We start from the raw sequence: 72,089 nt of genomic DNA on the forward strand, positions 1-72,089 counted from the left end.
AGCACCTTACAGTCTTATCTTGAAGTTTCACACAGCACAGAAGCACCTCCATTTTTAAAGAGCAAGTGCTGACCTCTCCATGTCTCGCTCTATAAAACACTTGGTAAAGGCAGGACAACCACCTCCTAAGTGTGATGCTGAGGGTGGGCTGCCTGGGGGGTTACTTTTCACTTACTTTTGTTTGGTCGTCAGCTTTGAAGACGTAGCAGACACTCTGCTGATTCGCCGCTCCATCCTTTATGAGGCAAGCGAAGTAGCTCGGGTCGTGGCTGTTGTGAATGAGCTTGTGGACGTGCTGGGGCTTGTACTCGAACAGGCTCGAGCAAATCAGGGGATCCCACGGCTGGTTTTTCCCCGTGTCCGGTTCGCATCGCAGGTTGGCCGGGGAAACGTAGAGCCGGATTTGGCGGGCGCTGGGTTCTTCCTTGGCAGGCTCTGTATGGAGCCGCCGGATCTCCGCCACCAGCCAGGGCAGCATCGACATGGTGGTCAGCGAGTGCACGGGCAGGGAACCAACCAGCTGGAGGCTGAAATTCACTGCGAGGTCACTGGCTGCGTGGGGTTTCTTCACTTTGAATGTTATTGGCTCCATTTTACAGTCCTCAAGGGCGGTTAGACTAATTCAGTGATATTTCAGGTCCATGGAATGGTATCAGGCTAGTTCCTTTAACTAAACGACAGAGGAATTCTGAAAGGAAGAAAAAATGTATGAGAGTTACACAAGGGTTGCAACAACTGCTTAGATTTCCTATTAAAAATGAATGGTCAGTAATAAAAATATTTAATAGATTAAATTCAGAAGATCGGAAGAGACATTCTACCTAATGATCTACCTAAATACGTGTTTTTCCCTACATGGTATCTTACTATTCCAGGTCCAACAATCATAATAGTACTAAGGTATGTTCCTTACACTCCAGGTGTAAAAGCTGCTCTTGCAACCTTTGTGTAATTACCTAATGATTAACTACATTCAGAAACGCACCCTCTTTCTAGTCTGCTCCTGTTTGCACACATGGAGCTACTTTGATCTTACTGTCACAGAAGAAACCCTTAGGGTGGCTGTTATAACCCCCAGGACACTTGGGGTCAATACTTGCTGAAACAGTTTCACATTCAGAAAAAAAAAAAGGCTAATCTTTCTTGTTTGTAGCGTGGATGACTTTGGCCACTAAATGGTTTGGAGATGTGTATGGTTTGCCAAGGAATCATCTGCTGTTACCAATCAGATTTTTTCAATTAAATAACACCCTGGTTATCTTTATGTCATCTGAAAAAGCTAATAACAGTGAATGAACTAATCACTGATTACCCTGACAGATAGCACAGACAAGCAGCAATCCTTACAGGATAACCACTAAAAATAATAATAATAATTAAAAAAAAATCACACAGATGATGATTTGTATGATTGTATTTTAAGGCCTGATGGCTAGCCAGGAATATTTAATGTTTGCCATATGGATATTGTATCATTTTCTTTTCTTAAGATAGCATATGGAAGCAAGTTAAATATTTTATAACACCCTGTTATATCCAGCATGTACTATTACTGTTATTACGCATTGACAATTTTAGTGACAAGACCAAGCAGCTGCATTTATCTATCAATTTAGTTCTGCAAAACCTAGAGTCTATAAAAACACACAGACTGACATTTGTTATATTATCATGTTTTATCTCTTCATTAACTGAGTCTGGTTTCAGCTGTTGCATTATTTTGTGTGAGACTGAAGAGAAGCTGACAGGCCTGTAATTACCTACTTTTAGTATCATGACACTAGCTTGTCCTCAACCTCATGAAACTTTCCCGTAAAAGACCTATTAAAAACAACACGTGCATTCTCAACAACTCTTTTTAATTGTATATATTTTAATTATATGAATTTTAACTATATTTGAATAAATACTTCAGTAAATGGCACTGTTTACTGTGACAACAGTGTTTCTTGCTTTTTTAATCTGCAAAACTGATCAAAAATCAGCAGTATTTTTCTTAGGAGTTCTCATTAAGCTTTGCCATTCATTTGTCCTGCTTGATATTTTTCAACTTGAGGTTCTAACAGCACTGTAGAAATGTCAAGATGGAAATGTATTTTAAGCTAAACGTTTCAAATGCAACTAATTTGCAAATAACCAAACGGGTAAAAAATGATTCTGCTGTAATTTTGCAAACTGTAAGAACTTGAGAGTTCTAAGAATCAGGTGGTTGGGTAGATTTTTTTTTTTTAATTTTTTGCATCTTATGAGAGATGAGCTCTGGGTCCACATTATTGGTTCCATGGATGCCAAATTTAGTTGTGGAATCCAATAGTGCAGATTTTTAAGAAAATATCAAAAAAATGTGGGGATGTGTAGGACAGCTGTTCAGAGAGCCTTCACAGAGTTCTGGCCTTTTTAAAATCCATGCGCATGTGTCTGTGGGAGGGTGGCAGGGAGTCACGTAAACACAGAATTTTTATGCCTCTTCTATTTAAATGTTTCTAAAATCTGTCTTCATGTTTCACAAACAAGCACCTCCTTTCATACGACGATTCCAAATACATTGCATGGTATGGGACAGCAGCTTCACAGAGCATTTTTACACGTCAGCAAACAATGCTATAACATGACTAGAGTTTTGCTTCCCTCAGGAACCAAAATTGCCTCTTCTTTTTTGACGAACTGTTATTATTTTTATTTCCTCAGTCATAACAAAGAAATAGAGTTCTGCAACTTGCAGGGAAGACTGGACTTGCTCATAACTCTAGTGGTGTGTGGCCCAAAAAACACGAAAATTGAGGTAGTATTGAGGTAGTAGGTAGTCACTATTTTGTGGTAAGCATCTCGGTCAGCATAATAACCATAAGAAAACTCCGGTCCCAGTTGAAATCATGACCTACGAGCCACATACTGCTTGTTCAAACCACACTTTTCAGCTTTGTTTTCCCAGAATTAAATATGACTAAAATAAAACACATGCAGACAAGCAACAGAGTGGTCCTCATTTAAGTTAACTCGTCAAGGAAGATAAAGGTTTCATTTGGAGTATCAACATTCATGCACCACACTTTTATCCCGACCTACATAGAACTGCAGCCTCAAGTAGAAATAAATATCACAACAGAATCTAACACATTGTTCTCAACGCTAACTCTAAGAACTAAACAGTATTTGAAAATAAGAGGAAAAAAAGTTTTTTCATACTTCAACACAGTATTGCTGGAATGTATTTAATATAAATTCAAAGCTTTTTGGCATTTATCTCTGAAAAAAACAAACACCTTGCAAAGTCAGCAACACAAATACTCCAGTGTCTGCAGCTGTTATTTCTAAAGAACAGCTTGCATTACTAAATTAAAGCACTTATCTAGGAGTTAAAATGCTGTTTTTTTCCTAAGAGACTGAAGCGCAGATTACCAGAGCACAAGTTTAACAGTACCAAAAAGATTCCTCACCTAATCCACTCATTACTTTCCTGTCTTTTCCACAGCTATTCTTACTTCCTCCAAACGTTGTCCTTATTTATAATTATCATGCAACCCCCCCCCCCAAATTACACTAGTTTTGTACTACTGAAGTTGACGTGCTTTAAGGTCACACAAAAACCTGGGTTTTACTTATAGACCATAAAGTATTTATGTGCACAGTTACTTTATATCTAAGAATAGTTCTGGTAGATGAACAGGCCTATTCCTAGACATAAATGAAGTGTACATTATGATTAAGGAGCAGCTGCGCCCTGGGCCCCTCTGTGTGCCCAGCTGCCACACGGAGCTGCGGCACCTCTGCCCACCCCTGGGTGCTGCCCCCCAGCTCGACCCCGAGACCTGGAGCCGCAGGTGCCGGGCTCCTGCTCAGCAGCCTCAGATAAATCTCAGATTATCTAGGGTGCAACAGCCTCAGATAAGTCTTCCTTTCTCTCAAGTCTGTGATTAACTCACAAATGGCTTCTTCGAGTGAATGGTTATTTGACCTCTAATCCAAGGAAAACAGCACAGGTATAAAACAAAGCTGGCTGCTCATTCCCTCCGCCTGCCCGTGACAGCTCCAAGAAATGCTGCTCTGCACCACGACAAAAGTGCCAGGCTTCGCTCAGCACATGCCGAATGTCTCAGTCTATTCTCTCCCTTGCATCTCTCTCAATGACATTACTGGGACAGTCTCCTTCTTTTCCCTCCTCCACTGGCATCTTCTGAAGTTCAGTATCTCCTTTGCCCTCGCACAGAGGGCTGTGAGGAACATGAGGTGTTTGCCCATACAGACCACCCCAGCTGGCAGCTTGGCTCTTTCTTGGCCCACCGAGAAATCTCAGTGCTCTCCCAGCTGCATTTGTTTTGCCATTGCTTAGCTTGCTTTGATTTAGCTGTATTTGCTTCAGCAGCACAACAACCAGGCACACTCTGGCACACACGATACTTACACAAGACAACGCATACAGCTTCCCTAGGCTCCACACTTGTCTCTGCTCACGGGCTTTAGACCTTAATTGTAAACATCTCTAAACAAGGGCAAGGACGTGACTCTTATTTCACTGACAGGGCAGCAGCCTGGCACGGGTGAGAACCATGCAGGAAGGGACCAGACTTGCCTGCTGCGTGCGCATCCCCACGCGGCCTGCCCAGCTCTCGCAGCACTGGGCTGGCTAAACCCAGCTCGGCCCTCCTCCTGGCCTAGGAGGAAGCCGCAGCAAGGAGCCCAGGCCCTCCTCCTGCCCTAGGAGACAACGGACCTGCTTGCTCACGCACAAGGAAGCGCCTGTGCTGCTGCTCCTGCGCCATCAACAAGCCAGTGGCTTCTTGCAAGACTCTGCAGGGTTAGTCAGCATGCAAGGTAGTCCTGGCCTAGCAAAGGCCAATACTGTGTTTAAACAAAAATATCAGGCTCTTATTCACCCAAATTAGGTTGTAATCTCCTCTTTTTATTAGGCTGGAAAATAAAAGGGACGTTTTCAGAAGTTGGTGTGATGGCAGGAAGGACATAGGTGCTTGCCTGAGTAGCTGTGGATAATACAGGACATTTGTCACCTCCTCTCACGAGAGCAAAGGCTTCATTACAAGGAGAACACATAGGGTCTGGGCTGGAGCTCAGACAGGACCAGGTCAACTTTGCATTTGGGCAAGAGACTCTTTTGGGGTATGGAGAATAAACTGTGTGTGAGGCTGGAGCACCAGAAATTAATTTTGGCAGATGGGAGAAGGCCAGAAAGATCTGGGATGGACTCAAGCTTTTATAGAAAGAGAGAAGAGAAACTGTTCTAAACCCGCAGAACCCATATGACTCAAAAAAGCAGCAGCTACAATGATGGGGTAGAGTCTTTATCCATTGTTTTTTCTGGACTGAACTAAATTCAATCCAAGGATGCATCCAGAAGTCCCAGGCACTTGTTCAAAACATGATTTTTGCAATTCTAACCACTGCTAACTGATCAAAACAACCTTTCACTCTCCTTCAGCTCTTCCCCTGCTGGGGGAAAACTGCAGTTGGAGTGCTGGGAAAAAAGTGATGACCTTTGGAGATTCATCAAGCAAGGGAGCAATGAGCTTCAGCACTTCAAAGATTAAAAAGTAGTTTGGCCTGCGAGTTGTTGAACAGAAAGACTCCAACTTCTCCAAGCTCAGCAGTTCATCTGCAAGACAATTACACAGTAACTCCCTGCCATGCTGCTGCCACTTCTTATTTGCAAGTCTGTTTTCGTCTTTGCCTCAAAGGAGGCAAGCAAAACTTCTAACCGTGTGGCAAGGTCCTGGGAGGAACAGCAGCTCCTAAAGAGCGCAAATTTGTTTCGCCCTCGTGCGCAGGGCATTAGCGCTGAGCCTTCCTGGCGAAGGGAGCGCAGGCGCTGGGGCCCGCTGCACTGCGCTGCCGATTACCACAGCAGAAATCCCGCCGCTCTGGAGGATACGAGGGGAGCGCCGGCCTGCAGCCAGGCCTCCAGCGCAGTCCAGAACTGACAGCCACGGCTCCTCTCCCTCCCGCCTCATCCCGACCGAGGTGTAAGCTGTCTCGACCCACGCGGGCAGGTTTCTTCAAGCACCCTGCAGGACACAGAGCACAAACGTGAGCGCATATGAGGTACGACACGCGATGGCTGCTGCTGGGCAGGGCTCCCGTCACGCTTCTCAGCGCCTGTAACGCCATCCTCTTGCACGGGCTCCGTTAGAAGCCTGCAGAGCTAGGTGCAAGCCTCAGCTTTCTGCTTGCAGGCCTCCAACAGAGCTTTTGCCCCGTTTTGTGTAATTAAGTAAGACTATTTAGATAGCACGCCACAGGATGCTTTAAATTTTCAAACAGTTCCAACTCAATCCAGCCTGGCATTTAGAAACATGAGTGCTCTTGGGCCATGAGGTTGTTCTTTCTAATCTCATAGCAAGTTATCATCTGTTGCTTCCTTTCAAAACTATGGTCGTTGCAGTAGCATCATGTGAAAGGAGAGAAGTCCAAGCTCCTCAGAAATTACAATCACTTGCTTTTTTTATTCCCCCTACACTTACATTAAACCTTATTTTACTCTTCAGTTAGGTTAAAAATAATGAAATGGAGTATTAAAAAAAAAAAAACACCAGCAACATGGCAATATATTCTTAGCTGTATTACATACAAGAATTTCATAAACAACTATCAAATGAAAAAAACAATTCATTATTCCTGCCCTGGACATCTGTTGCTATTTTCTTACTACAGTCCATAGAAATTAATATTCTGATGATGGAGGTTAAAGCATTAATACTTCTGAGTCAGCCTTACACTGATGCAAACAAAGCATCAGTCTGCTCTATCACTGCAGCACAACAAAAATAAATTAAAAAGTTCATAAAAAACAAGCTTGCTGGATAAATTACATCCTAAATGTAACTCCACTTTATTCAATTACATATTCATGGCCAAAGTACTTGCATCCAACTTTTCAGTTAACCAAATTATAAAGTGAAAAAGTGCCAAGTCACCAACAGATCACTGGAAGTGTCGCATATTCCTTCTGCCTTGTCGCTCTCCTCACTCATGGCATTTCTCACCACGGGATCCCTGTGCGTTACTTACGACTTGCGCGTTTCTATAAACCAGGCAGCCGAGGCTTCCTATTGCAGCACTCGCACACGTTAATGGCATAATCACGTCCACTGGATGAGAGGCATTTGTGAGTCAGGAGATGCATACTTTATTATTTTCGACCCTAAACGTTTCATTCAATCTCCAGGCTTAGCGGCAGGCACAAATCCCACCATCTGCAGCGGCTCCGAGGGCATCGGGAGCACGACGCGGCCTGCGCGAGCGCCCAACCTTTTTTAAAACCGCACTATAAATAACCACAGTTGTGCCATATCGCTCCCGAACGCATTTTCAAGCGCTCGCTCCCTTTTTTAGGTTTAACGCGGGCACCAAGGGGGCCCCGAAAGCTCCGGGCAGAGCCTGGGCAGGGGTTACACGGACCCGGCGCGCGCCGCGACTTTCACCTTCCCGGGGAAAGTTGCTGCTCCGGCGGCGCCGCCGGGCGGGCTCGCGACACGGCGGCCGAGGGAGGGAGATGCGGCCAGGAGGAGAAAACTTGGGGAATAAACAGCAAAGCGAGGAGCCCGCTTCGCTTCGGCGCGCACCGCGGGGGCTGCGGCCGCCTCTCCCGCCGCAGGTGCGCGGCCCCGTGCCCGGCGGCTCCTACCTGCGCCCGCGCTCCGCGCTCCGCAGCCCCGGCCGCGCTTCCTCGCAGCGAGCGGCCGCGCTTCCTCCTTCCGCCCCCTCCGAAAAAGCGTCGCCGCCGCCGCGGCCCGGCCCCTCCGGCCCCCCCGCGCCGCTCACCCAGCGCCGGGAGGCGGGAGCCCGCGGCGGGGCCGCCCCCACCTGCCGCCGCTGCCGCCGCTGCAGCGCGGGAGAGCCGGGCCGGGCCGGGCCGCGCGGAGGGCGCCCGCCCCGCGCCCCGCACCCGCCGCCGCCCGCACAGCAACAGGCGGCCGCGGCGCCTCGGGCCGGGCCGGCGGAGAGAGGGACGGAGCGGGCGGCGGGTCTGGCCGTCCCCGCGGCCACTTTGCCCGAGGACCCGCGGATGGCGTTTTCCCGCTGTCGTGTTGCCGCCGTAAGGGCACGTCGCGGTGACAGGCAGAAGCTGCGAGCGGGGGGAGTGGGGAAAGAAGTGTTTTTCGGTGAAGTTGGGTCGCGGAGCCGGAGCGAGCGTACGCGGGCAGCCTGAGAGTGTTGCCAAGGCTGGCTGCCTCCTGCAAAAATCCTGAACTTTTCTTTGCCGCAAAGCTCTGCAGCCTGCATGAGGAGCCACATCATTGCTTCCTACCTGCACCCACCTAAAATAACCCGGGGTTTGGCACTGGCTGGTCACCCCGTTGTCAGAGAGCCCCCAAAAGACGTGCTTGGATGTGAAGATCTGACAGAAGTAACGTTGTCCTCAGCAAGGGCCCTTTCCAGGCGACCAGGCGCCCTTCGTGCCAGTCCTGCAAACTGCTTCTGTGCACAGTTAATTTCAGGTTGTCTTGGCAGTGAGACCACGGAGTTGCTCACTCCTGACCTGTGCATATTTGCAGAATTGACGCTTTCCCCAGGAAATTTGTTCTGCTGCTGCACGTGCACTGTGAGGAAAGCAATCTAGTAGGCCATCATATACAAGCATAACATTTCCTCAAATGGAGGAAACAACCCCCAAATTCTGGTGTCTAACCATATAGTCACCCTCACAAAGTGTATGGCGGTTTTATCTACGTGACCCTTTGCTTGCTAAGTTTATTTTTATAGGATTGTTGACACGTAAAATGGTAAGTATGAAAGATCAGTAGTTCCCTCAGAGTAATTGCTCCCAGTCCTGTACATAACCTCAGTACTACTTTGCTGCTGCTTCTTTCAACATGAGAGCAGGCATGAGGGCCTTTCCTTTTCAATAGCATCCTCTGCTGCAGTGAAAGGAATCACACCTCTCTGAAAGCCTTGCTTTTCCTGAGAAAACCTCCCAAAACTCTCACCCCAGATATCTCCCACCTAACTGTACAAGACCCACCCCCAATATCTCCCAGCTAACTCTGTACAAGACCAGCAAGTCCTTTGGCTTGGTTCAAGCTGCAGCCTGAGCATTTTATGTGCAGCCTCTAGTAATCACGTTAGGAATATCTGTGAACTGTGATTCCCAGTCGGGCAGCTGCAGCACATTCCCAAATTACCAAACGCTGATTTCAGGAAGACTTTCTCACAGCTCCTCTGTTATTTTTCAAAACATGACAGTGAGACTGATAAGGATCCTACAGGACTATTTCTGTTGCTTGGAAAATCCCTGGGCAACACTAGGGGTCAATGCTAGAGCATCACACATACAAATCCTCTTTTCCCTCTCCTCTTGGGTGGCTGGGAAAGAGAACTGACCATCCTTAAACTCAGCAGCAGGGCCCTGTGTTATTTTTCCTATTATCTCTGTGTATATGCTTTAGTTCTTTGACTAGCAGAGCTTTTATCAAATTATTTGCATTCTGATACAGTATTTTATAAATAAAAAGTGAAATGCCTTGGTTAAAACCTACTTTTACATCCTTTTAATAGTTTCATTTGTTTTGAACAACTTCCTCCTCTTTAATTCAGGCAGACCTAAAATACTTTCTTAAATTTAATAGGAGACAAAACAAACCTGAAGTAACTATATTTAGCAAACAGCCTGAAAACCTATTCAGGGTCAGGGAGTCATTATCAGTTTAATCCAGCCAATTTTCTATAATGTTTATTAGTAAATAGTAGTAAAAATATAGCATCTGAGTGTCTCAGAAAATTTTAATATAATGTTTGCAACTTTATATGACAATTTTATTTTAGAATATTTTGTGTTTTTATTAAAACTAATTAAAAAGTCCAGAAATACCTGGACTTTTTAATTAGTTTTAATAAAAATACAAAATCTGCCATTTTGGCAGATTCAGTGGATCTGCCAATGAATTTAGAAGGTATTAGTGTGATGCCTTTCCCCAGCAGATGAAAATGTCATAATTAAAACACTGTGTTGCTAATGGGATGCAGCGGAGAAGTGCACAGGTCACAGGAAGCATCTGGACCAAATTCCACCATGTTCAGCAGCAAGCATCTCCCTCACCACTGATTTTAGTGGTGTTAAGCGCTGCAGCTTACGCAAAGCAAATTGCTGGCAAAGGGGGTTTAGAACCTACACACAAGATTAAAGCTGTATCACATGAGCCTGTGTTTAGATGTGAGAAGAGCTCATTTATTTATGTAGCTGTATGTGTAGTCTGGAGTTATCAGTTGTAATGTGAAAAAAAAGTTAATATGGGATATTCAAAGCAGTGCTTCTGAATACCCATGTGGTGGATAGCTTCATGGTCTATCCTTGCCGTGAAAAGATATTTTAGCATTTATATTTTGTCATTTCCTTCTTCTCAGTTTGCAGTATGATTTATCTGTATGGTAAAGATGTTAAGAGGGGGCCTTTGAGGGGGTTAAAAGAGACAAAAGCTGGTGACAGCTTCTGACGTCTCTTTGGGTGAGCAGCACTGATTCTGGGGCTGCAGGATGTGCTCCCCTATCCTCACAAGTCATTGTGCCACATTTCTTTCCTGAAGTGAGGTACTTGCACCCTATATTTAAAGAAAAAAGCTCACTCTTGTATGCATGGGATACATTTATTTATCCAGGATGCAGAAAGACCCGTTTGCTTTCTACTCGACTTCAGCATGTCCAACATGCCTCCCAGTTCCACAGTCATCAGCCTTGAGAGTACATCGGACTGCGTTCCTTCTCCATATTTCTTTCTAATATGTTCCTTATGTAGGAAAAAATAATAATCCAAGTTTCATGTGTGAAAACAGGAAGAAAACGACGAGGGAGTAGTATGGTCCAGTCCTTAAAAAGTGTTTGTGTAACATACAGAGCCAAAAGGCCCATATCTGCATTTAGGTAAAAGTCCTGAACACGAGACTTACTAATTCTGTTCAGTTTTCTGGAACAGCAAATCCCTCTATTTCGCTCTTGCCAGAAACATGGGTTTAAAATGGAGAGATAAAGGGATAGCTAGGACTAGTACATGTCACAACGCAACAGTGTAGGTTCTTTTCACATACACTACACCTACATCTATACTTTCCCCCCTAGGCTGCTCATGACGATTGATTTTTACTGCTATTAAATAAAATAGTCTGAATGTTCATTTGCGATTTGTTTTGTGTAAATCTCTACAGAAATGATGCACAATGTTTTAAGTCCTTTGACTTATATGAGCTCTGGGTAAAGTGCTGCATTCTTAGCCAATGACACTGCCTCACATGCTATTTATATATAGTTCCAGGCACTCCATAAACAAAACTTGAATGATGCTGTTATAATGGCCTGTGTTGGCCTAGCTCATATTCAGGAAGAATTCATGGCAGCAGCATTAGTTAGTTGTGATCTTCATAGGCAAGAAGCGCTCGGTTATCACCGAGCAGAGGTAAAGTGTCAGGAAAGAGCTGAGCTCCTGTTTCCGAACCGGCCTGGTGCCTCTGCAGCTTTGCGCATCTCAGATCTCACAATCACTCTTCTCTTCCCTTCACTCCCGTAAATACATTCGAAAATGACGTACTAGAGATTGTGTATTTTAAGCTTTTCCTCTTGTTTGGAAGCTGCTGTTGCTAGGCCATCATTTATATTACATTTTATTTAGATGGATGTTAGGATGTGATTGGATAGTCTAATAGGCTCATCCCATTAGGCGCAGTTTGGATCGTGCATGACCTAATTTCAGTTATCTGGCAATCGCTGCACAAAGTGAAAATGTTTGCTTTCATTTGGAAGTTCAGCAGAAATGTGAACCTGTGTGCGTTTATAATGCAAATAAACTCCGAAGGAAAGCACAAAAAGCAATGCAGTTTATCTTATTGAGGGCTACCTTCCACTTACTTTTATACTTACGGGCACATTAAGGGGCAGGGAAAAGCTTTGTTAGTGAACACATACTTGTAGACCATTTAAAATAATAGCAATCACCTTTATATTATTTTATAGTGAATTTCAGTAGCTCCTGTGTAACTTTTTATACAGCAAAAGTCTCAAATCTTTCCACAACTCAAGGTATTTTAATTTTCATACATGCTGTCTACTAACCACACAGATTGTAAGGAAGGTGAAATATATTTACTCTCTTCCAGCCAAACTGTTCTATAACATTCCATGAAACAACTATTATCTAGAAGTAGATTTTATTCATGATTAATAAACAAAATAATAATCTTAAAATGCTGTCCATTAGTCTAGTCTTAACACATTTCTATGCTTTCATTTTTATGGGAGAGTTTTAATACTATATTATTTCCTACTACACTACTACTCTTTCCTCAATCTAAAAGCATTTTCCCTGTGCCCCTGCAGGTATGATTTCCTGGGGGAATTTAATGTTTTCAGCTTCCATTGACTTCCACTGGAATCACAAGTGCTCATCTGTTGTAAAAACTAGGTTCATTTTACATGGGTTTTGGCAACTTAGAGATGCAGCTTTCTCAAAGAGTGGCCAGGAATATCCTCAGAATTGAGTCCAGTCCAGACTGCAAACGTTCTTTATTTTAGCCTTGGCAGTTTCCATTTCTGGAGAAGACCTAAGTGCCTCTGCTCTGAGTACAAAGTTGGTTATCATAAATTGCATTTGTCCATTTTTATGTTTGTCCTGAAACTAATAATCTTGGTATTATCTAAATTTGGCTTTGTTCTCTTACTTAATATTTCAACAAAGTAAGCTGCAGAAGAGCTCTGGCTTAGTAAGATCAGTTGGCCTGTGTGCAACCTCCTCTATTTGGTAAACTTTTAGTGCTTGTGTTTCAGTTCTTCTTTTTAATTCTAGATCCCCTTTCTCTGATGCAAGACAAAGTTACCAAAGATCCAGGAAATGGTATCAGATTGTCATGCTGTAGCTAGTCCTACAACTCAGTAAAACACTTTTTGATTTATTGCCTCCCCGCCGCCATAACATAGCATCATAGAATCGCAGAATCACAGAATGCTTAAGGTTGGAAGGGACCTCTAGAGATCATCTAGTCCAACCCCCCTGCATACACAGGGTCCCCTAGAGCTCATGGCACAGGACTGTGTCCAAGCGGGTTTTGAAGATCTCCAGAGAAGGAGACTCCACAACCTCTCTGGGCAGCCTGTTCCAGTGCTCTGTCACCCTCACTGTCAAGAAATTTTCCTTAAGTTCCTGTGGAAGTTCTGGTGCTTCAGTTTGTGGCCATTTCCTCTAGTTCTATCATCCACCAGTGAAAAGAGGTGGCCCCATTCTCCTCACTGCCTCCCTTGAGGTATTTGTATACACTGATCAGGTCCCCTCTCAGCCTTCTCTTCTCCAGGCTGAACAGGCCCAGCTCCCTCAGCCTCTCCTCATAGGGCAGATGTTCCAGGCCCCTGATCATCCTTGTAGCCCTGCGCTGGACTCTCTCCAGCAGCTCCACATCCCTCTTGTACTGTGGAGCCCAGAACTGGACACAATACTCCAGATGTGGCCTCACCAGGGCTGAGTAGAGGGGGAGGATCACCTCCCTCAATCTGCTGGAGACGCTCTTCTTAACGCACTCCAGGATCCCATTGGCCTTCTTGGCCACGAGGGCACACTGCTGCCTCGTGGTCAACTTGTCGTCCACCACAATGTCCAGGTCTTTCTCTGCAGAGTTTCTCTGCAGAAGCCTGTACTCCTCCCAGCCTGTACTGGTGCATGGGCTTATTCCTCCTAGGTGCAGGACATTGGGAATCTGTGTTTAGAAGACAGCAGGGAATGCAGCAAGCAGATTCCTTGTCCTTGGGAAGTCAGAACAACAGTTCTCTCATATTTAATTCCTTGACTGTATTGCAGTGTTTCTGATGGCATCTAAGTCATGTCAAGGTTGGCGCAGTAAGCTCACTGCTCACCCTAGTGCCAATTTTTAAACACACCTATCTAATTCTCCAGGTGCATCCCCTCTGCCTGCACCATGCAGTCCCTCACGGCCCTTTTTGACATGTGTGTAAAGGGCCTTCTTCACTTGCCCTTGACTGTATCACCTATTCCATAAAAGCTTTCATATCCCCTACAACTGACGTTCTATCTTGCGATGAAAACCACAGTCTCATAGTGCTGGTACATAACAGGTAACCAGCCTGGGGGATCAGTCAGAGGGGGAATGAGAGGAGGAGGAGGGTGTTCATTGTCCTCAGAAGCTGTGGTGCCTTGTGTGGGGTGGTGGCAAATCAGGTGGACCAGAGCAACCTCTACTCGCACACAGTAGGTGTGCAATAACACAGCATATTTGTACTGCTGGTTTGTTTTCTTCTGTACCTACTGCTGCACATAAGCAAGCACATGCATCTCACCTGTCTTGCAGTGTATTTCACTTACCCAGTTGCCTGCAGGAGACTGCAGGTTTGTTGCATCTGTCACTCCACTTGATATATGCAACTTCATTTAGAAACAGGATTGAGAAAAATGCTAGATTGATGCCCTTTTCAACTGAAAGTGATCTTCTTTATAAAGAGTCAGTACAAGCTGCTACCTACTGCAAAGTGCATACAGACACTTTGATCCTTATAGACAAAAACATTTGTCCAGCAGCAGAACCAGCCAGGCAGCCACCATCCATCCCAAGCACCTCAGCACTATAGGTGACTGCCTGCTTCTATGGCAGATGAAATCCCTGCAAGATTTCCAGGGAGAACAGGAGTGAACAGAATAGCAATTAAGGCAGGAAACTCTAATCTTGCCATGTAGATCACACCTAAGTAATGGGGCCAGCTCAGCAGAGGCCCAGTCTGTTACAGAGAGCAGAGAGAGACACTCAGCCCACGATGGGCACACAGGGGCTGGATGCCACCAGCCAGCAGTGACGGGAGCCTGAGCGCTCCTAAGCGGGCAGCGCGCGGCTGCGGGGCAGCCTGTGCCAAGTCATGTTGCTTGGAGCCCCGCGTGCAGGGCGCTGCAGGGAGCTGTTTCACTTCCTGAAACAGGGTGTTCTGTGGTAAAGTCACAAGACACATGTTAGATTCTAAAGCCCTGTAGAATCTTCATCCAGAAACTTTAGAGATTTCATGCATTTTCTACAATTTGTCTGCTCCATTTCCTGCTATGGTCTCAGCCTTGTATCTCACATCTGTTATTCTAGATCTCAGGCAACTGGACACCCAGCATCACAAACGCTAAGAAAGCAAAGGAAATGGAACATCACTGTTGCTAAGAAATTCAGGTTTGGACTACACCAAATTCTAGGGAAAAGCACTTAGTTGTATTGTTATTTTATTTCTTAAACAAGATATATACTTTCTCTCATGCCTCCTACTTATGGACTGCTTTGAAATCACTCCTGATTTCAATTCTAGATGATGAGCCTTGGGCTGGACTGGAATCTTCTGAACATACTCCCAAGGACAGATAAGAGAAATAAAATAATTTCGTAGACAACTAATGCTGCCTTTGTATTTCATTAACAAAGCAAGTAGAAAAAAATTACTAGACTGCTCTGCCTCAAGCTCAGGTGAAGTGGACGGGTGATCCAGCATCTTGAATATGCTGAGTTCAGGCCTGAAGTTTTAAATGTTCCTTTACTTTCAAGAATTGGCTCAGACTTCGCAAATTGTGGAATACACTTTTTTTTTGCATATTTAGCATGCACCAAAAAAATCTGAAATACTTGCGTTATGTCTCAACAGCAAAAAAAAAATCCAATCTTCAGTGAAGATTACTCATGATAAAATATATTCTATATGGTAGAGGTATGCATTGACTTAAATAGGCTTAGTTCAGTGAAATAATGACAGGGGTTGTATAAACACATGCTGTCTTAAGATGCTAATGGTATTAATGTGTGCTTAGAACTTCTAAGGAGAAGTGGTTTGTACATTTATTCTCTTCAGTGGGCAATATGATGCATATTCCCATGGCAAACAGAAGCTGCCCCACAAGTTCACATGGGATTTCTTGCTTCTTGGGCTAAAATCACCAAGGAGGAAAAAAAAAAAGACAATCACTACAATCACTACATCCAAAACATTCACCTCAAGTTTGGTAAAGTTTCATCACAGTCTTCCAGCGCTCCTTGTTAACAGAAACTCTTGCCTTAAAAACAACCCTAAACCCAGAAAAAAAAATCATAATCTTATCAGAATACACAAGCGCGCACACACACACACAAGAAAAAAAAAAAGGAACAGACTGCATTTCAGACAATAGGATATTACAACATTTAATTAAAGCAAGTTTTGACTGAAATTCATTTGCAGACCATTTTTAGTTCACAGATTGATTTTTTTTGTTCTTTTTTTTTTCTTGTTTGTTTTGTCTTGTTCCTTTGAGGATAAAGATACTTCCATTCCAGAATAAGATACTAGACTCCAGAGTATGCAGAAGAGTATACACAGTGCTTTTAGTCCGACTTCTCAGATGTTTGGTCCTGAAAATCCTTACAACTTAAATAATGCATTTCTAATGCTGCAAAAACAAATGCAGTTAAGCTAGCCGTTTTGTTAGTTCACTCTGTCTTTCGCTGAAGATTGTTTTTCTCTGGCTGAAAAAAATGTTTTTCAAGAGCGTTGACCAATTCATCTAATTCCTTCTTCAGCTGCTCAACGTCACTAAGAAACAAAATCCACACAAATACAAAAAAAGTGTTACAATGGAGGAGCTAAAATCATACATTTTCAGTACAGGGGCAGTTCTAAATCCAATGTCTAATTTTAGACAAACATTTTCCATTAATGCCAAAAGCAATACACTTGATTTCTTAAAACCTCCTCATGGTTTCTTAAAGCCTCTGCATTGATGTTTACTTCTAACTGATGTGAATGGAGGCAGTTAAAACCATGGTCAAAACACACCTACAGAATATAATCTACAATAGATGAATAGCCTGTTTGAGTTCAGAAGCTCTATTAAATTAATAATCAAGATAATAAATTAGTAACTTATATTTGTAATGTATTTTCAGGTGAATTTTCATCTATAAGAAAGCATTATAACCATTACAGCAATTAATAATTGCTCATCTTCCAGACATTGCAGACAACCGTTTAGACTTCCAAAGCCATCAATCAATGAAACAATGACTAAATGTAGTAAGGGTATATAATATATAGAACTATATGTAAAGTTTTACATTCAGTTTGAAGCAACTAGATTTATATAAAAATCTATATATATATATATATATATATATACACACACATATATATTTGAAATACAGAGAAAATTATCCCTGTCATTCAAGGTACTATCAAGAAAGGCATCTTGTTCTCACTGAAGGTAAAACCAATTTTAAACACATTTCAGTGACAGTAAGAATGATTCAATAAATTTTGCAGAAATAAAGTTTGCTTCATTCACAAAAGTATAAAAGTTATACTATTATTATTTGAGGACAGAGAGCTCTTCCTCCTGGAAGCAATAAAGAAAAAAACAAACCACAACACAACCACTATTAGCTAAAACTTAATCCTACAAGTGACAATACCTGTTTCCAGGAGGTGCACAAAGTTCAGAATAGTATTTGATTTTTGGTTCTGTCCCACTGGTCCTCATAGTGGCTACTCCTCCATTAGCAAAAGTAAATGTTATCATTTGGCTACTTTTGCTAGTAGGAAGTATCTAGAAACAGAAGGAATCATTTTTTAAAAGTTGGAAAAGAGACCATGTGCAATGATTTGATGCAACCCATGATGTGACATCACATAACTGATACATCAGTTAAAAGTAAGTTTTGTTCTCATTTCTTCATCACTGTGGTCTTCTGAGCACAATAAAGCAAATGACAGTCTTACCCTCACTCTGGGATCTGGCTGTTCATTACTACTAGAGAGCTCATCTCAAGTCTAGTCAACATTCTGACTGCAAACAGAAAACGCTTTGAGAGGCTTCGTCAAGAACATAAGGAAACAGAGATCCTGGAAGACTAAAAAAATCCCAAGCCATATCTCAGCAGACAGCTTAGCTTTACACTTAGGACAAAATAATGCAAGACTGACTGTCAAACCAAGAAAGGAAATCTGTGGAAACTGTAGTCAACCGCACAGTCATCCTTATGAACTTTTACAGGCTGCCATCTTGAACAAATCAACCTTGATTCCGCCCCCCAAGGCAAAACTGGCATCCCAAACTGGGCTCATTTTAAGATACTGCTTTGGATGTGATAGGTTTTATAGTGTTTCTCTGCATTTTTTTTAGATAAGTGCACATACTTTATTAAAACAACAACAACAACAAAATCTACTTACAGCCTTTTGATCTGGCTGGCTGCTGTCATAGCCGGTAGTTAGATCCCTTACTCCAGAAACCTTAAATCTGCCACAGAATTTTGGGTAAGTATTTTTTCCCTCATAGTTTCGAAGATTCTCAAAAAGCTGTTCAATAATTTTAGGATCATGGCAGATGAAATATGAAGCTTTGGTAATGTGGAAGCCATACCTGCCAAGACACAATAATAATGAGTTAATGAAGAAAGCTTCTTATTAGAAGCTTTTGATATTATTGTGTATACCATACACAATATACATCTTTTTAAGAACAATAATCTATACTCATGATCACTCCACTTCAGCATAATTTTTCTCCCTCATCTTTTAAAAGGCCTCAGCACTTTAATTGCTCTGCTTTTATACACTCGAAAGTGTTTGTACAGAAATAATTATTTTTCAACTACTAAAAAAATTAAGTTTACTTTTACTTTACGTTTACCTTTTAACTAGGAGGAAAAAAAATCACTAATATGTTAATGGCATTTAACTACTATAGGAAGAGAACATAAGATAACTGGTTGGAGGGCAACTCATTTGTCTTCCTGTTTCCTGAACCCAAGTGCACTTCTGCCACATAGCACAGTCTGTGGCAATATTTATTGCAATAAGCAAAATTTATTTCTGTGTTAGGTTTTAGCATGTCTTTGCTGCTTTATTCCTTCTTAAACAACTGAAGGCACAAACAAGGAGGCAAACACCAAGGCTGGAGTTTTCCACAGGTCTTTTGCAGGTTCTACCACTGCTTTGTTAGTGACCCTGCTGACAGGAAAGGTGGAGGGACAATGTGGACCTGACTGTGCTGCCTGCTCCTTCAAAACAAACCAAAACCCCACCAATCTCATCTTCCTCTCCAGGATGAAATCCATCTTCAGGTCTGTGAAGATATTAAACATCTCCCAGACAACAGGGAAAAGAAAAATAACAGTAGTGCCTCATATTAAGTACTCATGAGGACACCCAGCTGTATGCAGCCGAAAGTTATGCCCAGACACAGCAGTTCTGCTCTTGATATTCAAGAACGAAAGAGGAAGCAGCCAACATACCCTATCTATCTATCTATCTATCTATCTATCTATCTATCTATCTATCTATCTACCTACCTACCTACCTACCTACCTACCTACCTACCTACCAACCAACCAATCAAACAAAAAACGTAGAATAATACAAAAAAAAAAAGCCTGGCATTAACATAATTTTAGCAGTGTCTGATGAGAAGCAGCCTGGCACGCACGACAGAAGCAAGCTTGCTTTTATGGGTAGCATAAATTTGTAATTTACTTGGGGCCATTCTGCGCTTTGTTTCTGCATGTCCTGTATGTTTAGGCACCTGGAGGCACTCTGATGACTAGGGTTCAGGCACATTGCTGGCCAAAATAACAACCTTCTGTGCAGGGGGCAGACAGAGATGAGGTCAAGAGCACAACTTCTCAGGAAGAGAAAAACACCCTCCAGATAAACAGCAAAATTGTCAGTAACATATATTTTTTTAAAGGGGATAGGGGCGGGGGTGGTGGGGAATACCTTAAAATTTTCAGAATCAACTCAAATATATTCACGCCCATGAAACAGCACAGCTTTCTAGACTATCCCTGCTAACAGACTTCTGCACTTAATTTCTTCATATACTATAGGTTGCTACTGAGTCTTATTAACCACAGTATATGGAATGAAAAAAATCTAACATCAGACAATTATAATAATCAAACTCACTCACTCATCATAGACAGCTTTCAGCTGCTGGGTCAAAGACAAGTTCTTGGTTGCCAAATAGCTGGCCATCTCTGCAGCTATAACTGCAGCACTGACACCGTCTTTGTCCAGAACAGCAGGGCAGCACATATACCCTAAAGAAATAAAATTATTGAGTAGAAATTTGCATGAGGAAACTAGACAACGCACAGGAGAAAAAAAGTTAACCAAGCTAACATCTCTAGAAGAGGAAATACACATTTTCATGCTACAGATATTTTAGAATTAAACCAAAAATATTTCAATAAAGCCTGGGATTCAGAAAAATATTATCTTCTGATCAATATTGTTTATTTCAATACTTTACAAAACAACATATTTAATACTTTTACAGCCTAGATAGAGATTTATGTCATCTTGGGGACATACATTTCTGAGTACTTTTGAAATTGCCATGAAAGACAGGAAAACCTGAAATTTTCTTTTTATTTCACTTTTAAGCTTAAAGTGTCAGCTTCACATACTCAATCCAAAATATAAAAGTGCTATTTTAAAAAGCAAACAAACAAACCAACAACCCAGTGTGTGCAGAATCTGTAGCCTGTCCACTTAGCAATGCTATTGAAAATATATACACTAAGCTTATATCACCCTATCTAGTGCTGAACAAATGCGTACACCTAGGAAGCCAGTAATATCAACCAGCCCAATGTATTATATGAATTTCAAATGCATCTTCTGTGATGAAGGGACCCTTTTTGCAGTTGTTCTACTTTCATTATTTTACAGGATATCAGAACTTAGGTATTTTTCCATCTTACCTATAGCCTCTTCAAATGCAAACAGAACAGCTTTCCCCTGATCCATAAGCTGTTTGGCACGGTTCCCCATCCACTTAAAACCTGTCAGAGTTTCCTAAAGCAACGTGAGAGAGGCAAAAGAAAAAGAGATGGGGAACAAGTATTTTAGAAACACGTAAGACATGGTAGAGAGAAGCCAAGAAATGAACACAGAGTAACATGCAACAGGTTACCTCGAAGTGGAAACCCTCCTTCAGTGCAATTGCTCTCAGGATTTTGGAAGAAACAGTACTGGATAACATGTAAACATCCTTAATGGCACAAGCGTCCTGATTTTGATTTTTCCAACAAGTGAAGATCCACCAGCCTAAAAGAGCTCCCAGCTCATTTCCAGAAAACACTTTCCATTCACCACTAGGAAGAAAAAATAAATATATATATACATATAAATAAATATATTTTCAAAGTATAGTATTTTTACAAATACTTTTTCAAATACTATTTTTTCAAATATTTTACTTTTTTCAAAGCACAGTATCAAAATATAGTATATTTTATTCAAAGTATATTTCAAAATTCAAAGTATAGGGTATTGACAAAAAAAATCTTTCAAAATTCTTTCATACAATATGAAATACATACAATTCTTCATACAAAGAAAAATAACAAAGCCAGTGTATCTGAATTACAAATAAAAATAGCAAGTTACTCTGTTTTCTTATTATGAATAAAGAATCTCCTGGTCCAAAGAATTCTGAAGTGGTTACCTTCCTCCTCCATCATACTTATCAACTTACAAGTTAATCTAAAATGGCATTTCCAACATATTAAAAAACAAACAAAAACAAAACAAAAAAAAAAACAAAAAAGAAAACATGGCAGCTACAAATTATAAAACAAAGGTTTAAGACAAACATTGAGATATGATAACACTGAGATGATACACTGAGATATGATAACACTGAGATAAACACTGAGATAATGATTAATTTTTTTACTCGGCCGACTGACAAATACTTTCAAAGATCATTGATCACATTTGATCACATTAATGTATATGTGATTAAATGAGAAGGATGGGAAAAGTGTCAGAAAGAAATATAAAAGTTGACTTAAGTTCCAATCTATTGACAGACCAAGGGAAACAGGGGAAGAGACAGAGAGATAGATGTCAAAATTGCGCAAAAACCCAGTTGGGAAAGGGAGCAAAGACATGACTGAACGGACAAAAATCAAGACCTACATTAACAGTACCTGGAGTGAAAGAGAAGCAGACTCAGTGTCCTGCACTTACTGATGCCAAGAGGCACAAAGTAACGCACAGCAACAATTTAGCTGAGAGACTGTGCTCTAGCAGGAGGTTCTGTCAAAGAAGAAGTATAGATACTGTAGAAGCCTATATTAATATTCTGATTAGTGTACAAACAGCTTCAGCCAAGTTAGACAGGAGGACATGGATCCTAAAGTTAGGGGAGAATTAAGGCTGGCTAAACAATTAGGTAGGAGAATGAGAAGACCATTTTGCCTCCATGCCAATTTTCTTTTGCCAAATGGAACATTTTTCTGAGTGGCTAACATCACATTTCTAATTAATGCAGGACTGCTTATATTCTTATGCTTTTCCATTTGTCAGTGTGCTAGCAGACACTAAATTCTGATCTTGATTAAAGTTATCTGATTGAGAACTTCAAAAAACAAGGTCTTGCTACAGTAATTGTGGCTTCGACTGGCACATGCCAAAAAACTCAAATGAAGATATTTTGCCTAATACTGCTAGTCTTCAAAGGCAGAGCAGAAAGAATTCCAATTTGCCTTCTCTTTTTCTACAGGCAGAAAAGCCTCTTTGGTTCAGACAATGAGAATACAGAGTCAACTCTCCAACCCCACTCTCTGAAATTCCTGCAGGACCAAAACAGGCTATTTGGTGAGGAAAAAGACACATGTGCTTTCTCTTTTTCAATGGAGTTTTAGAATTTGCACGGCTCATTTACAAGCAAATATCTCATGAGTGATCACTGTGCCCATCTCATGGCACAGGTACCTAGTCAGCATGGATTCACCAAGGGAAAATCTTGCCTGACTAACCTGATAGCCTTCTATGATGGAATGACCGGCTGGATAGACGAGGGGAGAGCGGTGGATGTCGTCTATCTCGACTTCACCAAGGCTTTTGACACCATCCCTCACAACATCCTCCTGGGCAAGCTCCGGAAGTGTGGGATAGATGAGTGGACAGTGAGGTGGACTAGGAACTGGCTGGATGGCAGAGCCCAGAGTGTGGTGATCAGCGGTGCAGAGTCTAGTTGGAGGCCTGTGGCTAGTGGGGTCCCCCAGGGGTCAGTCCTTGGTCCAGTCCTGTTCAATTTATTCATCAATGACCTGGATGAAGGCACAGAGTGCTCCCTCAGCAAGTTTGCTGATGATACCAAACTGGGAGGAGTAGCCGATACCCCAGAGGGCTGCGCTGCCATCCAGAGGGACCTGGACAGACTGGACAACTGGGCGGTGAAAAACCTCATGCAATTCAACAAGGCCAAGTGCAAGGTCCTGCACCTGGGGAGGAATAACCCCAGACACCAGTACAGGCTGGGGACCGACCTTCTGGAGAGCAGCTCTGCGGAGAAAGACCTGGGTGTCATGGTGGACGACAAGTTGACCATGAGGCAGCAGTGTGCCCTCGTGGGCAAAAAGGCCAATGGGATCCTGGGCTGCATTAAGAAGAGCGTCTCCAGCAGGTTGAGGGAGGTGATCCTGCCCCTCTACTCAGCCCTGGTGAGGCCGCATCTGGAGTATTGTGTCCAGTTCTGGGCTCCACAGTACAAGGGGGATGTGGAGCTGCTGGAGAGAGTCCAGAGCAGGGCTACAAGGATGATCAGGGGCCTGGAACATCTGCCCTATGAGGAGAGGCTGAGGGAGCTGGGCCTGTTCAGCCTGGAGAAGAGAAGGCTGAGAGGGGATCTGATCAGTGTATATAAATACCTCAAGGGAGGGAGTGCAGAGGACGGGGATGGTCTCTTTTCAGTGGTGGCCACTGATAGGACTAGAGGAAATGGCCGGAAACTGAAACATCAAAAATTCCATAGGAACTTAAGGAAAAATTTCTTAACAGTGAGGGTGACAGAGCACTGGAACAGGCTGCCCAGAGAGGTTGTGGAGTCTCCTTCTCTGGAGATCTTCAAAACCCGCTTGGATGCAGTCCTGTGCCACGTGCTTTAGGTGTCCCTGCGTATGCAGGGGGGTTGGACTAGATGATCTCTGGAGGTCCCTTCCAACCCTAAGCATTCTATGATTCTATGATTCTATGATTCTAGGAGGGCTTCCAGAGAGGTACCTCTCTGCCTGCTCTCAAAGAAAATGATTCATTCACATGTTTTCTGTTCCTTCTGCTCTGTGCATTCTGATCTATTCATTGAGGGCCTGAAGTTTACTTTTGTTAAAGATTATATCTTATATCACTTCAGATTACTATCTGCCTTTTTAAGCCAGGTGAAAAAGAAGCACCAGATCTGCACATAATGGCAGCTTATTTTTGGTCAAATATAACACTATCCAGAAATACAAATGATTTGCAGACACACGATATTAAACAGCATGAAGTAAGGGCATGACAATACTAAGCCAAACTTACAGGTCACACATATAAGCATATGACAAACCTAAGAAGTTCCTGTTCCAGAAGGTTTGCCTGTTACTATCCCATTCTTTAATAGGGTACACATAGTTCAAGGCATCGGCTACGCACCTTTTAGTGAAAAGCAAAGAACAGATGTCTATCCTGAGAAATAGGAACACTGACAAAATGTAAGGTGAATTGCAGGTACATATTGTTTTGTGAAGAGAAGGTGAGAGAGAGGTCCAAATCAGCTAATGCCTCATCTAATATGACAATAAAGTACAGTATTTAGTCTGTAACGGTATGAGAAATAAAGGGTTCATATAACAAATGATTTCCACTTGTCCTGAAGTCATCATGAAACTATAAAGGCTCTGTAGAATATTCATATACTGTTCTTTAATAAACACCATATCAAAACGGTTTTCACTCTGTGGAAAAATTCCATTTGCAAAAAAAAATCAATCTTTAGGAAGGTAAACAGAATCATAATAATTCACATGCTACTGTGCATACCTCAAGTGCAGCAAACATCAAATATTTATTCAGGCTTCCATGCACTGTCTAAAATTAATTCCTTTTTAACTTACTGTCTCCCATGGTGTATTTTGTACCATCCTTTCACGTGTCTCTATACTATTAGTCCAAAAAGAACTACTGTAATTGTTCGTTTTATCTTCCTATGCAACACTGGTAACAAAAGTTCCCCAAATTAGTTTGGCTTTTAAGTCCAATACTTATGGGTTTTATTTTGTTATTTTCATACCTTTCTTGTTTCTCTGCCACTGCAAGTCGATCAGCATCAGGATCATTCGCTAAAACGATTTTTGCCCCATCTTTCTCAGCCAAAGCAAAAGATAATGTCTGGAAACATGGTAAGCAATACCACAAGAGCATTAATTCAACTAGATTTCAAATAATTTATTCTATTTCATCTTGAACACACAAAATCATTATGGCTGTCTCAATATAACTTCATTTATGTTTCAGCAATTCACGGATATAAACCTGGCAGCCATACAAACTGAGGATTTTTAATTTTACCTACACTATTCTGTTTTTCCAGCCAGACTTAAAAGCTAGTTAGATTATAACAGGATGCTTCAAGAACAATTGGTTGTACCTGCTAAAGCTTTTTCCACCCCCATTTTAAAACAATTTAGTCTTCATATCTTAGATGTAATTTGCTAAAACATTTCAAAAATGACTGTGAAGATGCACTATCTTAAAATAAAAAATAAGGACTCCTCTCCCAAAATAGTCTAAACCCACTTCATTCTATGAATGGATGATGCACATTCCATTACAAAGTACAATTTTAAATTATAGCTAATTATTACCTAACTGGTTCACAAAGATTTATAAATTTCAATGAAAGAATACCAGCTAACTCTTTGACAAGGATACGAAAAGAGAAATAAAATATACTTCTATCAACATTCACAGCCATGATTGTTAGCAGAATGGAAACACTTTGACAGAAATTCTAACTATAAAAGATATTTATTTACTTACCAGAACACCCTTGCCTTCTTCAGGATTTGGATACTTCACTGTGGGAAATTCTGGATCAGGATCCTTCTGCTCCGGAACAGCAAAAGGAGGGCTAAGGTCAAATGCCTTGAAGGCCAATTGCACAAATTTATGGCCTACACCATGCACTGAAGTATGAACAAATTTCAGCTTTGTTTCCTTGTTTATATTCCTGAAATCAAGCAGATTAATAGGACACTTAATTTTGCAGAATATTCTATATACCATTTCACCCTTTCAGCATTCGACAGTCCTGTTAAAGTTATGAAAATATATAAGGCTGTTTTATTAAAACCCGTGGCTTAAAAAACGATTTCAGCCTCCTCTCTCAGCTCTATAAATCACTGTATATATTCAAGTGGTTTACACGTGCCAGGATATTAGATAAGACAGATTTCCATGGGCTCTGCTCAACAGACTCCAAGGGAGGCCAATGGAGAACAAATGCAATGGAATAGTGAGGCTCTTCACCCCCAACTTCGGCATTTACACTAATTCCAAAGACAGAACAGGGTGAACTTCTAACACCAAGCCTGAAATATATTCATTTTTGTGAGGTACATTACTAGAAAAGAAGTGCAAAAAATAGAGACACAAAGTCATTCAGACTCCTTAAAAGACTTTAAACTCATATTCTGAAAAAGCAGCATCATTTTTGTAATAACCCTGGTCTTCTAGTAACAACTGATTCCAAAGTTTTTAGCAAAAGAGCAAGAACACGGTTACTGATGGTTAAAATCTTGGTTTAAATGAGCAAATCCAACAAGTTGCTGCTCATCTAATCCACAGTTAGCAAGCTCGCACACAGCTCATGAAGAGAAACATCCACTCTAATTTATTGAGTAAGATTTTGCTAAATAAATAACAGAAATCAGCTTGTGCAAGGATAAGAGGCACACACCCAAAACCACAATGACAGAGCAAAAGCTCCACTTTTCAGAATCATCTCAATAGCCTGGCTCACCTTATTATTTTAAAGCTCATTTTAAAGAGAAGATTCTACAATATTAATTCAGGAAAGTCACATTCATAGCTCACCCTCAGCTGCACAAGATTTGCCATAGCAAGACTGAAGGCCTCTTCGATGCAGTCATGCTAATACAGGGAGATGATATTACAAAAAGCAAATTTTATTTTGCTGGGTTACATTTCTCCTAAACTAACTTTATGAACCAACTTACTATATGGTCACCTAGCTGCCAGTACTACTACAAAAGGTGACAACAGAGCACAGACAGAACTGGAAAAAAAGGCAGGAACATGGCTGGCCTGGCTTATATTAACTTAAGCCACCATGCTGACCTATCTAGAACTAAATGGAAATGCCTTATTTTCACCCAAGTTAGCACCAGTTACCTGTGAAAGCAATGTTTCTGTATGTCTTTGAAATAGTCCTTACTGATGGTGGCATACGGATCATGAAGTAGCAGGCTGCTGTCAACAAGTTTGTCATCCCAAGCTTGAGGCCATGGCTCCTGATTTTCCTCAATGGCCTCAGAAATTCCTTTGTCGTGAGGGGAAATGATCTGAGCACCATTTTCCCAGTAAACCTAAGTGGTTTAGGATAAGAGGATAAGAGATTATTTTGGTCATCAGTATTATACAAATAGCTTTGTTATTTTTTGTTGACTGAGATCTATTAAATTTGGTGGTGAATACCAGATTAGCTGGCACATACACTAAAATACACCCACAGTATTCCTATGTTAGTAATCAGTGTTTCTTGCATCTATAATCAAAGCCCACAATGAAAAACAAGACGACTCAGCTCATTTACTGAGAAGACAAGTAATCAGCCTGCCTGCTTGATTTAGAAATGATCTTATCTATGATATATTATAAAAGCTTCTATAATTTTTTAGCTAAACTATATAAACCAAAAAAAAAAAAACTTAAAAAAGTAAAGTAAGAATCAAACACTCTTGCCACAAAAAATCCTTAAGGAGAAACACATGAAGAGCTTGCAGTTGCATAAAAGCAGCCATGTTGGCACCACAGCAAGCACAAATTTAACAAAGTTTTAATGTGTTCATTCCTGCGCTACTCTCCTTTTTATTGATTGCTTATGTCTCTGGGATTAGGTCTATTTAGTATGTTTTATATTTTGACAGCTGTTTGGAATCATTCCCCTGCTGATGTACAAAACACGAATCTACACATCACAGATTTAAAAAAGCCTCCAAAAAGCATCTAGGACAATATGTTGCCCAAATAACAGAGCATTAAATTAAATAAAAGTTTGATTTTTTAAATTGTTGTTTATTGAAGAGTAATTTTCAAAGCATCTGAACACCTGGAAAAGCTATCAAAATCAATATATGAAAACATAAAAAAAAGCAATTTAAACAGTAAGACAAAAAGTTCTCAAGGTAGAGAGAACAAAAATGATCTCCATGAATACTTTGCTTATCCATCAACAGAAACCTCTTAACCTCCATTTTTGCATTTTGGTAACAGTGTCAATGTGAACAGCCCAGCTGCTGACTGGCCACTGGTAGCTCATCGGTCTTCCATTAAAAACAAACAAACAAAAGACCAGAATAAAAAACCTCAAGACTTCTGCCAAACTATGGCTTTCTGGGTCATTTGTTTCTTTCAGCATAGAAAAAAAACTCACACTGATCAATAGCATCATTTAGAAAAAGGAAATGATATTTCATGAAATTAATGGAAGTTATTTAAAGTACTTTGTACAAGCAAGTCATTAGGTTCCATATATGTTTTAATTTTATGTGTTTGCAACTGTAAAGAGATCTTTTAAAAATAAACAATCTGTAAAGGGATCTTTTAAAAAAATGAATCTAGTCATGCATAAAACAGATCAGTTAATATGCTAAGGTGTTCACTATCTTCTTCCTTTTTGGATCTAAGACATTAATCAATGTCATTAGCAGTATAACGTGCTACCATATTCTAAATATGGTATCTCAAGAATAAACTAATACGTTTTTTGTTCTGTAATATGATTGGAACTATATACAAGAGTATGTGATAATGTCTTTACAGGAAAAAAATAGAAGTAGAAAATATTTAAAGAATACCTTGTAACCATTATCTTGCTTCGGGTTATGGGAAGCAGTAACCATAATTCCAGCACAAAGCTTCAGATGAGTTACTGTATAGGGCTGTAATGAAAGTTAGTTATCTGAATTATGTGAAATATGATAAGAAGCTTTATTCTCATTGACATGCAGCACTTAAATACTACTAACTAGGAGGAAGGCCAGGAAATGAGTCCTACAGACTGACTCCCTAAAGCAGACGCTAAACAGTATTTGCCTCAGCAAGTGGCACCCACCTGGCATGTGCACAGCTGTTATTTTTTGTGTGTTCTTCTACTTTAAACACTCTTAGTGTCATTTCAAGTGCTTTGGGAAGTGCCAGTATTTTTATACAACAAAACCTTGCGAAAGGAATTGAGAGAAGTTTGCACAGGCCAGAGAGAATTCAAACTGTAGCAGCGTCATCTCTACTGTCTTTTAAGAGCAGGCCTTGGAGCACATTCTATCCTGAACCACACTGACCATGATGGTTGTAGTGTTTTGGAGAAAGCTATTACAAAGTAGTCCGAAAGAGGAGTTCCTTAAAAACTAAGTATTATTGGTGACCAGCAGTCCAGTTCTAGTTCTGCCCTGGCTATTGAAGTGAAGGCAATCAACTTTAGTTCTTGCAAATCTGTTTTGAGCTGCCCTAGGAAGTGTTTGATCCACAATTTGTATCAGTACTGGAATGCTTTCCATCCCAGTAAGTTACATGTTTACAGCAGCCACGGGAGCAACTGGAATTGCAGAGGACAAACTGTTGCTTTGAGTAATTTTTCTTTTTTATTGCTCCACTGACATCTAGTGATATGATGGTGGAAATACAAACACATTCTGTAACAGCAAAACTGCCACTGCACTTTAGCAGCCTGTTTTTTTGAAAAGTCTACTTTGGATGAAGACCTTTCCCCTTCCCCTCAAAAATAAGAAGCAGAAGAACAAAAAGGTAAATGTTTCAGACTTGCTCATTTTTATATTTCAGTATTTTTTGCACGACCATTTCAGCTCAAAGTATGTTATAACTAAAAATGGTTGAAAAGTGGGGGTGAAATGCACACTGAATTTTTACAGGATAGAACATCAAGGACTAAGCTGAGTTCAAGGGACAAGAAAAGCAGCTACCGGGGCACGAGTGAAGTAAACAGGTTAATATAAGGGCTCCAGAAGGTCCCCAAAATCCTCCTATCACTTCACAACAACAACCAGGAAACTATGAAATTCTATATAAAAGAAATAAGCCTGAAAGCATGAATGAAGCATGGGAACATGTCCCATGTCAGAGACTTCTTCCTTTTAGTGTAGTAGGTGTTGTAAGATAAATATAGTTAAATAAACATAAAACTTTGAGTTTATGTTTAAATATCGGAAGTGTTTTAAATATTAGAAGTAGTTTACTGATTTTTCCATAATAGAAGTATTATTTTTTTATATGTGACAACATTTGTGCATATATAAAACAGATATAATAGAGAAACCTACCACAAAAGGAGTTGGTGTTATATCAGAGAACAGGTAAACTGGAACTCCCTGACTGATGAAAGTATTAGCAGCAAGTCTTGCAAACCTAAACAATAGGAAAATATTCCTTGAAATACATACATTTATTAATTTACTCACAAATTAGAACTTACAGTTTATTTGTCCCTCACTCTAAGGGAAGGGAATGGAAAAAAAAAAAAAAAGGCAGTAGAAAGTATTATATGGACCAAATATAGCCATATAAACACCAAAATGTGTTCCCTCCCTATTCCCAGCTGACAAAGCACAACCAAGAACTACTTTGGCATGGAGAGAATATAAAAATAATGTAAAACCCTGTTGAAACAGCTTTTAGAACTGGTGAACTATGTAATTATGCTATAAAATATGCAATACCTGAAGAGTACCTTTTGCTACTACCTCCACTTGGAGGATGGGCACGAGCATCAAAACCAATCACAACTCCTCTCTTTTTCAGGTCACTGAAATTTTTTTCAAGGTATCTGCAAAATCCCTGAAGAAAATAAAGCCACTTCATTAACCCAATCTTAATATTTAACATATCCTTGCAGCAAGATGATTCATCAGCAAAACAAGTACTAACCTGGATTTCGGTTCAACTTGTGTAGGGCTAATAAACAGCAGGAAATAGCAAAAACTTTCAAATCAATACAGTGAAGTCTGATAGTATTTACATGACTTTCCATAAATCAGAATCAAGTCCATAAAGAAAGAGTTAATATGATTAGTCTGAATTGCAGATTTGGAATAGCAATTCGATTGTTTGCTTCCTTGTATGAGAACTTTTTAAGTAATCACAAGGGCCAACATTTCAGTTTTTGAATGTTATCTTTAATCATGGCCCCTCCTTAGGACAAAATACCTAAGCAGACCGGGCTGCAATTATCACTTTTTTTTTTTTTAACAAAATAGATGCAATGAAAATATTTATACACACATATAGGTATTAAAGTATATTTATGTGAACTGAAACTTAGAACACGTAAAGTGTAGCCTAAAGCTGTCTACCTTTCATTTTTTGTAGTTGTTATAACAGGACCAACCAGTCCACTTGAGCTTATCTCTAGCTGTGTAGAATCCAATTGCATGTTAGATATGGAAGATAATGTGTTGGCTTTAGAGCTTCTCTCTGCACGTTTTTTATGATCAGTTCTCAGTTAACTATTATTTAAGTGACTTCTGAAAAACAACATTGGATAAATAGCTAAACATTTAATCTTCCATTGAATATCCATTTACTTGTCATAAATTAGTCCTTTCCATTCACAGAAAGGACCAGTGAAGTGAGACAAAAGGGTCAACACAATACCTGGGTTGTCTGGATAACTGTCAAGTCATTCATGTGGGAAATGCCGGCTCCCATGGCAGCTCTGAGCCCTGCTGTGCCAAACTCCATCCGTGAGCTAAAATACTTCTGCAGCTCTCCTGCACTTCCTTCAGCAACCAGTTGCTTCACTATTGCGGAAGTTTTGGGATTCTGCAGACACAAAATTCAGATTCTTTTGAAAAAAAAATCCTTTTATTAAAAACACCTTTAAGCTTTTTAATAGAACTGACATTCTTCCCTGCTTCTGCTAGTGAATAACTTCAGGTTAAAAACATACCGTAGCAATTCCAGACCACTAGAACTTGTGCTACAACTTCAGATCTTTGACAAGTCAGGGCAATTTCAACTACTACTCATTTCTGATTTCTATCACTTTAAGTGAACATACTGCCTTGACAGCAGCATGACAACACTTCAGGAAGCAATAAGATTTCTAAGATTCATTTTTTTTTTCATTAGCAACAAAAACGCAATTATCAGAAAGCGGAAACTACAGAAACACATCAGAAAGCAATCTAGGCAGATTATTATATTTATTTCTTCTGTAGCAATGTAAGTAGACTTAAAAAGGTCCCAAGACCTTAAAGGCTGACTAATGCAAGCCTAAGGAAAACCTGACTAGTCAGAAGATAAAGATGACAACAGTTGCGGGTATGTTTGCAAGTAATACTTCCTATAAAAATATTTAACCATGTAAGACAATTGTTAACAACTCTCTTCTCAAACTTAATACAATACAATACAATACAGCCCTGCAGGTGCCAATATCTCAGTTTTATTAATATGTGATCTGAATTTTTTCCATCCATGTGATTCCCTGGGACTCCCGAAGGAGGACAGATGGCTCGCTCAGTCACCAGGCAACAATGTTAGGCAAGGAAGTAACACACTCCATAGGTTAATCAGGTCAGAATTACACGCACTCCACACTGGAGTACAAAGATTATTATTTTCAAATGATCGTTAAGTGTTGAGTTCTGGTCAATCAAGTGATTCCATAAAACCCTCGGCCTTTAGGTCTCAGACAACACAGGTATGCTCACAGCAAAGGCAGGAGATAACCCCACATACAACAGCTTTCTGCAGCTCTAGAAAATGCTGAAGGACTTGCCTAACAGCAGCCATGAGAGCAAATACAAAGACTAAGTGTTCTGTGCATCTAAGTGGCACCACGTGGCATGGATTACCTATAAACAAAACATGTTTTTCTTGACTGTTACCCTATATTCATAATTTGTAGGTACCTACTCTATTATTGGCCTATGCACCCGCTGCTCAATGACAGGCCTGTCAAAAATACTCAGAAAGCTAAAGAGTGTTTGTTGCTAACGAGTAAACAGCATAACACAGTAATCAGGAAGTTCACATAACTCTGAATAAGCTGGAATCACAACAGGGAAAAAAATAGAGAGAGAGAGACCGTGTGCATATATTGTTTTTTCTCTAAAAAAAAAAATTTGATAATACTAGTTTCCAGTTTAATTCCAGTTACCAGTATAAGAGCTGTTGCAACTGATACTTCCTTGTAGAAACCTTAATTTAATTTTGCTCATTTTCTAAGGAAAACACATGTGTTTTTTTTAATTTGCATTACGATAATGTCAGAAAATCACTAATAAGTTATCAAATTTGATTTTAATGGGACTATTATGAAAGGTTATATGAAAAAATGTACAATATCCACAGTGGTATAAAAAGTAATGGTTAAAATTGGCCCAAATCCATTTAACCTAGCAGAAGGATTTATCCAGGAATTATTGTTTCCAGAATTATTGTTGAATTATTGTTTCCAGAACTGTCAATTTTTCATCAGTGAAAAAGTCCTCATAAAGTATTAGAGGAATAGCCATTGGCTAAGCAGGTTTGATTTTTAATAAAAGCTTAAGTTACCTTATAATTCTATGTTTGATAACTAAAAGAATGTAAAATATGATACATGTGACAATGACAGAAACTGAAAAGTTGAAAACATGCACAGTAATTGTCTTCTACACAACTCATTCCAACGAAGTTGGTATGACTGATGACTATTTGCTCTTGCCAACTTTTATTTTGCAAGGAACATGCAGCTTATCATTAAATATTAACCTCTCGCTTCATATTAAAAAGCAACTTTTTTAAATTACTGTAAATGGACAAGGGTTATATGGGCTTAGGTGGTTACTCAAGGCAAACACTGTAGGCACTCCCTGAAATATGAAAATACATCACTATTTTTGCACAATCGGCAATAAGGTATTGTGCTCAACAAATATCACTGCAGTCAAAGATGCGATTTTAGTAAAGACATAACCCTAAAAAAATTAAAAGGGATGCTGCATTAGATTTCAAGAGGTTCTCACAACATAATTGGAATATCAATTAAAAGATTAAATGATTAAACAGAAGATAGGATAGGAATATAATTCACATTAATAAAAGGAAGTTATTCTGTGGAAATAATGGTCCTTTTCAAAGCAGAACTTGTTTTCTCAAAATCCTAACTGAAAACATTTACACAAAACCCTACTACGCCTTGATGAATATGCCAGCCCTTCTGGGAGGGGGCTGCTTTGGCCCTGCGCTGTAATCAGTGAAACCCAAACTGCCTAACCCATGGGGTAACCCATAGGGCCTGCAGGCCCTTGCTAAAGGCATGGGAGCTGCACGGGGAAGCACCCACACCAGGATTTCCTGAGCACCGCCACAAAAGGGACCTTTGCAAATGTGGAATACAGCTACAGGAGGGTGTTTTTACTTTGGCACACACTCCAGTGAGAGCAATATTGAAACTGGCTGGTTCTAAGATGGGATGTTCACTCACGGGGCATTCTGGAAACACATTTTTTCTCTGCAAGAAAAGCACGGTGCTACCCAGGGGTTCGCAGTGCTCCCCAGAGATGTCCAAGGCAGCACTGTGCTGCCTTATATACATTATATCTACCATTCAGACCGCCACGGGGGAGGCTGGGAACAATATAACCCCCACTCTGTCTGCATTCAGTACGCCTGCCCACGGAACCCCTGGAGATCCACACGCGCCACGCGGGACGCTGCCCCGAACCAAAGCGGGGGCCGCCACCAGCGACCCCGATCCGAAGAAACGACGGCGGGGAGGGCGCTGGGGAGGGCGCACGCAGCGCTCGCAGGGGCGCGGGGCGACGGCCCCAGCGGTGCCAACGGCCCCGGGCCGCGGCGGGTCCGCGGGGCGCGCAGCCCCGGCCTCACCTTGTCCCAGAGCAGCCACTGCGCGGCCGCGCGGCTCAGCGCCGCGTCCCCCGCCGAGCTGCGCGCCGCCATGTCACCGCTCCGCCGCTGCCACTGCCGCCGCCCCTCTCCTTGCCCCTTCCGCAGCGGTGCCGCCGGGGCCGCCTCTGCCTCCGCCTCCGCCGCGCCCCGGCGGGCCGGGCGCCATCTCGGTGCCGCCTCGGGGGCGGTGCACGGCGCCATGGCCGCTGGAGAGCGGCGGCGGGGGAGGGCTCGGGGCAGAACGCCGCGGCGAGGCCACCTCCGTGTCCCTCGCGACTGAACGCGTGTGTGGGGCTCTTGGTGGGTCACCCCACGTGCGTGGCAACCCACGTACACGGAAAGGACGCGACAAAGGGCGTGAGGGAGATCGCTGTCCGCATCCAAAGTGTTCTGTGGTGGCCTCGCCAAAGAACAAATCTTTTCTTAAATGAAAAATGTGGCCAAATCTTCCCTTAAATGAATAATGGGAGCACCTAATGGTAATAAACAGGGGAATACCTGGCAGAAATTGTGTTTCCAGCTTTTCCCCTCCACTGCAATATCCCAGACACTGGAGCAAACTGGCATCTCCATAAGCCTACAGGAGTGAAAGGGGAAATATTTTAGTGAATCAACTTCTAACTGATTATTTATTTACTTTTAGTTTTACATCTCCAACTTTGGCATTTAAACTTTCTTCTCCTTTCTTGGCTAACCCATCAACGCCAGGAGGTCCTTAGTGCAGTCGCCATCTCGGGGCTCCTTGGGTTGCTTCCAAGAGCACCAGCAGCCGTGTCTCACACCAACACCCTTCCAAGCCCCACCGGGTAATTCCCGTTGCAGCAGCCGTGTCTCACACCAAGACCCCTTCCGAGCCCCCCCGGGTAATTCCCGTTCCAAGCTGGGAGAAGCCTGCGAGCTCCATTCCCCCTGCAGAAGGAATGAAACCGGATTTGGGAGAAGAGACTGTTCACTACTGTGCATGCTATTCCTGTTAATGACGTCTTCTTTTTATTTGTGAAAACGTTGCCAGTAAATAGGATCCTTTCAAGTTGTGCCAGACAGTGAGTGAGCAAACCTCAGTTTATAGCTGCTCAGTCTGGCCCATTATTTATCAACTAAAACCTGTATTGCTTTTGTGTGTTATTGTGCATGCGCTAAATTGCCTATCACTGGAATGGAGGGTGATTAGGAGAATGATGAAGACTGCTTTGGCAAATTTTCATTGAAATAATGAGTTGCACAAATATTTGGAACATTTCAAAGTTCATTAATATGTTACCAGAATGCTTGTGAACAAGAGAGTGGCTGCATTTTATTTGCAAACATATTATTGAATATCCTCTGCACTATTGAACAAAAGAAGTAATAGAGGTAAAACTTCCTTTTGGAAAAAAAAATCTGAGATGAAGGATCCACAAAATCCAGAAGTAAGGAAAGCAGCAAAATACTTTGTTTGGCTGCTTCAGGAATCATTTTTTTTTCCTTCAGCAGCTTGCTAATAAACTTTCAGCAGCGATTCCACAGGCCATTATATTTTTCTGGCCTTTCTCTTGGTTCCTTGGAAACTGGTTCCTAAGCCTTGAAGATTTCCCTCATCCTTAACAAGTATTCTTCAAGCCAAAGTAACCAATTTTGCTTGGACCCAAACCACTCAGAACTATTTTGCTTGGACCCTGAAGAAACTGGCGGTGTTCTTGCTGCCAGTAATAAAAAATACCTCTTAATGCATTAATTGAACAATTATAGGTTATAGCACAGGGTGTTTGCAATGGCTTTGAATTAACAGTCCCTATAATTTAATTTGAGTTATGGCTGGAATCCTGCAGAGGTGCAGTGGTAAATCCATTTGGTCAGTTTGATTTCTTCCAGCTTTTTGGGCAGAAGTATAGCCCAAAGTACACTGAACTCTCTTGCATCAGCTTCCCAAAGTGCTGAGAGAGATAGCAGAATGATCTGTCTGCACTTTTGGGGGCTAGACACTGGAGCTTTTCCATGGGTTTTGTCAACTAGACCAGGTGCCACCTAATTCCAGGAGAGCTGTAAGGGAAGTCAGGGTTTCCTGCACCCGGCTCGGTAGGACGGCTGCACCCGTAAGCGCAGAAATGTAACAACGGGCACTAAGACTTTCACTTTGACATCTTCTCTGACTTTAACTGAAAAGCAGTGGCAGACATCAGCAAAGCCTCAGAACAGCTCCTCTGCCTCCTAGTTGCCTCAGGTTGACCTTAAATCAGATTTTCTTCCAGAACATGGAGGGAAGAGGCCAGCAGGATTCATCACACAGGGTAGATTCAGCCATGTCACTGAGGGAATCCTGTAACATCATCCGGGGTTGCTCTAAACAGAGTGGACAAAACTACTCAACTTGCAAAGTGTCACAGTTAAACAATTTTATCATCTAATGAGACTAAAAAATGCCAGCGAAATAAGAAGAGCCAGCTGTTGTCTGCAGTTCCTCCTGTGATTGATGCTGTTCTCAAACAATTAATACAATCCAAATAATTTTAAGATGTCAGATAATCTCAGAATTCTTGGTGGATCTCAGAATTCTTATTTCATGAGAACACTGAGTTAATAGGTTATGCAGAAAGGTTATTTTTCTTTAGCCATTGATGTAAAAACAGATGGTGTCTTTTTTTCCTTTATCTTCTTGAATTGCTACAAGTTAGCAAGAGGAAAAAACAACAACAACGACAAAGCCAGTTTACTGACTTTATTATACTCTTTTGGTGAACTTTAACTGTAGCTAAATTTACTTGAACCATCTTCAGAACAGTGGATCTGTTGCTAAAAACAGATTAATGCTAGAGTTTCAGAGTGGAGTACTTTATAAAATATCTAGAGCAAAGCGTACCACTTCTCTTAAACATAGTGAAGCAAAGAAACTTTACATTAGTAATGAAATTTTGACTCAGAAGACTTGCTATGATTGTTACTGCACAGTTTTTTTCATACCAATCAGGAACTTAATGGCACTCACTTGTTAACTATTTTTTTTCTTTTTTTCCTTTATCCGTAATAACACAGAAGTAGACAATTTAAACTGTAGGTAGAAAACCAGATTCCACCATGTAATAAAATGACCGAAGTGATCAGATTGGCGATGATCAGTATTTTGGGTCAAGTTTAAAATTTTTATGGTGTTCCTTTACCCCTTGTTTTTTAAAGAGCTGGTCCAGCTTTCAGAGAGCCAGAGAGGTGAACCAATCCATCTAATTGGTGATGTTCCAATAATAGGTGTTTTTTTTTTTCTCAGAAAATGGCAGAATGACATTCGCTTTTCATAACAGTTTGTCTTTTTTAGAAGAAAAGTGCAGAATAGTAGACTGTAATAGCAAAAACTTTTAAACCCTGGGGTGTTTTGCAGGTACAGCAGATGTAACCACTACAGACTACAGCTGAGAGAGCAATATAACTTTACACAAGGGAAATCCTGAAAGAAATTTTTTTAAGTTTAGATTTCAACTCAGGCCAAAGACAAACAAGATCATTCCCAAGTCAAAAGAGCATGTAAATTGGAATTGTCAATAGATATGTGATTTTGATGTGATTTTGATAAACAAGACTATTGAATTTATTTTCCTGGCTGATGAAGGGGAGTCATCTAATATAGATAAGGAATATATTTTTTGTTTATCATTTTAGGTGTAAGGGAGGTTATCTTTTGCACTTCATGAGGTGTTTGTGAGGCATGGCTTCACACTGAACATTGCGCCACCACTTGGAACAAAATAAAAGGAAGAAAATAGGAGGAAGAAAAAGGGAAACAAGCATGGGACATTGATAGATAGTCGTTTTGTCTTCTTCTAGTGGGTGCTTAGCAAGGTTTAAATAAAGCTGCCACACACAGCCAGACAGACGTGGGAATAATGGTATTGCAAACACAGCATGGTTAGCTGGAGACATATTTTGTCCCTTTTTGTCGGCGCCTGCACACCAATTTGTCAGATCCAATGTTTGAGTTAATGAGTGAGATACAGAGAGCTTTGGCAAGTTGGAAGTGCCAGCAACATCTTATCTTTGCAATGCATCATATCATTTAGCACTAATTATTAGTACAAATAAATAAATGTGACTCCTCATTCTGTAGGGAGTAGAAGAGTCTGCCCTGTGGCAGAACAAAAGGCACATTTATCAAGGAAGTTGGTGTAAGCTCATGAGTATCCAACCAAGCTAACAAAAATCAAACTATTTCAGAAACTTTCTTTGGTGACTTCATCTTTACTGTGGTATAGCTGAGCAGGAAATTTGTAAAGCACTAAACACTGTAAAACACTAAAATTATCACAGTCAATGATAATTTTGAGGTATATATTCATATACTACATTTATACCCAGTTGCCCAGTTTTCAATGTCCTTTGAGTGCATAGCCATTCTCCATTCTCCGTTCATTCCCAGCTGGGATACAGCAATTTAATATCTGTAGTAGCCAAAGAAAAAAAGAAAAGTTCTAACTTTTATAGGACATTGCTGCTAACTTGGCTATGAGTTCATAGAGCTTACAGTGCATAAATTTCTCAGCTTTATTACTTTGTGCAGTCCAAAAAATGTAAAGGTATTTAATGTTTTCACTTTATTTGCTAGCTTGAAAATACCAGTGGGAGGTAAAGGGAGAAGAAATCTTGGATTCTGTGTTGGTCATTGCTTGGGAAGCTGTGGTATAAACGGTGCATTGAGGAGTATGTCTAGCCCTTGCAACAGGAGGTGGTCTTGTGTTCTGACTCCACGGAGGGAGGGGAGGCAGGCGAGGCAAAGGAGGCTGGAGTGCAGACTGCTCTCCTGGCTTGATTTTCAGCATTTGTCCTCCTCTTCTGCAGCCTCCCAGCTAACCCAGGGATGTGTCTCAGGCTCTTTTATGTTTCATCTCGCAAATTTTCTCACCATTGTTTATTGTAAGCTCCTCTTGTTCATACTTGGATGCAGTCCTGTACCATGTGCTCTAGGTTACCCTGCGTGTGCAGGGGGGTTGGACTAGATGACCTCTAGAGAGGTCCCTTCCAACCTTAAGCATTCTATGATTCTATGATTCTATGATTCTTTTTCTAATATCCACAGTTTGGCATAAACTCTTGACCTCTGGCAGGCAGGAAGGCAGATTTGGGATCCTGTGGCAGCGGAATTACTGAAATGTGCTTCTGCGGCACGTTCTGGACAGCACCCAGCGCCCCAGTTCAAGGACAAACTTGGTTGCGTTTGTCCAACCGACAGTACAGAGTTAGTATGAATGCCAGTTCTTTTCAAGTGTATTTTGGATTTCTGCCCTTGTCCTAGATGTTGCATCACTATGAAAGCCCAGAAATGAAAGTTAAAGTGAAAAATAAAATTAGTCAGTTAAATTAATATACACATGATACTCATTCTCTAGGCTAATAATTCAACTATATTGTGACAAAAACAAATAGTGAATGTTACAGTTCTTTTGGTTTTACAGAATTATTTACTATGCACTCAGATTATCAATTCCTTTATGAAAGAATTAAGCATTGTACAATACTTTTATATATGGATTCCAGTTATGCTATAATTGCAATTAAACATTGTTCCCTGCTTGGGAGACTTCCTGGACTGCTAAGTACACATCCCAAGCCTATGGCTTGATTTGAACAACACAATACTGTTTTTTCAGAAGTGGTGAATCTGGTGATTCTCTAAGTTATAGAAAGGTCTCCTTAACCAGTATTAGTTATCCAGAGGGAAAATGAAAAAGACTGAACTTGCAGCATAAATACACTGGATATTTATCTGACTAAACAACTATATGTTCTGGTGATCATCGGGAAGTTTCACAAAATGTTAAGCTTCTAAATCCAACTTTAGACTTCTAGATAAGCTGTTTTTTCAAAAGTGCTGAACCTGCAGCAGTTCCCATTGAATGGCCAGTCTTGCAAATACACCACAGAGGGAGGCGACAGCTGTGTCAAGGGGGAAGGGCCATTGCTTTAAAAGGAATGGCATAATGTGCTTTAATAATATACAACTACTCCATAGTTAACACCACTAAAGTTAAAATATTTGTTTTACATCCAGCAAAAGCAAGCTCATATTAAAAAAAATACACTGATGTCCCATTGATGGAGGAAATAGTATCTGAACCATAGTTCAGTATACACAGTAGCTTTACATTTGAAACAGAGAAAACTGCTCAAAGAAGGTAACACCAAATGCCCTCCTTACCTTGCTTTTTAAAAATAAATAATTAAGTGACTGAGTTAGAAGTAGTAGTCTGTTATTACTGCAAATCATTTATGCTTAGCAGAGGATATAATGGTGCATCTTACTGAAACCATAAAAGCACGAAATAAAAGTCTATATTGAGAAATCCAAAGGGCAGGTCTTGAACAAAAGCTCAAGGAACTGGGAGACTGAACTACCACTAGACAAAAATACTGCTTCTGCTGCTTGCATTCCCGTATTATAGGGGAATAGCTATATTAGCTAGGTCGTTGGATATATTTAGTTAAGGCACACAAGAACTGTGGTGAAGGAGGTATGTGCATTATCTTTCCGGAGACTCAGGATGGTGCCCTGAGTAAGAAATGTGGATTGTGAATAGAATGATAAAAAAGTTCATTTAGAGAAAATACTTGCCACAGTGTTAAGTCATTCTGTTCCAATGGTACTCTTTGGGAGCTACTTTTTAGAGAAAACACAGATAATGAAGATAATCTCTTGGCTTTGGTTTAATTTCTCTGAATTGCTTAGCTTTGTTTGTCTTGTTCCGCAAGTAATTGTAATTTAGCATTTATGAAGATTTACTATTTAACTTGAACAAAAACCACAAAGGAGCATGTTGCAAGAACATTCAGCATTCTCACTGTGCACTCTTAACAGAGGCTAGTTGGGATAAACTTGCATATACAGCAAGTTTGATTTTTAGACTTCAAAAAGGTTTTGTTAAAATACAACCAAAACGTTACAAAATTTAACAAAAGCTTTAGTTGTTTTAACATTCATGCCATGATTTCCTTGGAAAGGCTACCCTCTATTGGCCATAGTGAGATGGAACTGCATTCAGTGCTCAGCCTCGACAAAGAAAAGCAAGAGGTTGATTATTTGTTAATCAACAACACTTTTCACAGAACCACAGAATGGTTGAGGTTGGAAGGGACCCCTAGAGATCATCTAGTCCAACCCCGCTGCTCCAGCAGGGACACCTAGAGCACGTGGCACAGGGTGGCATCCAGGTGGGTTTGGAAGATCTCCAGAGAAGGAGACTCCACAGCCTCTCTGGGCAGCCTGTGCCAGGGCTCTGACACCCTCACAGGAAAGAAGTTCTTCCTCACATGGAGGTGGAACTTCTGTGTTTCAACTTGCAGCCATGCATTTTCATACAGCAGCTTCTCTGCTTCTCCCTGGGATTGTGCAGCAGAAGGCAGATACCACTGAGTAGTTTTAAATAAAAACAGCAGCAATGTTCCTCACTGTGCTACAGTATTCCTGTTTCCATCTTCTGTTACCAAGGAATGAAATGAAAAGGAAATACTGAGAGTATGATGGGAGCTTCATTCATTTAGAAAATTACTGTCTTTCCCTTATATCTTTTCATGCAAAATTTTGAATTAAAGTTGTATTCAACTAAATATTTTTTAAAGTCTTAGTTTTAACACTACATTCTGAAACCTATTATTATAGCACTCTACAGTTTGCTATTTTACTGCATGTATTGCTATTGTGTTGTAATACAATATCATTATGGAGGAAACGGTACCATTTCCTTTATAGATGTAAATATTTGCTGGAACAAAGTCTTCCCAACAAAAATGCTATTAAAGGCTTCTTAAGCAATTCAGTGTCAATAAGATGACAATAATGTTTTTCTAACATGCCTTAAAGCAATAATTTTTCCTATGAAAACAAATATGAAGCAAACTGGAGCAGTGAATGCCATATATAACAGATCTGTACCCACTCAAATGAGCCAGGCGGGCATCTCTTTCTCTTGAAGAAGCAGGATGTGAACTGAGTGACACACCAGATAAACTGACAACCAAAAGATTTTCTGAGTATGTGGTTGAAATTCTTACTTAAAATGATTAAGTAAAATATTCAACTCATGCTTCAAAATCCCAGCACAGACACAAGGCATTCAGGTCTCTACACCTTTTAAATCATACATTTTACATTACACCTGCAATTTCCTTAACAAATCACAAATGTCTGGCACAAATTCTTTTTTTCTTTCTTTTTTCAAAATATATTCTTAATTTTCTTTTTAAAGGAAAGGAGTAAGTCATGGTAAAATGGAGAGGGTTTTACATAACCACCTTCGCCACCTTAGCAAGCGTTTACATAAGCCTCACTGTTTACTGAAAAAATACATTTCACATAATTGGTGTAAAAAGGAATTTTTCATGATACTTATTTTAAAGCCAGCCCCCTCCCCCCCCCCAAAAAAAAGAGACTAGCCAAGGAGATTTATGTGGACATAAAGTTTTTGATTTTACATGTTAGAATGATAACTTGGAAAACATTGATTCAACTACTCAGTTCTTAATTTCCAATTATCTTCACTTAAAGATGAAAATAAAATGTAGACTATAGAGAACAAGATGGGAAAAAAGGGAAAGAAAGGGATGGAAGCTAAAGTATTTATCTCAATCTTTATCTTTCTGGGTCATAAAAACAGATTTACTGTTACACCTTCAGATCCATAAAGAATCATGTGAAAAGAAGCATTGCCATTCCTCACTATTTAGAGAAGTGTTTTTTTATCCAAAGGATGAGCCAGAGTGGGATTGCCGGCCAGGCAAGGGCATGGAGGAGCCTGAGGGTGGCCAACATGGTGTGGGCCCACAGACAGGACAGCAGAGGGGATGGTGATGAGACCTGATGTGAGCTTGGCCGGGGCGGGTGGGAGCACTGGGCTGTGGGGAAGAAACACTGAGATTTGAGGGGTCAGAGGAAATGGGGCAGGGGAAGGAGATGCGGAGGTACCTCCCAGGGGCAGCAGAGGGTGGTATGGGGCAAAACACTGAGGTACCTCAGAGGAGACAGCAGATGGGTTTAGGCAGCAAGACTTGAACAGAAGTGTTCTGTGTTACTGAAGTAAGGCAGCTTAGCACCAGCATTTCGAGGGGAATGACAGTTTCAACACGCAGAGACAGTGTCTGGGGGAAATGCTTCTGCATGGGCATCAGGATGTTTTGGTGACGAACAGTGGGACACCTCGCAGCAGACCGTTCAGATTGCTGAAGTACCTCAGGAAAGGCAAAGCAGCATTTTGTGGGGAACCACTGAGGTATCCTAGAATCACAGCACCAGCATTTTGTCAGAAACCACTGAGGTACTTAGGAAAAACATTGCCATAATCCTGTCAGGAACTGCAGAGGCACCTCAAGGAAATGTGTGCCAGATTTCTTCTGGACAGTCGCTGGGGTGCATCATGAAGACAGTGTTTTGGGCAGAATCTCTGAGATCCTCAGAAAGGCTAACGCTGAGTTCTCTGCTGAGTGCCCAGGAGCCTTGTCCCACAGGGCTGGTGCCGTGGCACGCACATCGGCAGAGAAGCACGAGGGATGGGGAGAGCTGGGCTGGGCAGATAAGGACATGGGCAGCAGGAAAGCAAATCTATTTCTCCTGTCACATCTCTAAGCCAGGACTAGCCTTGCCCAGTCATTTAGGCTCTCTTGTACCATGTCATGATCCAGAGACATGGCACATGCAGCAAATAAACACAACTTTTTATGGAAGATTTTGCTTTGAGATGTGAAAAGTACACATGAGCTCACTGGAAAATAAAATCACAGTTACGAACTGCTGAAGTTGGTTGTTGTTGTTGTTTTTTCCTCCCCTGTGCTTACTGGATAATGGATCCAAATCTTTGTAATTGCCTTGGAAGGAGGGAAAATGGGTTAAATGGTTATTTCTTTAGGACAGTTGTATCAACATGTTTCTTTGGAAAACAGAAAAAGTATTTTCCAGGCATTTAGAAAAGGATGACTATCTTTTGATATAGCCTTTCCAAAGAGATGGAATATCTTTCCAAAGAGATGAGCGAGTCCTTGTTCTTTAGGATATTCAATCAGCCTAAATACTTTTGAGCCTTAGTTCTGAAACATCAAATAGCTAGAAATGTACTTAAGGGCAAGCCTTGTTTATTCCTGTATGGTCAAAGTTCCTCCCCCTAATGTATTAACAGATAATTACACAGTAGCAGCTGTTCTAAATACAACATGACTAAAGCACAGTCTTTCTTCTTACCAGACACATCTTCCTACCTTAGAGATCTGCTTCCTACAAACTATTCTGCTGCCAGTTATCTCTTGAGTTCAACAATTTTTAAAAACAGTTACCATGTGAAATACAGGTACCTCAAAGCAGATCCTGATACTGAGGTGAAGCTTTCCCTCTGAGTATTCATTTTAATCTAAGAGTCTAAATATTAGCAGGTCTGATGTACACATTTCTGTTTATTGTGTCTCAGGATGCTTTTCACTGAGGACTTCCTCTATTCGACCGAGCCAAGAGCATATGTTTACATCTGTGCATACTTTAGGCACAGTTTTAGTATGTCACAAGTTCGGTCACAGGATAAAAGCCCAGGGGGGAGATCTGTATCAAAAAGTTTACAGCCAAAATGCGTACCAAGCTAGGACTGGTCTTGGCCTCAGAACTACTTACCTTCACTGAGTAAAATCTTACTTATTTTCATGTCTAAAATGAGTAAATAGAAGAATTTGAGCAGCAAATTTAAAGTTTGTCATTACATTTACAGTTTTTTTTTTTTAATAAGCTCAGAAAGGCATACTAGTCGGAAAAAAAAGTGAGTTTGCCAGTAAGAATTATGCAATTCACTATCAGGCAAACAAGGACAGAGGTTCTGAAATTTGAAAAGCTAATGGTATTTGGTATAATAGTTTTTAAATGTTCTCAGAAAAGCTTTTTTAATTAATAGTACTCAAATTTCTCTACTTATCTTTTTTTATATTTTTTCATGTTACTTCAATTAAAAAACAAATTGAGCCCTGCTCAAGGGGTAGACCCTTTCCCAAGAAAGGTACTTTCCCACAGTTCTAATATAAAGGTGTTACCCTGTTACCAATAATAAAGATAATACAGCACGGGGTTATAGAGAGAACATCACACGTTTGAAGAAGACATAAAGCTGTAACCCTCTGACAAGTGCAAATGTGCAACGATTTGCCACAACATGCTGTAGGACAGGCCAAACAAGGAGTATGATGCAGCACAGTGTGTTTGCAGCACAGTTAACTTTTCTTATAATAACCTAGCCAGATTATAGAGAGTCATCATTAAAGAGTTTAGTCTTATCTACAATACTTCATATGCGACTATTTCTTAATTCGTGGGTTGAGTTCCAGACTGAATAAATTTAAGCAAATTGTCTATGCAGGTTGTCTCATCTGTCATTTCATAAAACTTATAAAGCTGTTATAAAATCTTTCCATAAGCAGTCATAAAAATAATATCAGTAGCACAACTGCAGAAATATAAAAAGGTCAAACAACACATTTCTGTAGGAAAAAATCTTTAGAAAAAAATTGCACAACTTACCAAATTCTTTAAAGAAAGTAAAGCTTCTCTTTCATTTCAAAATAATCATAAAGCAAATTCACCTAATTCTCAGTACTTGTTTATGAAAGTCATGCTCGTATCATAGCATGACTTAGTAGAGTTTCTTAAATTGATGTTTATTCTATGAAAAGCAGCATTTTTAAAATCTTAGAACTGTAGAGAATAGATCAGCAACAACTGAAAAAATTAATCAGATTTACTTTCTGTACACTGAAAAAAATTGCCTCTCTCCACTCTCAAAAAAGAAAAATATATTAAAAAAATGAAACCCTATAAAGAATTTCAGCTGTCCCCCATCTCCCGTTAATAATCCTGCATACAAAGAAAAGGGCCAGTGTAACATGCCATAAAGATGGCACCTTTTCTGGATTGTTCCCATTTCCCAGTAGGGAAATACTTTATGCTGAAGTTAAAATTCTATCTTGTGTTAACTGACACTTCTAAAGAAACCTGAAATATCTTCATTTTATTGTCTACTAATTACAGTGAAATCCAGTTTGTCAGGCCCTAGATGAGATAATTTCATGCAGTCCCTATAGTTCTTCTAGTCCAGAAGCTTATAGCTTTTTCTTACCCAATGGCCAAGTTGAAGATAGTAAAAACAAGTGCCAACATAGATATGGCAGACAAGAATGGGCTTACACCTGAACACACATACAAGCACCATAGGGCATGTGGATGCAAAATCCGGTGGGAATCGTACTGGAAACTAAGTTTGCAGGATAGAAGAGTCTTTCAGATTCAGAATGCCTCTTTTCCTCTGTGACTTGGAAGTGACTCAGTAGGGATTAAGTTTTGCCTATGTTGTCCATACTTTGGAGACCTAAATTTCATTAGCTAAAATCTAATGCAATGACTTCTTTTCATACGATAGAAGCTTTCTTGAAAAGCAGTAAGCAACAGTTTCCATTTCTCATGTCATGTAAGGCTTACAAGCTCTTTAGAAGCTTTCTGAACTGTTGGATAGCTGCCAGGTGAGTCAGCACCGAAGCACCGAGCCTGGACTGCCTGGCCAATGCAATGTCAACATCACTGTTAAACACGAAGAAAAACTGTAATTGTCAAAGAAAGGAAGATGCTTTGACCATAGCAAAAACAAGCAAACAACCCCCTTCCCGCTACATCATTATTTGGAGTATCCATTGCTCAAATGTAGACAGAAAATGGCAGAGGTAGTGGGAAGGAAGACGGACTGCATGAAACAAAATCCAAGTGTAAATATGGCAGAATTGTTCACTACAGATAGGTTTTCCATTAATTATAGATTTTCTATATTTATCCACTGGAAGTATTACAGTCCTTTGAACAAAGAAAGCGCAGTATAAAATTTAATTTTCTGGACAATAGGGGAAAAAAACAAGAACACACAAAGGAACAAAAATAATCCACTTCCTGACCACATTCAGCACCCTGAAGAAAGCCTAAAACACTAGTTCTCCAAAGCTCGAACAGACTTTCAAGCAGGTATCTGTGTGACAAACCAGGATCATGTGGCAGCATTTCCTCAGCTCGTGAAACTGCGAGCTCTTGGCCTGGCTCTTGTGAAGCTGGTAACCTTTCGGGCTGCTAAAATAAATCTATGCTCCTATTTTAAGGTGCAGAGTTCCTTGCTCTGCAATGCTCAACTCAGCTGATCTTGATATCTAACCTTATCTATGCACTGTCTGCCCTTGGCAGGAAACAAGCATTCGTTTTTTACCCAGAAGATGCATTGAAGTCAGCTCTCTGCAAGAGACAGGGCTTTGCAGGGCTCTTTTCAAGAGTCATGACCTGAACTTGGCAGTGATCTTATGAAAGGACAATCCCGTGCCCAGCATTTCCCTTCCAAACTGCTAAAGAAAACCAACCTGACCTCACTCAGGCACTCCCCAGTCTTTCTGCATGGTTCCCGTGGGTTTACTCAAACACTGATGTGTTTCCAGTAAGCTGTAGCAATGACGACCACTGACACTGTGCCAATTAATCAGCTCTTCCTTCCCTTCCTGTTAATCTGATTGTGTTTCTAGGCTTTCCTTCAGCTCTGATGCTCAGGGGTACCCCTTAAAATGAGCAAAATGTATCTGTATAATTTGTCTCCCACTAGTTAAATGTAGTTCAGAGTTTTCTATTGTTCATTCTTGGCTAGATTTCAGACATTTTCTAACTTGCACAATGCCTGCCTGTAAATTGTATGAAAGACAGTGAAAAGCTGTTTTGCTTCCAACCACCAGTCTGAATTTAGAGCAAATGCAAGCGTCACCAGCCCCTCAGTGACACTAGCTGATATTCCAGTTATTGTGAGCTGCTCAGGTGGCCGGGTTTCCTCCTGCTCCCAAGCCCTCCTGCAGCACATGAGAACAACTCTGGGAGAAACACAGGAGGAAGAACTGAGGGACGCAGCATGAAGTAGTAACACTAAGTTTACCATCCTTATTATCATCTGAAGCATTTTATCTCAACAGAACTTACCCTTCTATGTAAAGTTTATTTTTCTTTAAAAAAGGGACGTTGTATATTTTACAGAGAGAAAAAAAGTATTTTTTCAGAATTCCTTGAAGTGGAGAATTAAGTGAACAATCTGACCTTATACAGCAATACTGTTTTGATTTCCTTACGCTCTGTTGTTAATGTGGTGTACTGACAAACACCATTGGAAAAATGCCTTTGCTTTTTTCAGTCAAAATATTTTGAATTAAAAGAATGTGAAGATACTCGGTAGCAGCTTCTTACCTTTACCATATGACCTCAGTAGCAAAGACAAGATTACATTTTATAAACATCAGGTGGAAGTGCTGATTGTGGTCTCTATTTGTAATACGCTATCACCAGAAGCAAATATTTGGAGATAAAAGACCTTTTGTTGACTTAATGTTCTTGAGGGATGCTGTAGAATAATTTGAGTGCTTTCTTTAAGAAGCTGAATAAAGGTTAAATGAATCCTTCGAATACACCCTCTAGCACCATATAGATAGATATTAGATATTCCCTAGGAAGTGATTTAAGAATCTACATTTTTACTAGGGGATGTCTTTCCTGAGGAAGGCTGGCTTAAATACTGTTTTTGGAATAATGACAGTTAAGGATATGATTACTGCAGATTAGTGTTTTACGTACATAGTGACTCATATGAAAAATGCCTTTTTAGGCCTGTCCTCACCTTAATGTCTCAGTATCCTGTGCACTGCTTTGAGGGAATGCTTTGCAAGTCGAGGCTGGCTAGGAAGAAGGATTGCTGGTTGGTTTTTTTGTCCTCTCTTTTCCCAATAGTCTTGACAGGAAAAAATTGGTTTCTTGTTACTAACATTAGGGTTTCCTTGAAAACAAAAAAGTAAAAATACTTTATAATAAAAGTTTTGTAGAAGTTGAATATTTCATTGAAGATACTAGTAAGGAAAAATCAGTATTAGCTATGATGGAAAACCCTTTTTCTTTCCCAGTAGTCCAGCGATTGGTATATTCTCCCAAAATACTGAAACTGTATTATTCTGACAGTGTGCTAAATCACAAGTCTCTATGATGTTTTGAGGTATGAATACTGTTTTAAGAGGGAAAAAAAAAAAAGATCTTCTATTAATCATGAAGTAGTGGGAAAGCAAGATGATTACACTCTAACTTTGTGGTTAGGAGATGAGATACTGGTTTCTGGCTCCTGCTGCTGTGAGGTTCTGCCTAGCTGTAAGAAGCAGAAGAGCATTTATAGCTGGGACCAAAAGCAGCTGGGACCCCAGCTTCTGTAACCCTTTGAGAAAGGTTCTGTTTAACCCAGGAGGACCTATGGATTTAAGTCATTTCACACCCAGAAGGAAATCAAACTTGGCTACATCCTGAAAGAAGACTTAACATGCTGGGCTTTTAGGTTTAAAAATAGCTCTTCCCTTTACCCTGTGTGATACTAATTACACCTTTTCTAGTTTGTTTTCTCGGTCAACCTTTTAAATGTTGTTGTTTACCTCCAATCTTGTGGCAAGGGTAGGTTATATGGCAGAGTAAGCAGGACAGTAACAAGACCATGTGCTCCACACAAAATATAGAAGGTGAGCAGTTCCTTCGTCTACCACTGTTTGAGAACACATCCTACTTGTTTCTTTTAAAAAGAAGCACACTGACTTCTAATAGCATAATTATTGTGTAGCTGAATTTGTACCAAAGCTAACCACTCTAATTTTTAATTTTATTTTTTTAAATTTTATTCCAGATAAGTAGTCCTAGTTCAGTGGTCATCATGGCCTTAATTTAACCAAAGTAGGCCCAAGTTTATGACATTCAGTCAAAGGCAATCGGATCTTTCTCAATGCCACAACATCTGCACTCTCTCCAGCTGACCTTTGCCACTAGTTTCTTTCAGATTACTCTTTTTTTCATTCCCCATGGAAAATTCCAATTCTTTTCAAGCTAGAAGCTAGAAGATGAGTCTACAAGTAAAACATTTTGAAAAAAAAGGGCTTCTCAAAATAACATTTTACATTTTTAAGTTCGTAAGTGTTAATCCCTTCCCCCAAAAAAGAATCCTGAATTAATCATACTTAGACACATTTTTGTCCTAATACAAAAGAGAAAAATCCATCAAAAATTTGAAAGCCCTCACAATGAGGAGATACTACTTCCTGACCAGCTGTTTCTTCCATAAAGAAGTTATTTCTCTGGACTCTCAGCCACCTGTCTCTTCTCCCATCTGCTCAGCCCTTGATTCTCTCTGATCCATCAAAACCAACCCAAGTCCCTCACTGTTCTCCAGATTCAGGTTATCCACATAGCTGGTCCAACAAGATCCTATTAATACAACTAAATATTTCTATGTGCATGAGGAATCAGCTAGGATTTCACTATCTGTTCTCATTTTAGTATTTGATGCTAAACTGTTTTTTTCTGCCTCCTCCAGAGAAACAACATTTCCTAGTTGGATAACCTGTGCAAGTGTGCTTGTTTTGGAGGAATAACTTAATAATTGGAATGTGACATAGGAAGAAAGGTTGAAGGAATTGCGTGTGTTTTTTTTTTCAGCCCAACAGGGAATATCTTCCACTGCGTAAAAAGCAGCTACAGCAGACAGAGGCACTCACTTCACAAGGATGCACAGTGGCAGGACAAGAGGCAACAGGCATAAGTTAGAAAGCTTTAGGGGAAAATCCATCAGGATCTAAAGAGATTCTTCCATGAAAACAACCATTGCCTGGGATGTCCAGAGAAGCAACAGGATGGGACTGACTGGAAATATTCAAGGCTCAGCTTGACAGGTCCCTGGATAGCCTCATCTCAGGCCCTGCTTTCAACACAAGATGGGCTTTCAACAGATGGTCTCCAGATGTTTCTTCCAAGCTAGACCATACGATTTTGTGACACCATTTTTCATTCATCCTAGGCCAAGGCTGGCTCTGTGTGCAGGCTGGGTGTTATTCACACATCACCTTGTGAAACAGTGTCTGTCTCACTCCTTTTCCTTAAAAACTGTTCTCCCATGTTGCACTTCTGCCTCTTCTCCACCCACCCTCTCAGAGACTTCCTGTTTCTGCTCCAGTCACCAGCCATTTGGGTAAAGCAGCTAAGGAGCTGGCCTTGCTTGTGACACTCCCAGGGACGTGTCAACAAACCTGGGTAACAGCTCCTGCAAGACACAGCACTGAGAGAAGACAAGAGACGGACACGTGGAAATTCCTAGCACTCATGCTGTTTTAAGAAGCGCTAAACATTTTTTTGACAGGAAGGAACTCAAATAACATCTGTCCTATTACATGGAATAAGCATTCACACTGCTGTGTTCATTGTATATCTTATTCTAGCCCAGCTTTTGTTTGTGTGCAACTACTTTTAATTGTTCCCTGGCTCTAAAAGATTGGTTATCGACCAGAAATTATATAACTAAATTAAAAAATATATATACATATAATTAAACTTCAAATCTCTTTCCCTTTCTGTAGTTTTTAGATTTCCCTGTGACTTCTTCTCTGGAGAGTTTCATATTGAAAACAGTGGAAATAAACAGGTCTAACAAGAATTGGTTTTATCTTGACAGATCTGTTCCTTACTGACTTTCACCCACATTACATAATGGTGCGTAGTGTTTAAATGTGGTGCCTATTATTTTGTTCAACCATCACGAGAAGTCTAGCTGTATCAGATTAACAGGTGACTTTCCAAATTTTCATACAGCAGTGTAACTTTAAATTTTCCTTAATGGTTCCAGCCTCAGGATTCTTTTGAAGGAATGTGCTGGTCTAGCTGCACAGCTAGTGTGCTCAGATGAAAGTTGTGCCTTTATGTTAGGAAGTGAGTCACTTTTAATTCCTTTGATGACCACTCTCTTGGAGGTCAAAATCCTATTTTCTTCCAGGAAAATAAATTCATAATATGGCATTACATTCCCAATTCTTCTGAAATAAAAAAAAAAATCTTCACATGTGACTAAATATTGAGGCAGCAGCTTCTAGAAATCCCCCAAAGTGACTAGGGGACTATAAAGCTGAGCTTAAATGTTGCTGGCAGGTCCAGACCATAAATGTTGAGTTCAGAATGCCAGATAGAAGTATTTATGCTCTAATTCCTCACTATTTTGGGGTTTTTATTTATGCTCATAATCTTGCTTATGCGTTTGTTTTCCATAACAAGGCAAAAGTGTACAAATCACTACTATTATGTGGCTACTTTTGCTACTCTTAACCTCAGACCAGTACCATAATGTGAAACCAATACATTTGGTTTCATATTAACTTTTATAAACACTTTTTTTTAAAAGAAAAACCACTCCTAAAACCACTCCTAAGGGAGCAAATGATTAACAAATCTGCTTTCTAAAGAGTTCCTGGTAGCATATTTACCATCCCGAATCCCTTCTTACTGGGATTTCACTGCTATCTCTCACTGAAATGGCTCTGGAGACACAGGACTGTTTTAGAAGGATTGCTTCATAAATAAGCCAGAAAATGCAAAGTGTGAACCAGTCCATTTCTGTTGAAGAGAAAATAAATCTCCTTGCTATATTTAGACAAGGTGACTCTTAAATTATTTATTACATGAAAACTTGATTAGTATCTATACTTTACAGAATACTTTCTTCCATTTTCAAATAAGTTTGCTGCTTTCATATTTCAGAAAGTGCAGGTTGTTATTGATGATTGAAACTCAGAATTTAGGGTGGCTTAGTTCAAATCATTATCTGTAGTTTTTAACATTAAAATCCATATAACTTGAAAGAAATCCATCTCTGTGTTTTCAAAATAGGAACAGGAGTAGAAAAAATGAGGATAAAAAATATCTTTGAACTAGCTGGATGATGGAATTCAATAGAATTTTGTTAATTAGAATACTTGGGCTTCTCAATTTGTACTGACCTGCCTGCTAGTTCTGGAAATCAGAAAACACCGCAGTGTTAGAGGCGCCACACAGCTGCACAAGGCAGGGGCTGGGGACAGGCTCTGCTCAAAGTACATTCTGCTTCCAGCCTTGCAGACAGAGAAAGTAACTGCAGAACCACAACGTAGTCCTGGGCTTCCAAGGGAGCCTTTCCATGCAGCCTTTCCACTCCCCTGCTCACTGCCATACAAAAGTGACCTTCCTCAGCTACTTCGGTAGTTTCATTTGTACATGCTGCCAGAATTATTACAGATGAACACTGATATCAAGAAAATACTTATAATTTTTTGTGGGGGGCTATTGCTTTATGGATGGAGTGGTGTGAATGCAGCACTTGTAAAAATGCCATTATTGCATCCATTTTTTTCATGCTTAGTGGCCTCCCCAAATGCTATTGTGCCATCTTAGTTTTCCACCCACCAGGACTATCACTGGATTCCTCAATGAGGCCTTACCCAGCTGTAACAAATTAAAGCTGCCTCTATCACACACCAAGCAAGCCACACTACACACTGAGTATTCATAACACTGTTCTCCACAACATCCAAAACTAATTTCCTTTCACAACCCCTTTCAACATAGGGTGGGCTTTGCTGTTTTTGTCTTCTTGTTGGGCTTAGAAGTTGCTTCTGTGAGATCTCTTTTCTCCATTCTCCAAGACACTGATCTTAAAATAACAAGTAAGAGATTAAGTTGTTAATTTAGGAGACCTGAGCTTCACAACACAGCCTTAAAAGTTTCCCAGGGCCTTGAAGGCACTTTTGGTTTGGTGCTTCAGACATAGCTAACAGCAACGCATGCCTAAGCACACAGTCCAGAACATCAGTGTTCCTCTACGTAAATCCCCCTGGGAGAGCTCTTATCTATCAGGCATTTGTGGGGGGCATCTACTGAACATCCACTGGATCTGGTGCCTCAGGAAATGTAATGGCAACCACAACAGGTTCAAAAATTATAGCTAAAGGTAACTGCACCACTTGCCTTTCTCTTTCATACCACGCCATACGAAATCTTGAAAGGATGTGCTGGGCTCCAGTCCTTGTTTTCAGTGATTTTTCGAAGCCACATGCAGATTGTAAAATAAATCCTCTGTTCTTGGGACAGTGTCTATAACCTTACTATCTTCTTCTCAGGCAAGTATCTTAACTCTCAGCTGTCAAATAAAGTCCAATATTTTATTCTCTCTGGTCCAAGGAAACAGATTATATCCTCGTTAAAAACAAAGGGGAGACAGTCCTGATCAAAGCAACTATCTAGTGGTTGAAGCATGTGCTTAAGAGGAGAAAGCTCCAATCCTGATCTTATATAGGCAGAAACGGAATTGAAGCCGAATTCCTACTTACAAAGAAAGCCCTTTAACCTAATTGCTATTGCATTAAAGAGACACTATCCTTAATCTCTTCCATGTTTTAAGGGAGGAAACACAGACAAGCCTTTCCAAAGCTTTCGAAGGCCTCCTAGCAAACAAGATACAAACATTAACATTTATAAGGGAACACTAGACCAGATTTTCTTTTTGCCTGAGAGCTCCTTTGTTCAGTCCCAACCTCCAGAAAGAAAATGAAGGAATTGCATAAACTTAAGTTCTATGTCCTCAAAATCTCCTGTTGATTAGCTTTGTTTCTGACAGTTCCCTCACATTCTACCTTGCAGACAGATCTCATTATCGTTTCTTGTCTAGAGTTCCCTCAGCTCAGATTTATTCTGTGGTAGGTACCAACCACTGCCTGGTGAACCAGACTTTCTGACTCAGAGCTTTGAAGAATAATTATATGTCTTCCAGATTGATTCCTCCCTAAGTGAAAAACTAATCCTTAGGCAAAACCTCCTATCACATGCCCTTTGATTGCATTCATGTAGAAACCATACCCCAACAGATTAATTTGTTTACTGACACTTTCTCAACCTGACAGGCTGAAATATTGTGAAAATTGCAGTAGGTCAGGTATAAAGTTTAGAGTTTTAGAGCAGAACTCCATTTCTTTAATGCTATGTTGGGCTTTAGCTAATTTCTTTTTCCATGTGATGTAGGCTTAATTTCTGCCTGTGACAAATCTCTTTACCTTCATCAGCAGAAACAGCTCATACTGGACAAAGTGGAAAGTAACAATTAGAATGCTAGAAATTCCGATCCTAGATGAGAAATAATTCAAATAACTATTTCAAGTACCTGTAAGAAGCTGTTGTTTCTCTTTAAACAAAACAAAACAAAACGAATGCTTTTCATGACTTGGTGTAATACTGAAAAGGAGAAAAACATGAGCACAACTATGCTACACTTTAAATGTAACCAGGGAGTCAAGGTGCTAATATTGGCCTTGATGTATTTTTACATGATAGAATCACTAGAAGTCTGCCATGGATTTTGAAAAGTAGTGCTTGTAAAATGAATATTGGTTCCTTGATTGTAATACAACTAGACTAGGGAGAGGGGGAGGAGTTTAAAAAGTTCTTGCTTATAAACTTCTACATCACTGCTGGCCAAACAAGCGTGTACAAAACTTGAGTTTCGGTGTTGTCATCTAGAGTTTGATGTTCATAACCCTGGGGTTGTTTGACAGGGAAGGCATTGCCATGAGATATCAGAATGCTTATCCATGTATCACACACACAACACCCACAAACCATGACTTGCTTAAAATTTTCTTTGCCTCCTCCCTCAAGTAACAAAAACAATAAACCCTGTAAGGATCATTGAAAGTACTAACAGAAGTCACAGTAGATTCAACTGCAGAAGAATCTATATGTAGCTTTGGTGATACCAGCTGTGTTGTTATAAGGGTCTGATTTGGACACTGATTTGGTCCAGGTCCTTTTAGTGAATAAGCTCTTTCATCAAAGCAGACAGATTTTGTGGAAATGATGTTATTATGGTAAAGGCTTTCTATTTGAGTCCGTTAAGATCTGAAATGATTCTCCCCTTTAGAAATGAAAGTGACTCATTTGAAAAATGATGCAGTGCCAGGCCCTGAGATCGCTTGCTCCCCAGATGATGCCATATATTATTCTGGTTCTTGTCTTCATCTTTTATTACCAGATACAAAATTACTTCCTAATATTTAAAGTAAGAAACAATAAACCACAATTTCAGAACTGTCAGTTTTCATTAAACCAAGATCTTGAGATCTCCTAGACAACCTGCTCTAGCTGATCCTGCTTGAGAAGGGGGATCAAACCAGGTGGTTTCCAGAGGTTCCTTCCAACCCCAGTTTTTCCATGACTCTGATGTGGAGAAGCAGCTTTGAGCAGGACCCTCTAACATTGCATGAAATACGGCTATAATGGATCACTGCAAAAAAACAAACCAAACCTATACAAAACAAACAAACAAAAAATCAGTAGTTAAGCAGATGCACTTAGTGTACAGATTTTAGGCGGAACATTTTTCAAATGTTATGGAATAACATAACAAGTTGGTCACTGTGATGATTTAGGAGGATCTTTTTTTGGTTTTGAGGCATGAAATACAGCCACACAGTCAGACAATGGCTGCAAGAGCAGTACATTAATTTACCGTTCTACATATCCAAAGTTATAAAGAAAATGGCTGGAACCTGAGCTGTACTTGAGGAATATGATTTTCAGACTTAACTGGGAAGAAGGACAACTCTCAAGGTTCTTTGGTTCCAGACCTGCTTATCTTTATCCTACATTAAAGGCTAACAATACCACTTACAGAAAAGAAATAAACCCTAAAACCAATCCTTAAATATTTGGTTTTGGAAAGTGTCCTAGATTATGTTTCAAGCAATATAAATCTAGAAATGAACATGATGTTCTCTCCATTGATAGCTACAGAGCTTAAGCCATGGCCTCCAGTAAACTGAGCGTTTTATCAGTACAATGCACTGGCATCACTTCTGTGCTTTGTTTAGCAGGTGGAAGCAGCAAGTTGCAGAAATTAAACAGTAGCCTTGCTATTTGTTCTTTATTCAAGATAACTGTTTAGAAAGTAGGAGAAACAATCAATTATAGTAGTGAGGTAGTAAAAGGAAAATGAAGAACTGAGTAATAAAACATATGAAAAGGGGCAAAACTTAAACTTTTTCAAGTAGATACATTAAATAAGCACAAAATATATATATTTTTTTGCTTTCTAGATGAAGCACCTAGAATTACTAGTGGGAAAGTCCAAGTCAATTTAAATAAGACAACTCCTTGACTGCTCTGTATTAGAGGAACTACATATACGTTTCCTAACTCATTGCAATAACTAGTAACAGGAACAAACTAAAGACATGTACCAGAAATCTTGAGGAAACAACTGGTGCATAATGAGTTAGTTAAACTTTCCTGAAGCTTAGTTTTGAATCTGTTCAGGAAAGTTTTTGGTTTGGAGTGCAGAGGACGGGGATGGTCTCTTTTCAGTGGTGGCCACTGATAGGACTAGAGGAAATGGCCGGAAACTGAAACATCAAAAATTCCATAGGAACTTAAGGAAAAATTTCTTAACAGTGAGGGTGACAGAGCACTGGAACAGGCTGCCCAGAGAGGTTGTAGAGTCTCCTTCTCTGGAGATCTTCAAAACCCGCTTGGACACAGTCCTGTGCCACGTGCTCTAGGTGTCCCTGCGTATGCAGGGGGGTTGGACTAGATGATCTCTAGAGGTCCCTTCCAACCCTAAGCATTCTATGATTCTATGATTCTATAATATTTTGAATGAGGCTTACTATTTCCTGGGAAAGCCATCAGAAGGTTTCTCCTGTCTTCTAGCAGCAAACTTGGTTTAAGATTTCCCCTATGCTCAAGGGTGTTTGTTCCAGTGCATGAAGAAGGATGGGAAGTTACTGCCTCAGCAGTTGTGCCAACTCACTACTGTGGACCCTGCTGTAAACCTAGATTAGTTCTCTAATTGTGTCGAAACAAAAATCACAAATGATGTTTCTGAAGCCAGCGGGAGACCTCAAGATAAAACCTGTCCCTGGGTAATTCTCTTTGCAGGGGCAGGTGCGGTTCACAAATCCTGCAGAATTCGGCATATTTTCTGTGAACTGGGAACCATAATTCTGCTCTTGCTCAGCAGAGGAGGCAGCTCCCTCTCCTCCTCCCGGTTCCCGGCCTGCCCGCTGTAGGACACCGAGAGCAGCTGACACTGACTGCAGCTGACGTGGGACGCTGAGCGCCGCTGACACAGAACCACACCCTATAAATAAAAAGAAATCACGAGTTCAGGGCCAGCGTGGGAGCCCTGACAGGCCGCGGTAGGAAACCTGAGAGGGACAAAGAGTTGTTCTGTAAGAGCCAAGAACCAGGTCTCCTGCCCTTTGATTCTCCCTCTGCTGAAACAGAGAATTTTGATCATTCTTTGTTAGTTTTGTTAGTTTTGCTTGTTAATAAATATATCTCCCAACATCTCTTGCCAGTTGTTCAAATAAGAATGGATTTGGTTCTTGGCTGTCTGCTTGAATTAAAAGCGGTAACAAACCATTTCCAATTATAAACATTACAGTCATTAAATTGTTGAATTCATTCAGACTGAACAGTTAATTTAACATACAGGTCAAAACTTGTTACAAAATTTAGCACTCCTTTTATATCCTGTTTATATTTTGTGTTCAGTAGCTATTTAATTATCTTTTAACATTTTATGATCTATGTCATAACTTAGCTTAGACAGAAAAGGCAATAAAGTGAGATAAGGATGCCAAAGATGAACAAGCAACAGCCAAAGTCGGGTAAACTTCTGACTTGCAGTATTCGACTTTAAATTGTGAAAAGATTGTAGAAGTAGTTGAACAAATGATAAAAATGCGAATCTAAACAAGGAACTAAACAATCAGTACTGCTTTGTCAGAAAACACTTATTCTCTGGAAAGGACTTTTTCTATTACTCCCTAAGAGTTTCCTCTTAAGGAATAGCTTAAATATATTTTTACTTGTCGACCTGTTTATCTCTGAAAATAAATAATCCTGGTATTTTCATACATAGACTATTTTATACACAAATGCTGCCTACACTTTGCCCCATCAATAGAGTCGACAGTCTAACACAGAGCAGAACAGCTAAAACTTTGATCATATCCAGAGCTGGATTCCCAGATTATCTTTTTAAAGCGCACGAATGCTATTGATCTACTGTTTTCAGGGACATGATGCTCTACCTACCTTCTTCACTAGAAAATACGGAAAAGCAATCAGCTTGGCAGATGGCCCAAAGCAAGAAGGCGGCAGTGAGATGTACTGAGCCTGGCGGCGCATAGTTCTAGTCAGTAGGAGACAGACAAATTATCCAAGGATATATCCAGCTTTCTAAGCACTGCAATTATGTTTCCTAAATGAATGGGGTTTTCTGCTCAGTTATTCAAAATGAGTTAAAAGCAGATAAATAAATTACGCACATTAGAATATTTTTAGAGAAATGTATTTGATGCTGCTCGGCATCTACAACTGCCCATACAGGAATATGACTTTGTTTTAGGCCATGTCAGTAGGGACGTCCGTCCGCGGGTGCTCAAACGCGAAAAGGCGGCTCCCTGTGGGACAGCTGGGACTCAGGTGTGAAGAGTTCACGCACAGCGGGGTCCGAGGCCCCGCGGCGAACGGGCGCGAGAGACACCGCCGCGAGACCCGGGGCACGGCGCGCACCGCAGCGCGGACACCCGCCCGCCGCCTCCGCCCGCTCCGCTCCGCGCCGCCCTGGGCCGGGCCGCGCCGCGCACGCGCCGTGCGGGCGGGCGGGGCGGTGGCGCCCGCGCCGGGGCGGGCGGGCCGAGGCGAACGGAACAGAACGGAGCGGAGCAGCGCGGGCCGGGCCAGGCCGCGGCGCGGGCAGCGCGGAGAGGCGCCGAGCGGGGATGGCTCCGCCGGGCAGCTCCCCGGCCACGACGCCTTCACTGGCCTCCACGGCGGCGTGGCCGGCGAGCGGCGCCGCGCTCGGTGGGTGGCGGCGGGCGGTGCCCTGGCGGCGGCGCGGGCCGGGCGGTGGTGGTGGTGGCGGCGGCTCCCGGCCCCGCCGCAGCAGAGCGCCGGCAGTAACGGCCGGGGAGGCGGCCGTGTCGCCGTGCCGGCCCAGCGGCGGCACCGAGCCGCGTGCGGGCAGCGGGGTGGCCTTCCCGGACCCGCTTTACCCCCCAGTTCAAAGCGGCCGCCTCTCGGGCCGGGCGCGGGGCAGGTGCTGCCGCAGCATCAGTTTTGAACTTGAACCCGGCTAAAAGGCGGGCTGCGGGGGCCGAGCTCCGCGCGGTGCCCGGGTGTGCGAGGAGCGCTCGCGTAGGTACAAGCTCCGGAGGCAGTCGGCTTGAAGCGGCGCGTGCCGTGTTCGTGTTCAGTCCGAACGCCGCGGTGCTTCCGATCGGTTCGGTTTTGCCGTGTCTGGCGAGTGTCAGCCGGGTCAGCAGCAGACCCTAAGCTTAATGCAGGGGCTTGACATAAAGGTGCTTATTTCTGTAGAACTGGGCACTGCTCGCGCCCAGCTTTTCTCTTCTCACTTCCCTAAATCTGTAGTTAACTCGTTGGTGCCCGCTGGCTTCGGAAGGGACCGAGGTACCTGTCACTGCTGTTTGTTTTCTCAGTACGGGAGCTTAGTCATCCTGTCCACCCTTCCCTCCAGGGGGGAATAACCACACCAGGCGCCCCGGGAACAACCTAAGTGCTATTGGCTTCCCTAAAAAGAGGGCCCTTAAAAAGGGTTAGTCCTCTTTATCAGTGAGTTTAATCATCTGTATATCAAACTTGTGCTGACTGGTAGGTGCTTTGCCCAGGATACTAATACTTCTTGAGGCTTTGTGTGAAGAGGTAAAGGAGGAAAGAAGTCTTAGGGATTTTTTTTTTTAATCTGTCTTTTATCCGCCTCCTCACATCACTCTCCTTTTCTTAGTAACTTCTGCATAAAATATTTCAAACAGGTAAGAGTTAGTTGCTCTTTTTTTTAGGCTGTTACTTTGGTAAATGACTGCACATGTTTCTACCTGATGAGGTCGCTACATAATTTATCTGCTACTGCCGCCTTAAAAGAGGATGTAAACAGATGTTTGGTAAGCTTAAGGTTGCGAATTGATGGGCCTGTACTGACTCTACATCTGCCTATACATAGTTTCATTTACTGAGCGTTATGGTTATGCTGAGGGCCTTAGTGTCGCTCACTCATTGGCACCATTTAGTAACTAGAGCAGTAGGTTAGTCGGGTGTGTGTAGATGAATAGGAGTTATTTCTGAAAGTTAAATACTGTCAAGCACAGCAGGAAAGCATGGGGCTTGGATCTCTTCCTTTTCCTCCCAGTTTGTCAGGATGCTCTCTGTCAGTTTATTTCCTGCATTTTCAGACAAGATGTACTGATTTGGGGGGATTTCTTTTTCTAATAGTTTAAAGTAGTGGAGATGTTCGTTGCAAAAATACATTGTTTACTGTATTTGACAACATCAATTTAATGCTGTTTGCTGGATGAACCTGTACGTGTGAACTACCTCTATAATAGGGAGTAGCAGTAAATCCCAGGTGTGTCCAGGAGTGACTCTCTTTAGACCCAGCACTTGTTTAAATTTGTGTGGAAGCTGCATGCAGTAGGTTCTCCAATTGAAAGCTGAAATTCAAGAAAAAATTGCAACTGAAACGCAGGTGCAGCTGGATAGTCTTCCTGCTTGGTTCATGGCAAGCTTCTACCGAGCGAGTATAGAAACTGTGATGATTTAAATTTAGTGAAGGTTATGTGAGTCATACAATTATGCTTTTAGACATTTGTCATGTTTGCTGTTAATAGAAACTGTTCTTATTTAGGAGCATCTCCTCCTCCTTTTCCCCACTCCAAACATCTTTCAGTGAAGCCTAGCCTAAAGCTTTCTGCTGATTGCTTGGTGAAATGAGATTGATGTGCTCTATGTGACCCTGTGTGTGCAGGAGGGTTGGACTAGATGATCTCTAGAGGTCCCTTCCAACCTTAAGCATTCTATGAATAGGGAATGTAATTGAGAAATAAGTAGGGATTGGGAAGGAGTTCTTCAGAGCCAAGTTGCTCTATTGGAATTCAGACAGGGAAACTCTTTTCAGACCTACTATGAAATCTGCCCATGTTGAGGTTAGGGCAGATTCAGTGAACCACAATTTAGTCTCTAACTTGGATCCAATAGAGTCCAATTTTAGGTACTGTGCAAGATTCATGGTTTTATGCTTCTGAATATGATGTTGGTTATCAGGAATGATGCTAACTACAGTGCGACTCTCGGGTCATCCCTGAGACTTCATGCATCCATCTTACTAGTAGTATCCTGCAAGTAGAACTAATTCTGCAGTTAAAACTAGCTTTAGAGAAATCTGCTTAATTGTTAGGCCTTCTTTTTTTTTTTTTTTTTTTTTTTTTTGAGCTACTACTTGCTAAATAAGTGCTTTCTAAACCTTTTGATGAAAGTTTTCTGATCTGTTCCTCAGTTTCTATTACAGGACCTTCATCAGCCTTGCTTGACCTTTAAGTTGGAAGTGCTATTTACTCCTTGTCATTATGTTCTTTCATCATGTTGCTTCCTTTTTCTCATCGGACTTCCTGCTTATTTCACTTCTGTTGATGGTTCTGGTTACTACAAGGAAACCAAAACTTAAGCAAAATTCACAAGCTGTCTCTTAGATCATATATATTTTTTTTCTTGTGATGCAGTTTGTAAATATCTCAAGTGATTTCTATGAAATAAATTGAACCAGTAATAGGCAAGGGGCTTTCTTTGCTTAGAGCAAAAAGATGGGAGATTTTTTTTCCCAAAATTGTTACTTGCTGCTGCTGTACTTGTCTGGACTTTTCTATAACCCTTCCTCATAAGGCAAGGAAGCCTTATGATTCCTGAATGTCTTAATGTCCATTTGATTTAGGCAGTGATATGTTCTGATTGGTGTTTGGAACTTCCTGTTATTTAATCTACGTAGTTAAGTGAAGGGAATAAGACTGTTGCTGCCAGAGTGGATAAATACTGTTTATGTCAGGTGACTTTAAAAACAGTATATTTAATTTGAAGTGGTGGCAAACTGTTCTGGCTAAACTTATTATGATTAAGATAACAGCAACAAAAAATAGTAAATCAATATATGATTGCCATAAGAGTTTTAAAGGACTTAAGCATATGAAAAAATGAAATTAGACTTTAATAAGAGAAACCTCAAGTGTAGCTCTGGTAGAACATTTTAATTTATATTGAAATAAGTTGAGCATACTGAATTAAAGTAAATAACTGATGTAGCTTGTTTCTTTCCTGGTGTGTACTTACTTAAGAATATCTCCACCAGCTGTAAAGTGTGCAAGTTGTCCATTTTTGACCTCTAAGTATGACGTGAAACTCCATTTTAGTAAAATTTCTAAAAAAAAAAAAAAAAAAAAAAAAAAGTTTAGTTTATAGCATGAGGTATTTGGTATGTATTTAGGAAACTGAGCTAACCTATACAGTTTTGCTTGTTTGTTTTTGCACTTTTTAATTGCAAGATGCAAGATTTAATATTTTGGATGCTTGAAATCAAAGCTTATATACATCTATGTTCTAGATGTCCAGCCTGGAGGTAGAAAATGTCACTGAAGTGTAATCCAGTTCACAGCAAACTTGCGCTAGAGCTGCGAGAGAATGAAACACCAGGTTTGACCAGCTGAAGATTCATTATCTTCCTTTATAGAATTAGCTGAGGCTGTAACTGCCTAGTTGCTATTGCCATTTTAACTAGCTCTTTAATTACCCTAGGGCAATAATTAGCAGCATCACATGGGCACTGAATGAAGAGTGATCTAAGCATTGCCCACCTTCTTTCTCCCCTTCCACCAAGGGGAAGAACAAACAAGCAGAAAAGCCCACCCAAGAAAACCTTTTTTGCCTAAATTATTTTGCTCCTGAAGAGGCAGGTGGGCTGTCAGAATAGTGAGAGCTGCATCAGCTGTTAACATGTTTTCCAGCTGTGCTTAGCTAGGATGTTTGAGCAGAGGATATGCTGTATCTGAATATTTCATATATCTGGTACTGCACCTAAGGAGGGTGTAAATTGATTGTATTTAATATCTCTAATAATTTAGTTAACATGAAAGTCAAAACCATATGCATGTGCATCTTATGAGAAAGTTGCATGTCATTTTCATGCTTGAAAGCAGGCAACTTAACTCCTTGAACTTTACAGAGAAGCAAATGATAACTGTAGTTATATGTATTTTAATTGTGTAGATTACTGTAATAGTCACATTTATAAAATATAAACAAGCTCCCCCAAAGGCATTCCACTAGGAATAAATGGCACAGATTTAATGGAGCAAAATATAAAGTAACAATATAGGATTTGTTATCAATTGAGAAGAGAAGAGATTAGATCATTGTTTATGTAATACTTGTTGTAAATAAGCAATTCAAAAACAACTGGAACGTGCTTAACGTAATCAGCGTGATGTGCCTTATGCCTTAATTTAGTATGAGAAATTTAGAGGAAAAAAAAGTAATGCATTGTTTTAATGGTGACGCTTATGTAGTTTGTATTTGAAAAAAAGCTAAACAAATTTGATATTGGTTACAAAACATGTGTACTTTTCAAGAATGAAGCGTTCTGAGTGATATTTAAGTATTTCTAGAAATATGTTATTTAGAAATAACATTCTTCTGTTTTATGAAAAGCTTGACTGTTGTCTATCAGATAAACATTAGAGGTGAAGCTTTACTGAGATAATTGGCTTGTATGGGGAGATCCTGGTGATGGTGCTAAATTTCAAGCATGTGGTTCTAATACCAAGGAAAGACTAATTCCGTAACTTGGTGCACAAAAAAAAAAATGTTTTTAATCTGTTACTATGCTGGTAGATACTACAAAAAGAATAGCTCCAATCTTCATTTACAGTGAAAAGGAAAATAATAGATGGGAGCTGTTGACTTTGAAGGAACTGAGGGCATGTGTGGCAGGTAGCTACTGTCTGGGTACAGTTAATCCTGCATTGGGACAGTGCTCAGTGGTGGGGTGGCATCTCTAAGGTGCTTCCAATTTTATTTTCTGTCAATACGTAGATATGTATACATCTATATATACATCTAAATCAAACTTCAGAAGAAAAAATTAGTCACAGAGCAGTAGCTTTGCGTACATGGTGCACTTCAGCCTCATTCTTATAACAGTCTTTCAAGGTTATCTAGTTTTGTAGTAGTTTCTATGGTGGAATATAATTTAACAAACATAGAGGGAATGCAGTGCTTAATTAGAATCCTAATAAGTATATGTAGACCATAGACTATGTAAGATTGTGGTTTAGTGAAGGAGAAAATACTTCATTTCCTGCTAATATGCTATTTTTTTCCCTTTCTGTAATCTGTTTGCTACAGGTGCTCCAAAATTCTCTGGAGCCTTTGAGGTAGGAATTTTGATAAAGGTTAGGAATGATGTAAGAGTCTAAATGCAGTCAGAGGCCGGCTGGCTTTTTATTTTACCTGCTTTTTTTTTTTTTTTTTTTTAATGAGAGTTAAGGGCAGAGAATGGTCAAGCTTAATACTCTTGTTTTTGCTTAAAAAAACCCAAAGTTACATGACATGGATGCAATCTCCGCCGTGTAGCTTTAGCAGTGCTTTGAACGCTGCGCGTGTTGCTCACAGCGATTGCCACTTAGAGCACATCTTTGTCCAAACTTCAGGCAGTCGTCATGTGTAGACTGGTACCCAATGGCAGGTGTGTCAAATGCCAGGACAGGAAAACACAGAAGATAATGAATTCCGGCATGAATTGAGTCAAATTAAGGTGGGCTGCCGTGGCCTGGACTTTCAATACAAACCTTTGTAAAGTAACATCCTCCATCACGAGCATGAAGCAGACCAACAGTCTGTTAGTGGGCTTAATATGTCTCTGGGGAAGAGGACGAGGGATCAGAAAATGATATGGGAAATATTGTTCATAATTGGGGCTGTCATTTTTTTTTTGGCATTATATCATACTTACTGAGTTTGGGTGTCTGACAAATGAATGCCAGATGCCTCGCTCTCCTTGTGAGCATATGCAGCATTGAGTATTTGATCTAGTTGATGAACTTATTCTAGGTTATTTTTCTTTTCCTTTTGGGCAGACTTTTACATCTGTCTTGAACATAAACTAAATGACATCACATACAGTTTATGGTCTTTGTATAACTTGTATATTTATATAGAAATTTGGGTTGAATATTTGCTGTTAATAAGCAAAATATTTTGCAAACAGGTTTACAACTTGTTGAATTTTTATGGAAGGGTTAGATCTTGCATATCTAAAGTCAACTGACAAGTGATGTGGCCTAATTTACATAGACTGGTATGTTGGAGTATATATTTTTGTTAATGCATTTCTAAGCAGAAAAATGTGTTTTTTTGCCTAGTTCTAAATTTAAATGTTCATCCAATTCTGGATGGGCAAATCTATACTACAGAGTATTTCATAAATAAGGTATGTGAATGCATTCCTTGTGTCTATAGTGAAACTTTTCCTGCCACAATTGTCTTGGCTATATATATAAACAGTCTAAATATAAATTATTTACTGATGTAAGCTGTATCAGTTCTTTGAGAATTTCCCTAAATTGTCAGGACTTTTCTACCATTTTAGCAAATTTTTCTCTATCAGCAGTGCATTAGCCATCAATCTATGGGGCAGAAGTACTGAAATATAACACAGGTTATCTGAATAAAATGTCCATGGTTAAGAAAGAAACAGAAAAGGGAAAATGTCCAAAGTGTTGTCCTCCCAGGGCAGTGTGCGTAAGTGCTTGTGAATATGCAGTGGCGTTCGCAAACTCCAGTTCTGAGATTAGCCAGGCAAATCTCAGCAAGCAAAATGAAATTTACTCATGAATTTATTCATGAACTGTGTACAAAAACATGACCAAACAAGAACAATTCTGCCAGGGAGAATATAAAAGAAGGAACTCGTACTCATCGGCGTTTTCAGTAATGAATGCCCCAAGGAGAGCTCTTGGGGGTTACGGTGACGCCGACCGGAGTAGCCGACCTTGCAGATCGGGAAGGAGCTGAGGGCCCTTGTGCCCCTCGTGCGGGGCGGGAGAGGCAGAGCTGCATGGGAAGGGCCTTGCTGGCCTTCCCGTGTGGGGGGTTGTAGGAGCTTTTTGAAGAAAAGCACCAGGAATGTCAGCGAGTTCCTGAAGGAGGGGAGCGTGTGTGTGTGTGTGTGTGTGTGTGTGTGTGTGGTTCGTTTTCCTCTTCTCCCAGCAGGTGGGATTTAGTGGTTTCTCGAGAGTCATCTGCCCTTTCCAAGGCCAGCTCCGTCACTGGAGTTGCTTGAGAACTTGAGACTGGCTATTCTGAACATATAGAATTTCTGCTTGTTTGGTGTGAATGGTTGGTAGCATTTATCATACGTTTTTCCCTTTTCCTTTGTATAAGCACTCTGTTTTGCTCGTTGTTTGCAGCCATATGACTCAGGTTTGTATTTTTATTTTAAAATGTGTGTATGTGTGTTGAGGTTTTTGAATCGGTGAGGGTTTGAGTTGCTTTGAGTTAAAAATAGTTATGTGGAGTGTTATACTTACTGCACTATATATATATATATATATATATATTTTAACCTGTACTGTCTCCTGTTATGTTATGTTACCCTGTGGGACTGTGGCACGATGTTACTACAAGTACTTCAGGAAAGCTTAATTTAGATGTATTCATCCCTCCTTGCCCACACTTGTTCCCTCCTTCACTTCTGCGTATTTAGTCCCTTGAGTGCCTTGACACAGTTCTTTGAACCACAACCTATACTGAATAAGTGGCTGCTTTTCATGTATAAATGCAGTGATGCAGTGTGATCCATCAGCCTTTGACCATGCCTTAAGTCGTCTTACTCCCTAGGCTTTTAAAGTGGGAAATACCTTCCAGAGCTTTAGAGAAATGGTAAGGGATATTTCCTTTGCTAGGACAACATTTGTGGCTCTTGCCACAGTGTGCTAGAAAATGTAAAAAGCTGGGTCAGAGATTGAATCCATGGCCCTACTTGATGTTTCTTCTTGGCTGTTTGCTTGATTAGTAAATGGCCATGGAGGCCTTTGAAATAGCGTGCTAGGTCTTTCCTCCATGTCTATTTACCATTGCTGTCATTTACTTCCTTTGTAGTGTAAAACAATTGTGGCCTTTCAAGGGTTAAGCTTGATCAACTGTCCCACCCAGGCAAAAGTTAGAGCTTCTAAAAGTTTCTTGTTTGTACACAGAATTTGCAGGGTATTTGTAGAATTACTGGCTTCTCTTAAAAGTAAATAGCTTTCTTGTGGTTTTTGGAAACAAGCTGATCACCCTGCTTTGTCCAAAGTAAACATACTGAAATTTATTTTAACATATAAAGTGCATCTGGATTCCAAGCTCCTCTGTTTGTTTGCTTTTTCCTTCTATTTTTCTGCATTTCTACAATTGCTTAGAAAATTAGAGAAATACTGCACTTTTTTTTTTTGCTAATGGAGTTTTTTCAATTATTATTTCAAAGTACCGCCATTATTTTTCACTTTGAGTTTATCTTCACTGTTTATTATTACTGAAATGACAATTGAAGGCTTGTGAAAAAATCCAGAATCTTGTAAGTAATGGATAATATTTTGATTAAAAATAGTAAGGAAAATACATCTCAACTGCAGCTTTAAAAATCTTTTCTTAGCTGTCTGTCATCTTCCTGGCTTTTTTTTTTTTAAATATGTTTATAACATTAGTTCAGCTAATAGTTATACAATAAATCCAACAGGGGAAAAAAAAACAATTCTGGAACAATGATCACTCTTGTTTTGGAAGACTCCCCTATTTAACTTTTAGAGGGGTTTTGTGGCTCTAGACAGTGGTGTGGTAAAATGTCACTGTCGTGTGAATGGGAGTTCTGATGGGAGTCTTCATTCTTTCAGTCGCTTTATCTGATTAATAGGAAAAAAAAGTATGAACTGCCCTACTCATTTTAATGGCAGTCAGGTTGAAAATATGCTTAAGTACAGTGTTCAGATTTTTTGGTTGGTCTTTTCTGTCATTCTTTTCTACTTAAAGCATCATTTTTTCAGGAAAAGTGAAGGAGAAAAAGTATCCTAAAAATAAGTGGATATTATGACAAGTTCTACAAGAGTCTTCATCTTCTTCATATGGTGTGTGCAACTTCTGGAGGTTCAGAAAGTATCTTTAGAATAAACATATGTTCTTGGAGTTAGCTGAACAGTTGAACTCAGCACTGGAATCAGGTATATTACTTCAATATTTGATAAGTGTGAAAGTACAGAGATCTGGTCAGAGATCTGGTATAGGTGTGTATATTTGCCATGAAGGTGACAAACACTGGACCTGCTTCCCAGAGGTTTTGTGGACTTTCCATCCTTGAAGAGTGTCAGAACTTTGTAGGAGGGGACCTGAGCAACCTGAGCTAATGAGCCCTGCTTTTAGTGGGGGCCTGCAGAGGTCCCTTTATCCTAAATTGTGCTATGATTTGGTATATCGGAAGACCGAAATGCAAAATGAGATGTGCACCTATTGACCTCACGATGCACCGCAGAGGACAGTGCTGTTTAACTTCTCTCCTCCTCCCCCTTCCCCCTCACCCTCCCATTTCAAGTTCAAATGTCAAAATACAATCCTTAAAGGAGCAAAGAGTGTGCTCATCTCATGTTGATTATTTTATATATTTTTTTAAGCCTAGTGTGCATATAGTGTGATTCTTTTTTCCTTTGTAATTTACACATTTTATGCTTTGCTTCATCTGCTTGTTAGACATTGTAAACTTGCACATAGAAACTGAGGATAGCATCTTTTTAATAGGGGGAAAAAAAAGCATTTTTGTCCAAACTGTCAGGGAAGGAATATTTAATGAGGCATTTTTTCACAGAGTAGTTGTGATTTCATTAATTTGGCACAAGATGAAAGTTAAGGAGGAATAATGGGAGAGGATAAACTTTTATAAGCTTTTGTGTTGTGAAATTCCATGGTTAAGAGAAAAAAAGGAAAAGGTTATTTGTCTCTAATCTGATAGTTTTTCTTTGCAACAGTCACTGTTAAATCTCATGTGTTTTTAAAGCTGGTTTGCAGAGGTTAGGACTGGGGTGGTGATAAGCGCTTTTGCTCTCTGATGGCAAGCAGCAGCGTTGAGCTGGATGTTGGGAAGTGCAGTGAATAGCTCCTGTGAACTGTGCTCTCTTGTTGGGAGTGGAGCTTAGCCCACAGTATAATTTGCTCTTCCCTGTTACGTTGAAGAAATATAATGTCGTTATGTACGTGTTGGCTCTTCCACAATTATTTCACTAACAGAACTTACCTGCTGTTATGAGGAGAGTTCTGAGGCAGTTGAATCCATGCTGCCCATTCCAGATGTCACAAAAGCTCTCATGGACAGTAAGGGCTTTTGGTCAGGCTCATGATTTTGTAAATGGTGCTGTGGTGTATCATAATAACTCTTTGTTAATTTATATAGGTGATGAAGATCTTCTCCGAGCTTTGTCAAGCCATGGTTTACCAACAACTACTTTGACAACTAAAACTGGTCATGGTAATGGGTCTGAGCACCCAGAGTACATTGCCTTTGCACTGGTTCCTGTTTTCTTCATCATGGGTCTCTTGGGGATCCTCATCTGTCATGTCCTTAAGAAAAAAGGATATCGTTGTACAACAGAGGCTGAACAAGTAGAAGAAGAAAAAATTGGCGAAAAAATAGGTAATCAGTGAGTCTAGTAAATGCCTCTTACATACTTCTCTACTTTACAGAATACTAATACAGAATAGCTTCTTGTGATACTTCTGTCCTTTTTCTCTCCCTGTTAAACATGACCTTGATGCTTTTAGGATAAGTGGGTTTCTTTTTGTCTATTACCATGACATGGTCTATCAGTTTTGGTCTCAGCAAGTTCAAACTAGGAGTCTTAAAATTTTCCATGCAAGCCCTCTTAAAAGATATTAAGAGCTTGTGGAGGGATCAAAACATGCATTTATTTATAATGTTAGTGGCTGTAAACTGTTGTGTGAGTCACCAGAGTGCTTTACTGCGTATCGTGTGCTGTGAGTAATAACAAAGTACTATACATAACTGCTTAATAGAGTGACATAAAGCTGCTGCTTAAAGCATAGTATGTCTTAGGTACATGTTTAACAATCTTAAACTCGTGCTGTCATTCTCATCTCCCTTTTCATCATAAAACTGAGCCTCTAGTCAAGTAAAAGGGAAGATAGTCAAACATGTCCTGTTTTCTTAAAGATATCTTCGCCTTATTTTTTTCCTAATGTTTTTCTGCTCTTTTCATGGTTTCCTTTTCTTGCCTTTTGTTAATTACAAAAAGTATAATGAGGGAAGCGCTATAGGAAGCCTGTGTTGCAGGTAACTGGTAACTACAAGGGCCAAGTCCCCGCAAGGGCTTTGGGCCTCCTCCTCTCTGCCAGGTGACAGATCATGAGGCAGGAGGTTTACAGCTAGCCCGGGTTACAG

General features: G+C 40.5%; 2 protein-coding genes across 2 annotated transcripts in view; one reads left to right on the forward strand and one right to left on the reverse strand.

The window, feature by feature from the left end:
- Nucleotides 1–16,329: 16,329 nt before the first annotated feature.
- Nucleotides 16,330–34,975, reverse strand: PGM2 (phosphoglucomutase 2). Its single transcript, XM_088524342.1, has 14 exons — nucleotides 34,897–34,975; nucleotides 31,672–31,839; nucleotides 30,749–30,855; nucleotides 30,342–30,426; nucleotides 28,863–28,946; nucleotides 27,178–27,371; nucleotides 25,804–25,993; nucleotides 25,055–25,152; nucleotides 20,909–21,089; nucleotides 20,697–20,790; nucleotides 19,901–20,030; nucleotides 18,163–18,352; nucleotides 17,403–17,536; nucleotides 16,330–16,527 (listed from the first exon to the last, which is right to left on the reverse strand). The coding sequence occupies exons 1-14, from the start codon at nucleotides 34,966–34,968 to the stop codon at nucleotides 16,425–16,427; spliced, it is 1,830 nt and encodes a 609-aa protein (XP_088380468.1). The 5' UTR covers nucleotides 34,969–34,975; the 3' UTR covers nucleotides 16,330–16,424.
- Nucleotides 34,976–60,549: 25,574 nt separating this feature from the next.
- The window catches only part of RELL1 (RELT like 1), an 18,632-nt gene continuing 7,092 nt past the window's right edge, over nucleotides 60,550–72,089 (forward strand). Inside the window, exons 1-2 of the mRNA XM_088524344.1 lie at nucleotides 60,550–60,637; nucleotides 71,085–71,324. Coding sequence (XP_088380470.1) covers nucleotides 60,556–60,637; nucleotides 71,085–71,324 — 322 coding nt within the window. The 5' untranslated portion in view covers nucleotides 60,550–60,555. The remainder of the gene's footprint in view (nucleotides 60,638–71,084; nucleotides 71,325–72,089) is intronic.

The sequence above is a fragment of the Tinamus guttatus genome, unplaced genomic scaffold (genome assembly GCF_059628265.1).
Source record: "Tinamus guttatus ecotype Peru unplaced genomic scaffold, ASM5962826v1 Tinamus_guttatus_pri_ptg000210l, whole genome shotgun sequence".
NCBI lineage: Eukaryota > Metazoa > Chordata > Aves > Tinamiformes > Tinamidae > Tinamus > Tinamus guttatus.

Coding starts and splice junctions, on each gene's coding strand:
- PGM2 (XM_088524342.1), bottom strand. CDS start 34,968: ATGGCGGCGCGCAGCTCGGCGGGGGACGCGGCGCTGAGCCGCGCGGCC. Junction 28,947..30,341: donor TAACACCAACTCCTTTTGTG/GTAGGTTTCTCT, acceptor CTTTCATTACAG/CCCTATACAGTAACTCATCT. Junction 25,153..25,803: donor AAGAAGGCAAGGGTGTTCTG/GTAAGTAAATAA, acceptor CCATGTTTCCAG/ACATTATCTTTTGCTTTGGC.